The 72,089-nt window shown below is 36.4% G+C and overlaps 1 protein-coding gene, 3 long non-coding RNA genes and 1 pseudogene across 6 annotated transcripts; all 5 read right to left on the bottom strand.

Moving 5' to 3' along the window:
* Nucleotides 1-22,257: 22,257 nt before the first annotated feature.
* LOC148693131 (uncharacterized) lies at nucleotides 22,258-25,109 on the bottom strand. Its single transcript, XR_015953029.1, has 2 exons — nucleotides 24,489-25,109; nucleotides 22,258-23,754 (listed from the first exon to the last, which is right to left on the bottom strand). It is a non-coding gene; the product is annotated as an uncharacterized LOC148693131 (long non-coding RNA).
* Nucleotides 25,110-26,378: 1,269 nt separating this feature from the next.
* LOC148693130 (uncharacterized) lies at nucleotides 26,379-27,569 on the bottom strand. Its single transcript, XR_015953668.1, has 3 exons — nucleotides 27,204-27,569; nucleotides 26,972-27,091; nucleotides 26,379-26,800 (listed from the first exon to the last, which is right to left on the bottom strand). It is a non-coding gene; the product is annotated as an uncharacterized LOC148693130 (long non-coding RNA).
* Nucleotides 27,570-34,789: 7,220 nt separating this feature from the next.
* Nucleotides 34,790-36,179, bottom strand: LOC148693129 (long-chain-alcohol O-fatty-acyltransferase pseudogene; annotated as a pseudogene).
* A 1,805-nt stretch (nucleotides 36,180-37,984) lies between these two features.
* LOC148693128 (protein ENHANCED DOWNY MILDEW 2-like) lies at nucleotides 37,985-50,914 on the bottom strand. 2 transcript variants are annotated; one of them, XM_088680152.1, is made up of 19 exons: nucleotides 50,689-50,914; nucleotides 49,982-50,423; nucleotides 49,805-49,901; nucleotides 48,867-48,920; nucleotides 48,588-48,775; nucleotides 48,383-48,479; nucleotides 48,174-48,272; nucleotides 46,213-46,460; nucleotides 45,951-46,082; nucleotides 45,323-45,862; nucleotides 44,623-44,770; nucleotides 44,414-44,515; nucleotides 43,297-43,389; nucleotides 42,580-42,645; nucleotides 41,021-41,131; nucleotides 39,807-39,878; nucleotides 39,590-39,708; nucleotides 39,406-39,469; nucleotides 37,985-39,320 (listed from the first exon to the last, which is right to left on the bottom strand). In XM_088680152.1, the coding sequence occupies exons 2-19, from the start codon at nucleotides 50,389-50,391 to the stop codon at nucleotides 38,982-38,984; spliced, it is 2,979 nt and encodes a 992-aa protein (XP_088536278.1). In that variant the 5' UTR covers nucleotides 50,392-50,423; nucleotides 50,689-50,914; the 3' UTR covers nucleotides 37,985-38,981. The 2 variants fall into 2 exon arrangements, with proteins under 2 accessions (XP_088536278.1, XP_088536279.1); XM_088680153.1 differs by having other exon boundaries at nucleotides 42,604-42,645; nucleotides 50,689-50,912.
* Nucleotides 50,915-66,286: 15,372 nt separating this feature from the next.
* LOC148693127 (uncharacterized) lies at nucleotides 66,287-69,423 on the bottom strand. Of its 2 annotated transcripts, none has more exons than XR_015952906.1 (5): nucleotides 69,114-69,423; nucleotides 68,830-69,010; nucleotides 67,737-68,019; nucleotides 66,775-67,016; nucleotides 66,287-66,684 (listed from the first exon to the last, which is right to left on the bottom strand). It is a non-coding gene; the product is annotated as an uncharacterized LOC148693127 (long non-coding RNA). The 2 variants fall into 2 exon arrangements; XR_015952907.1 differs by having other exon boundaries at nucleotides 69,152-69,423.
* Between the last annotated feature and the right edge of the window lie 2,666 nt (nucleotides 69,424-72,089).

The following is a 72,089-nucleotide window of genomic DNA, read 5'->3' as shown; positions in this document are numbered from 1 at the left end:
ATTTATATGTTGCTTTTCAATAATTTTTTATTCAATGGATTATTTTAATATTCGATTCGTTAGTGTGATGTTGATTTTAGAAAGAAAAAAAAACAAAGAGAAACAATTGGCGTTGTTGAAGTTATTATACTCATCAATCAAGTTTTATTATTCTTCACTCTTAATCTTAGACTCTTGACTGCAAACATTTAGTACATTTGACTCTAAAAACATGAGACATGTAATATTTGTATATTTATCTCCTTATGAGTTTTGATATTAATTTTAATGATATTTGACATGGAAATATAATTTTTTATTTATTTAGTGAATTCCTTTTATACATATCAATGTATAAAAAACCATAGATCATAGAATACTAGGGCCCCAATTCGAAGGTTCGCCTAGGGCCCCCAACTTCTTAGAGCCGGCCCTGGGTACGGTTAGGTGTGCTGGATTGTTGGTTGGCAGGTCGGATCGCAGTGTGGTGGCAGGTTTGGTCAAGCAATAGCTATGGGCTGCGATGGTCAAGTGGGCACTTTTGCGGAAAAAAAGAAAACAAGTTTGGGATTAAAAGCCAATTTTCTAATCTTTTGCTGATTCGGTTTTTTAATTCTTATTACCCTCAGCTGTGGAAAGAAACAAAAAGGTTTTAGGATGTTTATCAAACACTAGAAAGACCTCATCTTTTTTTGGTGTCCGCTTTTAATCCTTAGTAGCCACTCGCTACTACGGCTTTGTAGTATTCCTCTTCACTTAGAAGTGAGAGGTCTTATGTTCAAATTTCGTAAATGACGAATTCGACATTAAATTAGGTTGCTCATTGTGTGTCCTTATCTTTAGTCTAAAAATATCGATGTAGTAAAGAAAAAAGAAAATTACCCTAGCTTTTTTGTTGTATTATTTATCAGGTGTGGAGCATATTAAACGGGAGGGATGGGTCGAAAGTATCCAGCGCTCGTTTCACACGGACTACCTCCAAAGATAGGTTATAGGGATGGTTCGGTATGGGATACTGAATCGAAAATGCTAGTGTATTATTTATCAGGTCTATTTTAGCTTTTAGAATGTTGCTCCAGACACATTCCTCTAATTTAGCTAAGGTGACGAGATCATATACCAGTTGCAAACATGCCTGCAAGAATAGATGTACCTAATGGACATCGAGTCAACATCCTCGAAGGATATGCCGCCCCTATTGGACGATTTGGCCGCCCCTATTAGACGGTCTGGTAGAAGTTAAATTAAGAATTGTGTTTCATGTTAGGGCCTATGAGTTTTGGAATGTGTATTCAAACTAAGATTTTAAAGGATTTTGAAGGATTTTAAAAGTGACAGATTTGATAGGATTTATGAGGATTTAAGATTCCTACAAAATTCATATGGATTTTTAAAAAATTGAATGGATTTAGTTTGTAGATTTTGGTGGATTGTGGTGGATTTTCATATAATTTATTTATTTAAAAAAAAAAGAAAAATCTTTCCCCTTGCCTTACTGTATTCGATAGCCACTTTATCCCCTCCTTTTTCAGGTGCCCTTTCACACAACCACAGCTCAATCTCTTTCTCAATTGATGGATCAACATAACTTTGGTGAGCTTTTGAGCACTGCACCACCAACAACCATCACCATCGACTACCTTTTTGCCATAGACATACGCTGTGGTACTTCAGTAGTGCTTGTAGTACCACAGACATTAAAAAATCGAAATGATGAGAGAGTAGTATTAACCAAAATCCTAGATCGATCATGTCATTCGATGATCATACATGCCTAATTAAGGTCTAAGGGTCATAATAAGAGATTCCACCAAAGTATATGGTGGTTACTTGTGTGTGGCTGGGGTTGGTAGAGATTTGAGGACTGCCTAGATGGAAAAGGATTTGAAATCCTAAGGGGTGAGGTTGAATTCTTTTTAGTCTTGGTTATTTATGCTTCTTGCTTTCAAATCCCACAAAATCCACAACTTATTGAAATCCTCCAAAATCTTAATTTTTTTAATACACTTAGATTTGGATGGATTTTAAAATCCTTTAAAATCTTTTAATTGATTACACCTAGATTTGAATGGATTCTAAAATCCTTTAAAATCTTTTAATTGACTACACTATGATTTTAAAGTATTTTAAAATACTCTCAAATCCGAGTTTGATTACACCCCCCTAAATTTCAAGTTTAGACGTGCTACAAAACTGGGATGGAACAATTTCTGGTTCAAGTGTCCAATTGCAGAAATTTGTGAAATTTTTTCCGTAATGTGGATGTGGTATGCATGGCTACATCTTAATATAAGAAGCGAGAATGTTCACTAGTTATGATGCACGTATGTTGTACGCCTGGAATTTAGTGAGTATAACCACAACCTAGTTGGCCTTGGTGAAAAAAAAAAATTAAGAAAAAGCTTAGAGGACGTTAAGGATCATGCGTGTATATGAAATAATGACAACGAGTATCATGTTTTTCACATGCACGGTTAAGCGGTGATTGATATATGTAACAAGACTTTTCAAACTGCCACTGTAACCTTATATACGTAACAATTATGTTTTAATTGTATCCACTATACCAATAGGTTGCCGTTAAAGTTTCTTATTAATGCAAAAAGCAACTTGTTGCTTGATCTCCAGTTTTGTGCATATCATGTGCATGTACTGTACATATGATGTACATATAGTGTGCATATAGTATATATGGTGATGACGTCATAGGTGATGATGTCATTTTTCTTATTTTGAAAAGAGAATTGTGAGCTCTTGGTTTTTGGGTTGGCTCAGATCTATGAGCATATCGTGTGCATGTCGTGTAAATACAATAAGCAAATCCTTAAAAAAAGTCATCCAACAAAATACCAGCATTTAATGACTGGCTTTGTTCCCACCTTGATGCGAGTCCAGTGGTGGTGGTCTCGAGCCTTAGTTGTTTGTCGTGTTGCCGAAAAATCGCCGGAAAACTTGTGGCCTGCTTGAGTTTCGATCCGAATGATGAGGGATGAGATTCGTGACAAGGTTAGGTGTTTTGAACTCGTGAGGACAAAATGAAATTGAGGGTGGCTTCGATTTGGATGGTGTTGGTCGGGATGACAGTACACTGTGTGTGCACAACGAGTAGGGGAGAAAGAGTGCGTGAGGGAGAAAGTGAGAGAATAGAGAGGGAGGGAGAGAGAGGGAAATTAAAAAAAAAAAAAGGAGGAAATAACCCATTTAATATACAAGGGTAATTAAGTCATTTTAAGGTGTAAGAAAAATTTTATTTCTGTCTGATTTTTGTGTATACTCTGTACATATTCAAAATATCATATTTCCATCTCAAGATTAAAAAATTGTCCTATTCCTGAGTATTTCCCATAAAAATTTTGGGTGCAATTATTTTTTGTAGTCGGTTAGGGCAACCGATATGCCAAACAAGAAGACTTTTTTTTGGTCAAAGGATACAAGTACGCACAGAAGGAAGATGAACCATAAGACACAAAGGGCACAAAGACAGCTTTGGAGCGTAGCACATAGGAAACGGCAAACAGTAAAGAAGCTATAGTCGTTGTGGCTAACACCTATTGTCGCTGCCGCACAGTTCTCGCTCCACGCCACGGGCAACCCGATCTGTGTGCCACCCCCCCGCGCCCGGATTGCCTGCAATTACACAGGCAGAAACCCCAATATTTATTATGAGACAGGTCGCAGCATCCTCCCAGGACAGCAACAACAACGATCACCGTCACAACATAAAGAAGGTAAAGTCCCTGTAGCTAAAGGAAGACCGCGGGAAGTCATATCCCACGGGCAACATAGCCAACGAGGTGTTTAGATTGGGAGGCAAACAGTGAAGATGAAAGTGGGCCCAGACCAAAGGAGAAGATGAGGAGCTTGAAGATACCAAGCTAGGTAATGAACATGGTAAAAACTCCGGCGGAGAGAGAGAGAGAGAGAGAGAGAGAGAGAGAGAGAGAGAGAGAGAGAGAGAGAGAGAGGGAGCGAGGGAGCATGGTGAAGAGGTAGAAATTTGGGAGGAGAGGGAAAAGCCTGAGTTTTCCTTTCGAGATTTTAGAGGCAATGAGATAGGTGTAGCAAATAGAGGCCAAGGTGGACAGGCATACCTTGATTAAGCTCTTTTCTCCATTGAACTCATGATCTCGATTTATTGATCGATAGTCTTTGAATTTGTGAGATCTTCTCGTATTGCTCTCACCTGCTCCTCAACTTATCGATCGGCTTACCTTTTCATGAGTACAAATTTGTAAAAAATTGCTTTGAAATCATTAATAAGCTCATATCTTGTGACGTTGGCCAAATTTGTAATTGCGAAGTATACAATTGTGAACGGTATTATTATAACTCTTACTTTTAAAATTTTGATTCCTTTTTCCTTAAAAACCAAAAATTCTACTATTATCACATTTTTCTTATTACTTTGCCTCTATTAAAAAGATGTTACAAAGATAATATGAAAAATATTAGTATAACATTACTCAAAAAAAGAAAAACAATGACATAATTCCATTCATTTGTGTTAGGAATATTATGGGAGACTTTGGATGCGGTCCTTAGTTATGAATATTCTTTGATTGAAACCTTGTTGGTTTTCAATTTTTGATCAAGGTCCCTGAAATTAATGTGATAATTTATTTTTATGTATGTTACTATATTTTTTAAATTAAAAATTAGAAATTTTAGTTGTTTATATAAATGAGATTTTAAATTAAAAAAAAACCATAATTTGTGGGATTAAAAATATTAAAATATAAATATTCATCAAAATTAACAAAAATTAATTGTATCAAAACATGGGTACATTCTTCAAAATCACAAAAAAAAAAAAAAAAAACAAAACAAAAAAGGATATTAGGCTTAATAACATTAGTAAATTTCTTCGATTAAACTTGACATGGATACATTTTAAAATCAAAGAAAAAAAAACGTACCCATATAAGTTTAAAAATGGATTAGAAAAAAATTAAATAGATTTTATATAAAAAAAAATTGTACATTTTACATATAACAAATTTGTATATTTAAGAATGAGTACATTTTAAGATTAAAAAGTTTTACATGAATGGGTACATTTAGCAAAAATAAAAAGTACAAATAAAAAAAATATATGGGTACGAATACCAATAAACTTTAAAATATATGGGTACAAATTAAACTGAAAAGAAACTTGGTACAAATTAAAAAAGAATTACAAATTAAAAATGGGTACAAACTAAAACTAAAAATATATGATAAAAAATTTAGTCATAAATGTAAATATACTAATTGTAACATTTTAAACATTAAATGAATATATTTAGAAATAAAAAAAATATTTTATTATTGAAATAATTAATGATGTTATTAATACTCAAAGACCTTGATCAAAAATTAAAAATGAATAGGATTTTAATCAATGGAGTAATAAAAGGAAGGATATGAACCTAATTTCTCCGAATATTATATTAGTAAGATTCCAAATGAGTCTTGTCGTAATTTTAGCTTGTTAAAATAACAAGGCATGCACGATTTGACAGTGAAATTCACATGCATAACAATTAGGGTTTTTATAATAAATGATCCTTAAAATTAACCTATCCAATTAAGATGGTTATTGAAATTAAAAATCCATTAATGTAATTTTTGAATATAGATACTGAAAACCAATGTCGTCCTTCATTTAAATTTCCGTCAAAACTTATGTTAATAGCTGTTGTGACACATTTGTAGATATCCCCGGCTTCCAGCTGGTTCTCGCCGAACCACATTGTTGGGTCTCGGCAGACCACATCCACCACTGCAAGGTCTGATTCCTCCCTTCGTCTGCAACTCAGCTGCTGCCATGACGAGCCCAATCGTGGGGTCGCTAGGGTCGCCCGAGATCGAGTCAGTACTGCCGCATCCCAATACATCCAAACCATCTTCCCAGTCCATCTCTACACACCCAGAACAGCTTCCCATGTTTCAGGACGAACCAACGCCGCCGCCACGTCTTGTTGTACTCGTCGCTTGAGTTTTGTGATTTCATACCATCTTTGTTTGATTTCGTACTTTTTCTTCACAGTGATGAAAACCCAATTGAGTTTTGTGATCAAGTTTTTGTTTTCTGGTGTTCCAGAAAGAATCATGGAGGGCAATTCTGACTCTGGTTTACCAGAGCCTCCACGTCGTCCATGGCGATTTGAGCACTTTGCCTTAAGTACGATAAAAAATATGTTTGATTTGAGCACGCTGAAGGCGGTGGTGAGAGAGTCGAGTAGATCCAAAATATGTTCGATTTGCTGGGTTGCAGACGGAGGGTCGTCTGCTGGGTTCCAGTTTTTCGCCTTTTTTCCAAAATTTGTTAGCAATTTAACTGTTACTATCCCTGAAAAAAAAAAAATTGACTGCCGCATATTTATGCGGGGAATGGTGGCCTGGAGTGGGGAAGTCGGGAAGATTGTGGCTTGGTGGTTGGGTTGGGTTGGGTTGGGTGGTCTCAGCCATGAAGTCGAGTTCTTATCGGTAATAGCCAAAATTTAACGCTTAATTTCATAAATGTTATTTTTTTTATCAAATTTTTAAAAAATAACAGAAAATCCACTTAAATACCCTTAGAATTAAAACCAAATAAACATAAAAGGCAAAAAGTCTGGGTTAGCCAAGAACTAAGGACCATAAGCAATAAGATCCCTCAGTCACATCATCGTTCCCAACTTCCTTGTTGTAACCACCAGCAGCAAACATTGCTGCCAACAATGAAGGTACCATTAAAAGCCTTTCTCATGGGTACAAGCAGTGACGAAGCTAGGAATAGTCGAGAGTAGGGACGGAATTTAAAACAGAAAAATGTAGCACGACCAAATCATTGTAGATAGTAGATAATATTAATGTAGTTATTTATTTATTTTTTTTTTTATTTAATTTTTTATTTTTTTGTTTGACATCAGACATTAAATTTAGGGGAGGGGGGAATTGCCCTTGGGGGGAATCGAACTTGGGTGAGGTAAGAGTTTCCTTGGCCCTAGTGCCATTGCCACTAGACCTTGTCCTCAATATTAATGTAGTTAATAATCAAGGTTCTAACAAACATTAGACACTAATCGGGAGACGAATTGAGGCCTAACGCTTAGACAGAGGTTTAAATGAATTTAAGTAAATTCATTATATACCATATAAACAAGTGACTTACACCTTAAAAGGACTATACTTGTATTGGTGATTCAAATTTATTTTCTCCTATTTATTATTTAACATATAAAATACAAGAATATTAGAAATTTCGCTTCACTATTTTAATGAATATGAAAGTATGAGATGAAGGGTATTGCTAGAATAGATTATACATTTCTAACAAGTGTGCGATACTTTCGAATTTTTATAAAACTCGAACCATAGATTAATTAATAAAAAATAATACTTTGAAATCTTTTGATGGTATTGACAAAAATAAAAAAATGAAAAAAAAAAATCAAAAGTGGCTTCCAGCTGTAGTTCCATTGGTAGCCACAACAAATCAAAACTGTGCGTTTCAAGTTAAATAGGAAGCTACCTTCTTCTTCCTCACGACTCATTTGAACCTCTGCTTCTGCAACAGTTGCGGCTCCGGTTCGCATTGGAAAGGCTCATATTTCGACTGAATCTTCGATATTCGCTGATAATACCTGGGGTTTTCAAAAGGCAATGCACGCAGCTGAGGCTGCACAGCAGTAGAGCAACCAGGGGCGTTTGCTTTTCGACCGACCAGAGGGGCGCCTACTCGCTCTCGGGCTTTTTTTCCGACAAGAGGCGCAGCAGCATAACCAGAACTGGAGAACAGCAGCAGCAGAACCAGTCAATTTTTCCAGTGAGGGGAGGGGCTGAACTAGCGCTCTAGTCGTGTTTTTCCGACAAAGGGAATGGTGGCCGCCACTCCTCGCCCTCATGTGGCTTCGCCACTGGGTACAAGACTCTGGGGGAATCACTCTTTTTCTCCTACTGTCTTTATCGTTGGCTCAACCATATGGTAGTACGAGATAGCATATTTGATCAATCAATTGGCCAGATAAAGGCCCAAAGCTTTCGAAGCGGCGTCCCGAGCAACCGAACTTTAACACCAGCAGCAACAATGGAGATCGATCTTGTGGCAAAAGGTAAAAGCAAGAAGACGAAGCGCACTACGCCCAAGTCCGATGATATCTATATCGAGCTTCTCGTCAAGCTGTACCGCTTTCTTGTCCAGAGGACTGGAAGCAAGTTGAATGCAGTCATTCTTAAATGTTTGTTCATGAGCAAAGTCAATAAGGCACCCCTTCTCTCTCGAGGTTGATTAAGTATATGCAGGGAAAAGACGACAAGATTGTTGTGGTTGTGGGGATTGTCACCGATGACATTAAGGTTTATGAAGTTCTGCAATTGAAGGTTATAACATTGAGGTGCACTAAAACTGCGGTGACGACAAGATTGTTGTGGTTGTGGGGATTGTCACCGATGACATTAAGGTTTATGAAGTTCTGCAATTGAAGGTTATAACATTGAGGTGCACTAAAACTGCGGTAGTAGGATAGTGCTTGACATTTGATCAGCTTGCTTTGAGAGCACCATTGGATTATAATGTGATTCTTCTCTGAGGTCCTAAGAATTCTTGTGAAGCACTTCTATGTAAATGGTTTTGAATTTTGAGGGTATTTAGGTTTATTCATGTGAGTTTTCTGATATATTTGAAAGTTTATAAAAAATGACATTTATGAATTTGGGTGTTAATTTTGGTTATTAATGATAAATACTCCATGAAACCTTTTCTTTTATGTTAATTCTCTTTTTATTTATTTGTTATTATTTTCATAATTGAAAATTAATTATTTTTTAATCTATGCGGGACCACATGTGTGCCACATGAGTGGAGCAAAGAAGTTTTGGCAAAAATTTAACGGGAGGACGACATTGATTTGCAACATCCATATCAAGGGATTACATTGATTGATTTTCAATTTCAGAAACCATCTTGATTTGGCGAGTCAATTTTAGGGACTATTTCTGATAAAAACCCTAACAATTATTCACAACCACCAAGCACCTTTGAACCAATAGGTAAACCAACTTGTTAGACTAAATTTGCAAATCAAGTGATGTATCACCAATACAAATAAGTACGTTAATCAACACTTAACTAATAATCTAATCATTAACAATTACATCATATAATTTACAAAATTTGGTCTAATAGTTAATCTCTCGAGCATTACCTTATTTATACCTCTTCCATTGAAAGATTCATTGAATAAGTTTATTTGAGGGACACTTTGTGGGGCTCAATCTACAATGAATTTTGGTGACTTGATTGTTGAATGTTTATTTTAATTCATGGATATTTGAATGAATTTCAATAAAATATTAATAATTTACGTCGCATACCAGTATAATGTTTAATGACTAAATTAATGACAATTATATTTCCTTGCTGAAACCACTTAGCGTCTAAGTTAGATCTTTTTCTGAGGAATCATTTCCTCGCTAAATAGCTTATATCTTATAGTGGTCTGTAGCGAGACCAACACACTTATGGACTTGCCATTTCAAATATTCTAAACTAAGATTTTTCATTTATAAGTAAAGAAGAGTATTAATAGACCGTAGTACTAAATTGGTTACAAACTTGTCATTTTTAACAAATGATTGGATTAAACATTTCTCATAATTTTCTATTTTCAACATGGCAACTTTGGATTTGTTCCATCCAATTTGGTTATAAGTCGACAAACTTAGCACACCTTGGTTCACCCCTCGTCCAAGTTAAATATAAAAGTAAAGAAGTTGGTTGGATCAAACTTGAGAGAACTATCAACTCTTATTAATTGAGTAACTCAGTCTGGAATATGGATAGTAATTAAAACGTACGACACGCATCCCTTTATTTAGAAGGAGCTCATAAAGACAAAGTCTTCCGAGAACTAAACTGGTAGAAAGGAAGAAGAAAATTAAACAGTGAAGCACTACCTCACTAGCCCATGCAAACTATTTGGACTTATTTAATTGCTTCTCTTCAACAGCCTAACCTCTTTATTCCACAAATTCAGTAGTACTATGAGCCTGAGGGAATGCTTATGAAAGTCCCGATGGATCCACGGTCCAGCATATTACAATTATCATGTCAGTAGTGAACAATTATTCTGGAGTTTGTGAGAGAGGAGACAAAGAAGGGAATATCATAGAGAAAGACAGAGAAAGATACATTACCTTGATATCAACCACTCGGCTGTATGATTTAACATTCTTCTACGAATTCACGGATGAGATTTGAATTGTCAAAGAAGGAGGTCCAGCACTGGGTTATTGCTTGCTCTAGTTCCTCCACTTCATGCTTGTACAGGAGACGGATACTGTTGATTGTTGGCTCAAACAAAGTAGAAAGTAGTCTAAAACCAACAAATGATGTTGGCTACTTTTGTGGTCAAAATTGATGGTTGGCATGCTACATGTGGGAAATAAAATGGATGCTCTTATGCCTAATTTGTGGTCAAAGAATGGATGCACTTATGCCTAATTCTTTTGACTTGATGAGAGGCCTTTGGCCTATAAAAGGAGGTGTAGGCATAACTCAAACACATCAAGGAGAAAGGAAGAGAGAAAAATAGCAAGAAGCCATTTGGCATAGAGAAGAATTTTCTCAAATTGTCTTGCTTTGTATTTTTGGTTTTCTATTCCTATTGTAAGTGTGAGAGTTTGGGTTATTCGGGTCTTTGGGAAATTGAGTGATAAACACTATTGTATGTTCTCATTGATTATAGTGGAATACTCCGTCGTCTCCAAACTGGATGTAGGCATTGCCGAACCAGTATAAATCTTGGTGTTCTTGTTGGTATTGTTCCATTTATCTTTTGTCAGTTATTGTGGTTTATTTTTCACTCACACTTGGTTGACGCTTCCGCACAACAAGTGGTATCAGAGCCTAGTTTTTCGACTAGGCGTTCTCGTGGGAGTGAAAAATTTGCTGGCGCTACAGTCCCGTGAATAGTGCTGAGTAGATGGCTGGAGATAAAGATAAATCTGTGAAGGGGAAGGAGTCGGCATCGTCTTCGTCGGCATCTACATCCAATAGAAATCAAATTGCTACTACAAGGTTAGAGGTTGATAAATTCAATGGCTCTAATAATTTTGGTATGTGGCAATGTGAAGTTATGGATGTGTTGTATCAACAAGAGTTGGATATGGTTCTGGAAGATAAACCAGAAGATATTGATGACAAGCAGTGGACACGAATTAATCTTCATGCTTGTGCTGCTATTCGATCGTTCCTTGATAAGGAGTTGAAATACCCGTATATGAAGGAAACTTCTGCTAAGGAGTTATGGACAAAATTGGAGGATAAGTATATGACCAAGAGCGCAGAAAATCGGCTCTTCTTGAAGAAGCGACTCTTCCGATTTCAGTATCGTCCAGGTATTACTATGCACGAACACCTCAATGATTATAATAAAATACTTGCTGATTTAGCAAACCTTGATGTGAAAATTCCTGACGAGGATAAGGCACTATGTTTGTTAAATTCATTGCCTGATGATTATGATCATTTGACAACTACTTTGTTGTATGGAAAATCCGAGGTGAAACTTGATGAGGTGTCTGCGGCATTGGTGAATCATGAGTGTCGTAAGAAGGAACTGAAGACTCACAATTCACAAACCGAGGCACTTGTTGCAAGGGGTCGAACAGTGGAAAGAAAATATGTGAAGCGGGGAAAATCTCGTTCAAAGTCACGAGGGAAGTTTCCTGCTAAAGATGAATGTGCATTTTGCCGCCAAAAGGGTCATTGGAAGAAAGACTGCCCCAAATTGAAGAACAAAGAGAAGGAGAAAGCGGGTTCTGAAGCAAATATTGCAAAATCTGGAGATGATGATTTCGAGTTTGCTTTGGCTAGTTCATCTGCTGATGGTCACTCCAAGGAGTGGATTTTGGATTCAGGTTGCACCTATCATATATGTCCCATTCGAGAATGGTTTTCTAGCTTCGAGGAGCTGGATGGTGGAGTTGTTTTGATGGGTAATGATAATGCCTGCAAAACACAAGGGATAGGCAAAATCTGTTTGAAGATGCATGATGGAACAGTCAGAGAATTAAGTGATATTCGGTATGTACCAGATATGAAGAAAAATCTTATCTCACTGGGTGCATTGGAATCCAAGGGTCTCAAGATCACCATGAAGGGTGGAGTTCTTAAAGCTGTTTATGGGGCACTGGTGGTGATGAAAGGTACAAGACGAAATAACTTGTATTTCTTGAAGGGGAGTACAGTTATTGGTGAAGCAGCTGTCACCGAAGCTGCTGATGCAGATAGCACAGACACCACGAGGTTATGGCATATGCGTCTAGGGCATGCTGGTGAAAAAGCGTTGCAAGGATTGGTGAAGCAAGGCTTGTTGAAAGGTGCAAAGGCATGCAAATTGGAATTCTGTGAACATTGTGTGTTGGGAAAACAAACTAGAGTAAAATTTGGCACTGCTATTCACCACACTAAAGGCATTCTTGATTATGTTCACACTGATGTTTGGGGACCTTCCAAGAATGCATCTTGGGGAGGTAGCCATTATTTTGTCTCTTTTGTTGATGACTTCTCTAGAAGAATATGGGTGTACACCATGAAGCGTAAAGATGAAGTCTTGAAGATATTCCTGAAGTGGAAAAAGATGATTGAAACGCAAAGCGGTCGAAAGATCAAGACTCTCAGATCAGACAATGGGGGTGAATATAAGTCTGATCCTTTCTTGAAAGTTTGTCAAGATGAAGGTATTGTGAGGCACTTCACGGTTAGGGAGACACCGCAACAGAATGGGGTGGCGGAGCGCATGAACCGTACTTTGCTTGAGAAAGTTCGATGTATGTTGTCTAATGCTGGATTAGGCAAGGCGTTTTGGGCTGAGGCAATTACTTATGCAAGCCATCTCATTAATCAGTTGCCAGCTGTTGCGAATGAGGGCAAAACGCCCATGGAGGTATGGTCTGGTAAACCTTGTACTGATTACAAGTTCTTACACATATTTGGTTGTCCTGCTTACTATCATGTCAGAGAAAGCAAGTTGGATCCAAGAGCAAAGAAAGCTCTATTTATGGGCTTTAGCACTGGCGTGAAGGGATACCGACTCTGGTGTCCAGATGAGAAGAAATTTGTTGTAAGCAGAGATGTGACCTTTGATGAGGCTGCTATGGTTAATCAGAACAAGCATGAAGGTGAAACTGAAACGACCAAGACCATGAGTAGCTCAAAGCAGGTGGAGTTACTGAAGACTCCAGTTGTTCCAGTAAGGTCTGATAGTCCTATAGTTACTCATGATGATGAGGACGAGGATGATGAAAATGAGGCACCTACCCAAGAGCCTCCACATCAACAAGACTATATTGCAACCAGAAGATCGAGAAGGGAAATTCGAAAGCCTGCTCGATTTACTGATATTGTGGCATATGCACTTCCCGTTATTGAAGATGATATTCCATCCACCTACAAAGAAGCTGTTATGAGTTCAGAGTACGAGTTGTGGAAGAAATCTATGGATGAGGAGATGAAATCTCTTCATAAAAATAAGACTTGGAAGCTGGTTCAGTTACCAAAGGGGAAGAAAGAAATTGGTTGTAAATGGGTGTATGCCAAAAAGATGGAATCTTTGGGAAAAGACAATGTAAGATTCAAAGCCAGATTGGTAGCTAAAGGCTATGCTCAGAAAGAAGGCATTGACTACAATGAGGTATTTTCTCCTGTAGTAAAACATTCTTCTATTCGTATTCTGTTGGCTTTGGTTGTGCAGTTTGATCTTGAGTTGGCCCAACTTGATGTCAAGACTGCGTTCTTACATGGTGATTTGGAGGAAGAGATTTATATGTCTCAGCCAGAAGGTTTTAAGGTTGCTGGAATGGAAAATTGGGTTTGCAAATTGGAAAAATCATTGTATGGCTTGAAGCAGTCTCCAAGACAATGGTACAAACGATTTGATCGATTTACGATCGGGTTTAAGTTGCTCAAGTTTAAGCACTGCTTAGACTTGATTGGCATTTGTAAAATTTGTTGATTGCCCCATGGGGGAGTGGGAGACGACTATTGGGAGTACTACTTAGAGGGTTTGCGCCAAGGTGGAGATTGTTGATTGTTGGCTCAAACAAAGTAGAAAGTAGTCTAAAACCAACAAATGATGTTGGCTACTTTTGTGGTCAAAATTGATGGTTGGCATGCTACATGTGGGAAATAAAATGGATGCTCTTATGCCTAATTTGTGGTCAAAGAATGGATGCACTTATGCCTAATTCTTTTGACTTGATGAGAGGCCTTTGGCCTATAAAAGGAGGTGTAGGCATAACTCAAACACATCAAGGAGAAAGGAAGAGAGAAAAATAGCAAGAAGCCATTTGGCATAGAGAAGAATTTTCTCAAATTGTCTTGCTTTGTATTTTTGGTTTTCTATTCCTATTGTAAGTGTGAGAGTTTGGGTTATTCGGGTCTTTGGGAAATTGAGTGATAAACACTATTGTATGTTCTCATTGATTATAGTGGAATACTCCGTCGTCTCCAAACTGGATGTAGGCATTGCCGAACCAGTATAAATCTTGGTGTTCTTGTTGGTATTGTTCCATTTATCTTTTGTCAGTTATTGTGGTTTATTTTTCACTCACACTTGGTTGACGCTTCCGCACAACAGATACTGCTATCCTCGACATGCAAAACTGGGCAACTATGATAGTCTCTGGCTTCTACATATGTCCTTGAACTCTGCCAGTAAAACGCGGGGTGTGTAAGTCATCCAAATAAATGCGCGGAGATGCAACCACTTGAATTTCTTTTAGTTGTATAACAAATGGGAATAGGGTGCAAGCAATACTCCTCAGTATTTAAGTGACACATAAGTTCGAAAGTCATTTCTGAACCTAATTTTTCAAGGGTAGCAGTTGGAAGCGTATGGACTGAAAAAGCAGCACAAATAACAAGTCCCCTCCAATTATCATCATCATACAGCTTCTGAGGTAGTATCATTCCTACCCTGGATGACTTACTACTCTGGTCTTAAAACCACTCTAGAATTTGCTTCTGAGGGAAACAAAAGTTGTATTCTAGGGAAGGATCGAAATGCTTCAAAACAGATATTGTATGTCCTTTAAGACTGATAATGGCCTCCTTCCAAAGTTGAAGCAACACCACAATACTTTTTTTCCACTCAGCTAAATTATAGCTTCCATCGAGTTGATTCTTAGCCATGATGTGTAACTGTCTATCCAACGATTCTGAATATCTTTCTGCATCATGCTCTTGGATGGAATCCCTATTTTCCAAAAGACAGCGTTTGGAATGGACAATTACATGGTCAAGTGGTTCCATAAGAACTTGCTTTTGTTCGATATAGCTCATGTAGTGGTCCAATCTTGAATTGAAATCTTGTCCGCGTACTCTGCTTTAGGACCTGTGTTCACAAGCAGATCTTGCCAGAACAATTTTGAAACTTCCCAGATTTCTCTGCATTAATGTTCCATATAAATTTGTTAGATTGAAAGAATTAACTATGTCATGCATGATAACAAATTGTCAGCATATGAAATTAAGTATGGGGCTTTTATATTTAAACATCACTCTTATCTGCGTTCACCCATCACTTTTCTTTATTAAAACTTTTTAACTGCATAAGACTTCTTGAGCTCACTTGCCCGAAGTCACACAGAGTTCTTGTGCAAACAATTAAAATTGCGGTATTTAATTCTACGATCCTCATTGACACTTCAAAAAGTAAATATAGGGGAAAAAAAAAAGAGAGGAGAAATGATAAACACACATCATTTTTAACCTCTTACACTCCTCCGTTTAATCCTTGTCATTAATTCCATTTGATTTATTATTTCCAATGTTTGTAAATAAAACAGGGTGTTTGAGAAGCCAAAAATAATGTGTGAAAATCACTTGCCAAAAAATATTTCCCTTTCTTCGCACTTCTCTCTCGTACCCAATCCCTTTTCTCTCTCATCCTCTCCCCAGTCCCCAAGTTCCATCTTCCCGATTTTCTCGAGAACACAATCTCAGATTGCAATTCACATATAACACTTCACTAAAACTCCCGAGGAATTCTAAAATCGAAAAAAATCGAGAAAAAAAAGAACTCACAACATTATGCATGACATGGAGCTAGAAGAACACCCAAACTCATACTCATGTCTGCTGAATGCAATCCAAACCCAAATCAGCCCCAACCGTTTCCTCTCATGCTTTTTAGGCCCCAAACTCCTACCCATGGAAATGGACAAATGCGCCGAATGATATGAGGAGGAAAAGGTCTTTTTCTTTGTTTCTCTCTTTCTCTCTCTCTGGTTAAAAGTGGTGTGGGTGTGGGTGTGGATGTGATAGTATTAAATAGGAGCAATTTTGGGAGAAAAGACGAAAATATGAAATTAAAGCGTGGGGTGAACTAAGATAAGAGTGGTGTTTAAATAAAAAAATTCTTAAGAATAAACCTGGATTGAGGTATTAGTGCATCACGTTGAACCGTTAAAGCTTCACGAAGTGGACTTTCCACCATGTTTTCAACATATGTTCGTGCCTGTACATAAAGTAGAGGGAGTGGTTGTAAGCCATTAAAGATACTGCATGCATAGAACCACATATATATATATATATATATATATATATATTACAACATGCATACGTAAAGGAAGTACGCTTACCTGAAGGAGAACTCGCCATTGCTGCAGAAAATGAAAAGGAGATCTTCTACACTCAACAACCAAAAGTTCCAGCTTAGAATAGGGTTACACTCAAAAAGGCATAGATGTTGTGAGTGCAGGGACCTCCTAATATATATAGCCAATCACCCTTAATATCAAGCTTATCAACTGATACCCAGGATATTCCATATAATTAGGGTTTCTATATAGTCCTACTTGGTATTGAACTCTTGTCAAAACATAATAAGGTTACTTAAATATAATTGCATGTTAGGACCCTTAATCTTATAGCCAAATAAGAACGTGATTTTCTCAACGTGATAACTCATAAACTGAGTTACAAGTTTGTCAAGAACAAGAAGTCATTCTCCATGACACTCACAAACTTACATTCTCCCACTGAGTGTCCAAGAAGAATGACATTACATTAGTTAAGATTAAGGTGATCACTGAGTCCCCAGAAGTTGCAATTAAACCTTTAACAACCTGTCACTTATAGCATCGATGCTGTATGTAATTCCTCTTACATGTGCATTTTATTGTCACAAGTATCTAAGTCATGAGCATTGAATTAAGTCTCATGCAAAAGCATGGCTCATAGTATTTCAATAAGATAATATGAGAACAAAACATTATGAAAACATCCAATTAAGCAAAATGAAACATAACAGAAAACAACAAATGGGTGTACTACTCCCACTCATTAACAGAATTAAATCCTCACATTCCCATATTGTAGACATGTTTCTTGAACACTCCCATTGGTAAGCCCTTGGTTATTGGATCAGTTGTCATAGAATTAGTCCCTATATGAACTAGGTTGATTAACCCTTTTCTGACTTCATCTCTCACACGCAAATACTTTATGTTCATTAGTCTACAAGTGATGGACCTCTTGTTGTTTTGGAGAAGAAAATTGCAGCCTTATTGTCACAATAAATAGTTATAGGTATTTCAATTGAATCTACAACCTTCAATCCCATGATAAAATTTCCCAACCAGATTGCTTGTTTGGTTGCAGTGTAACAACCAATAAATTCAACCGTCATAGTTGAGGAAGCAATCACTTTTTGCTTGGAACTCTTCCACGAGACTGCACCATCAACAAGAAGAAAAACATATCCACTTGTAGATTTTCTATCATCAACATAGCCAGCTAAGTCTGAATCAGAATAAGCCACCATTTCCAAATTCTCAAGTTGATATACCACTGCAACATTTCTTGTTCTTTTTAAGTACCTCAGTACTTTCTTTTCTGCAGCCCAGTGAGAATTCCCAGTATTAGACTGAAAATGCCCTAGAACACTAACTACAAACCCCAAATCAGGCCTTGTGCACACTTTAGCATACATGATACTACCAACAAGTGAAGCATAAGGCTTATCTTTCCATTCTTCTCAAGATCATTTTTAAGGCATTGATCAGTGCTTAGCTTGTCACCCTTTGCAATGGGAAGCTCGCCGCTTGTACATTTTTCCATGTTGAATCTCTTCATGATTCTGTCAATATAGGTCTTTTGGGACAATCTTAGCATTCTCTTGGATCTATCTCGCTCAATTTCAATGCTAAGAACAAAATGCGCCTCACCAAGGTCTTTCATATAAAAACTTTTAGTTATGTGCAAGAGAGTTAAGTCTAAGCTAGCTAACAAAATATCGTCCACATATAATACCAAAAATATGAATTTCGTGCCATTGACCTTGAGATATATACAGTCATCAATCTTGTTTTCTTCAAAACCAAAAACAAAAACAACTTGGTAAAATCTGATGTACCACTGCCTGGATGATTGTTTTAACCCATTTATTAAGTTTACAGACCATAGAGTCGTTCCCTTTCTCCACAAAACTTGGTGGCTAAACCATTACTATTTCTTTGAGCAAATCATCGTTAAGGAAAGCTGACTTAACATCCATTTGATGTAATTCCAAGTTGAAATGGGCTATTAAAGCCATAATCACCCTCAAGGAGTCTTTGGATGAAACTGGTGAGAAGGTTTCTTTATAATCAATGCCTTCTCTTTGTGTGAAACACTTAGCTATGAGTCTAGCTTTATGTCTTTCAACCTTCTCCATTGCATTTCTTTTGGTTTTGAACACCCACTTGCAGCCATTGGGTTTGGCATTACATGGAAGTGGCAGCAATGCCCAAACTTTGTTTTTTTTCCATAGCTGCAAGCTCTTCAATCATTGCAGCATGACATAAATTTGCTATCAGGCTGTTGACAGCTTGATTAAAAGTGAAAGGATCATCATCATCTCTAATATTGTATTCATTATCTTGCAAATACACAAAATCACGTAGGATCATAGGTTTTCTTTGCCTGTTTGACTGTTTAATAAGCAGCTGCACCTATCGAAAAGGCTGAGCAACAACAGGTTCAGGGACTTGTTGTTCAAGGTTGTAATCATGAACTAGTGATTGCACTGCTTCTGGAATAAATGTAGTATTCACTGGCTGAGCATCTTGGAGAACAATGGGGAGAGAAAATGAATTTTCTTAATTCACAAGCAACAATGCATCAATTGTTGCAGGATGCTGATCAAGATCGTTTCCAATTTATTCAAAATATGAGCTGCTGTGTTGCACTATTCCTTCTTCCAGATCTTCAATGAATTTTGCATTGTTGGTCTCTTGAATTCTAGTGTGAGAATCAGGACAATAGAATTTAAAACCCTTAGATTTGTCAGCATATCTAATAAACTTGCAACTCACAGTTCTCAGATCTAACTCTCTCTCTTGAGGGTTGTAAAAACATGCCTTAGCCCTACATCCCCAGACATGGAAATGATTGAAACCTTTCCTCCTACCAGTCCAAGTTTCAAAAGGTATAGCTTTGACAGACTTGCTTGGAACCCTATGAGTGTATAGTTGGCTGTTTTGAGTGCTTCTCCCCACAGAAAAATTGGAAGTTTAGACCTCGAAAACATGGATCGAATCATGTCCTTCAAGGTCCTATTTTTTCTTTCTGCCACTCCATTTTGATGTAGAGTCCCTGGAGTAGTATACTGAGCAACAATCCTGATGCTTCAAGGTAAGATGCAAAGGCTCCCTTATGTTGTCTAGTCTCCGTAAACTTACCAAAATACTCACCAGCCTTATCAGGTCTCACTATTTTAATGTTGTTTTCAAGTTGGTTATCAACTTCAATTTTGTATAATTTAAAACAATCAAGAACATAAGACTTTTCAGATATAAGAAACACATAACAATATCTCAAAAAATCGTCAATGAATGTGACAAAATACGAATTACCACAAATTGTTTTATTTGGGAAGGGGCCACACACATCTGTGTTTATTATTTCTAAAAGTTGGTTTCTTCTTGTGGATCCTAATTTTCGGTATTGGTCATTTTTCCTTTGAAACAATTGATACAAGTTTGGAGTCTTTCAAAATCAAGATTTGCTATGAGATTTTGTTTTGTTAAAATCACAATTCTTTCCTTGGATATGTGGCCGAGTCTTTTATGCCAAAGTGAAGGGGAATTTTCATTTTTAAATAATCTTTTGGAACCAATATGACATACTGTAAAGCATTCATGTAAATAATCACATTGTAATTGCCACAAATCAACATTAAGGAAGGCATAACCAAGCAAAGTATCCAATTTATTCGAATGAAAAAGTTTAACACTTTCATTGTCTCCAATAAAAGTATAACTTGATTTAACTAACTTAGAAGTTGAAATCAAATTCCTTCTCATAGAAGGTACATCGAGTACTGGACTTAAAAACAAAATGAAACCATAAAGAAACACATCCAATGGACTCGACTGCTACTTTGCTCCCATTTCCAACAAAAACATTGTCAACTTCATTATTTCTCTCCTTTAGTTTTGAGAAGCCCTGCATGGTATTTGTAATGTGAGTTGAGCAACCATTATCAAACCACCAACTAAAAGGAGGAACATAAATTAAATTTGACTTGAAACAAACATAAACATTGATTTCATTACCTTTTTTAACAAGCCAATTTTTTAAACCAGTGCAATCTTTCCTTGGATGACCAACTTGTTTATAGAAATAACAAGGCTTTGGTGCTTCAGGAGTGACTTTAAACTTTTGTGATCGTTCAAGGGGGTTAGCATTTTTTAAAAGAAGAAAATTTTGATTTTTTCTTCTGCTTTCCAGCAGCCACAAATGACTGATCAATTGCAACATGTTTGCCCTTTGCAATGTGAACAAGATTCACAACCTCCACTTTATTTGGTATGAGAGTTGGGTTACTTTTTTCGGTGCTTATCTAGTGGGTAATCATACAGTACATACACACAACCTGAGTATGTATACATCTATGGCCATAGGACATAGTTGAGAAGCAGTGAGATATTATTACATACTCCCAGCTTCACTGGCAAAACCACTATCGGACAGCTTCACTAGCCACGGCTAGTGTTGACGTGTTATGTTATATTTCTTCTCTGGTGTAACTAAGAGTCGTACAACTTCGCCTTCAAGTGATGAGGCTTACCATATTTCTTCATTGGCGTAACCCAGTGTCGTACAACTTCACCTTTGGGTGATGCTTATGCCTTCAGGTGACTATGATACCCCTAGTTGAGTAAATTATTGATTTTATTTACGAGATTCTCTTTGGATTTGCCTTCGGGCGTTTCGATATCACTTTTAGAGATGATTTTATTGTTTACGAACGTTTTTGGCATGTTAGAGTTTTTAGAAAAACCTATTATGTAGTACTTTATATGTTTTCAAAACAAGGGATTAGTATGTTCAGAAATAAAACGGTTTCTTACCATTACTACTAGTATAAACTATGGTCCACTCATCTTTTATTTTTGCGTCCCCTTCAGGATCTAGTGACAAGGAATATGACCCGAGCTTCGAGGCATTTCCTTACTAGTGAACTTGCGTTCTTCCGCTTGCATATGGCTTCTTTATGAATAAATTTAACTTAATGTCATTCATTTTACTAGTACTCTCGTTTAATGGTATGCTCTGGACATATACGTGCATCTTTTCCTTCAGATTGTGACTATTGGACATCCTGTTTCGCTTATGATTAACTCAGATTATTATTATTATTTCTTTAGCGTTTTTGTATTCATGATGATTGTTGTTTGTTGTGTGACTTTAGATTACATATTTCTTTAGGCTTTTTAGTCAAATGGTCCTTAAGATTTGCATAACACATAACTTTGGTCCCTGAGATTTAAAATCAATAGAAGTGGTCCATCAGATTGTCGACCATCCATTATTTAGGTCCTTCTGTTAAAAAACTCCGTTAAGTTAAGGGTATAACACATAACTTTGGTCCCTGAGATTTGTATAACACATAATTTTGGTCCCTGAGATTTGCATAACACATAACTTTGGTCCCTGAGATTGTCCACCATCCATCATTTTGGCCCTTCCGTTAAAAAGCTCAGGGACCACTTAACAGAGTTTTTTAATGGAAGAACTAAAATAATGGATCGTGGACAATCGTAGGGACCACTTTTATTGATTTTAAATCTCAGGGACCAAAGTTATGTGTTATGAAAATCTCAGGGACCATTTTGGCTAAAAAGCCTATTTCTTTATGTTCTTGCATATCCACATATTTATGGCTTTCGTCACTCTCGAGTGTCGGCCAGCACGTGCCATCCAGGTGTTATTTGAATATCTAGGTTAAGGTGTGTCACAAAGATTCATTCAGACAGAAGGGCAGATATGAAAGATTCAACCACTGAATTTAAATGCACAGTTCATATGTCTCTCCTTACCTACTATCTCCCTAGAAAAGTTCTTCCAAAAAGTAGGAAACAAAATAACTTAAGAGAAACTAGGAAACATAATCCTAATCAAATATGGGAAATCTGCCCAGCCACATATCAGCCACGTTTATGAACCTTCAATGCTCGAAATCTGCTCCAAAATGACTTAAATTAAAGCTTGAGATGTGCCGAACATAATTTCAGAAGGTCTCATACCCAAAAGACATCATATTGAATGCCAAAAAGCCCAAATAAGCCCAAAACGTCAGTTTGACAACACTACGCGTTGCTCCTTTATTTCATCGCCATAAATTATCAGCTTGGTAGAAAAATCTAAAAATTCGATACGAACAAGCTAAGAGACTCACAAACATCCTCCAATTGGAATTACTTCAAGATTCATCTATTTGGTCACATTTTGCTCAAGAGGAAGTTGCATGTCCTACATTAGAAATATAAATTAAAAAGTATCAAAACTTCGTCAAAATAACCAATAAATTAATACTAAGAGTAGGGTAAAATATATATTATAATATCAACTCATCACCTACCTTTCAACTTAATCTTATGTCTGTGAGTCGGCTTACAAAAGGATTACAATGTTCAATGACTTTTTTTTCCTCATTGATGTATTTTGCAAGACTTGGCTACGAGGGCGACGATTTTGTTGGGCAAAGAAAGTAGTGGACTTTATTATCTCATGGCGTTAGCATCTGACCAAGCACCTTCCATCCCCCTCCCAACCTGTCACCTAGCAGTTTCATTTACTGATTTTGTGGCACCGTGATTTAGGACACTTTTCTTCTACCTGTTTGCAATTTTTAGCCAAGTCATCATTAAAGATCATTGTTAAATTGTTCTATGCACTATAATGGTGTGTGATGCTTGTAATTTGGCTAAACAAACTTCCTTTACCCATTAGTTCATCCCAACTTCAAGATCATTTTCCCTTATTCATTGTGACATTTCAGGTCCTCACAAAATTCCTACCATTTCAAGGGCACGCTCTTTTTTTACTATAGTGGATGATTATTCCCATTTCACTTGGGTTTTCCTCTTAAATTCTTTTCTTCTGTGGTCCGTACCCATTTTAATACTACTATCCAAAACATCCGTGTGGACAATGGGTGAGAGTTCATTTTGTTGAAAGATTTTTCACTAGCACAAGGGACCATTTACTAACATACTTGTGTCCATAATCTAACAAAATGGGGTAGTCGAGTGCAAACACTACCATATCCTTGAAGTCACTGGGGCTTTACAATTTCAAGCTCATCTTCCTATTCATTTATGGGAGGATTGTTTCTACACAGCAGTTTACTTGATTAAATGTTTACCTACTTTTCTTCTTTAAAAAAAAACCCCTTTGAAAAATGGTATTGCAAATTGTAAATTCCCCTCTTATAGCCACTTGAAGGTCTTTGGGTGTCTTGTTGATAGCATTTTTACCACCTGCAAAAGTATAGATAACAAACACTTAAAAATACTTGGAAAATTACAAGATAATCGTACTATAGTTGACTCTAGCAAGGTCGTTATCGACAGGAATTAAATGAATAATTTATGTAAAAATTAAATCTTAATTAATTATTTGAAAACAAAGTTTGAAAAAATATTGATTTTGAATTTTGAAATAACTAAAATTAATTTTAATAAAAACACTTAAAGAAACCAATTTGAAAGAAAGCAATTTTAGAAAACAATGATGAAAGAACACTAGTGTTCCACTGTCACCTTAACGAGCATATGTAGTTTACTAATTACTTATAAATTACACATGCAACTTTGAATGTTAGGTTTTCCTAATGCGTATTTTACTTGTAGCATTCAAGTTAGAATGTATATCAAACATGCAATCCGGACATGCATACTCGTTTGGCAAGACCTGTGAATCGGCCAGTTTATGGGCAAATTTCCAAAGCTCGTCCCAAGCTCGATTCACAACCATATTTAGCATGCAATATATGGATTTAAACTGAAAATGAGGAGAAGTAACAAAATGGGGTCAAATAGTGGCCGAAGATGACCTAAAAATGGCCTGGAATCCATGGTGAAACATCGGAAAACTAGGAAGGGTTGTCCCTTAAGTCGATCTACACCAAAACCCCATCATTTCTCACATGTAAAACTATAATCTTACACAGAACAACCATATAAGATGATTGGCATCAATTTTCGAGGTTTACCTTAGTTAGAGTCATCGAGAACTCACCGAGATTTTGTTGGGGAAGACAGTGAGAGCAATTCCACCCCAGCCTAATAGGTTAGCACCCAGCCCAAGCCAGGCCATACGCCGGCCCAGAATCGACAAACCCATGGGATGGCCCATCTGACGTCATGGCTAACTCCACAAGAACTCGCCATCATCTTTCTCACCTGCACCACCCTCCGCACAATCTCTACCTCAATCACTCTCCGTTGTGCCTCCGACATCTCCCGATCCCTGGAACCCCATCTGATCCTATTCCATAACTTCGTTGATAGACACCCGTACGCCTTCTTCATCTACACCCCATCTCAAATCCCTCATTCCTCTTCTAGATTTCCACTCCGCCAATCTTGGGGCTCCGGTTGCTTGGCGCAGGGACCGAACTCGGCTGGTGAAATCGGTGTTGAAACGGTGCATTGGGTGGATGAGTCGGGGAAGGGCACAGCTGGGTGTGATTGCGAGACGTGTGGGGAAGAGGGTGGTCGTTGTCAGTGTTCAAAGTTTGGTGGGTTTGACGGCGTCGTTTCGGAGTGTAGGTTGGGTTGTGGGTGTGGATTGGATTGTGGAAATCAGGTGAGTCAGAAAGGGATTAAGGTGAGGTTGAAGATTGTGAGGGAGAGGGGGATTAATTTTTATTATTTATAATAAAAATTAATAATATTTTAATAAAATTTACTGGCTATTTAGTTTTAGCGGTGGAAGATACATTTGGTCTATTACTATTCATTAGGGTTTATCACTGTTTATTGAGTGGATTAAATAGACTGGGTGCTGACACATTTTTTTAGGTATGGACTTGCTCTGAACAGTGCAGAAGCCACTGTGTGGTGTAAGGCCTCGAGCTTGGTTTCAAACTCATGGTATTTATTTCTGGGTTTTGGGAAGGACAAATAAACGAGGAGAATTGGTGGTGGTTTTTGCAGGTTTCTATGTGTTTTCATAGAGAATAAACAATTAAAGAGTAGAGGGAAGGAGAGTTTGAGGGAAAGAGAGTGTGCAAAGTGAGGGAGAAATGAAAGAGAGAGTGTGATACCCCGTCCTTAATTTTACGATTTTATTAATTTTAAAAATAGAATAACAAAAATGCCTCTAAATGTGAGATTGTTGACTTTCCTTGATCGTCATTTCGTGACATGTATGAGCTATTATTTTACTGTATTATTGAAGTATTTGATAGTACGAATGCGTAAGCACAAACATAATCAAAATCGGAGTTACAATTGAGGTTTTACAAAACTACGAATCTGAAAAATACTTTTGTAAAAATTACTATCACTACTACAATATAGGCTATCACCGGCGAAGCAAAAAGCGACAAGAAATCCAATTTTTGTCGGAAATATGGCAAAAATCCAACATAAAACAATGTAATGTCGGATTATAATAGCGACACTAATGCTACCGTCATGAAAGGGCTTCAATGTCGGTTTGTTCGCTTAATTCGCCACTACACAACGTCAGTTAAAAGCGACACTAATGTTGACGTCGATTTAAAGCGACGTATACTTCAACATTGCGTCAGTTTAAAGCGACACACACTTCAACATTACGTCGATTTAAAGCGACGTGTACTAGTAATTCAACTATAAAATATTTAACCTACTGTCGGTTTTAACCAACATCGTGATAAAATTAAACAAATAAAATATCCCTTAACCGACGTTAGATAACAATTAAATAAATAAAATATGCAAACTAGTAACGGTTTTAACCGACACCACCTTTGTTAATAATAATAATAATAATATCTGGAAATCTGTCTCTGCATTCGTTTTCAATTAATGTACCTAAAAAAAATTATATAACCAAAATAATAAATTTTCAACTAATTTATTCAAGAATTCAACTTAGGTCTTTGGGTGTAGAATTTCTTGTTAAATGCATTCTATTTCATATAAACAAGTAAGTACAAAGCTATTAGAGAACCGGTTACAAGATGAAGATAAAAAAAACTAACAATTACATATAATACTAATCAGAGCTCCATGCTTGCGTATAATACTAGCAGTTGCCATGATGTGTTCCTGTGCTTGCCTTTGTCGAAGACCACAGATTCTGTAGCTCCATGCTGCCATATATAATACTAGTAGCTCCATGCAACCATGCTTACCATCAGATCAGTGCTCCAATACTTTACTACTTCAACATTAGGGCTCTAATCTCTATAGATTAAATTCAAGTTTTATACCTTTCAAAAATTATGGATCTGAAATTTCCAGTGTCCTTGCTCTTCAGATCCAAAATGAACATGCATGAATTTTTATATGGATTTTCGAACTGTTGATCTTACTGAACAAGAACATAAAAGAAGAGCTCAGTGGAAATTATAGAGCATTAGACTGCTTAGCATTCACATATTAATAGCTACATGGAAGGTTATAAATACATCAAGAGTTCCACTTATTCTTCCTACCTTTTCATCGTGAAATCATCCAATTAGAATAGATTTTGTTGTTATACCTTTAAATGACGGATCTAGAATGGAGACAATTCTCTGGTGGTTTTTCCTTGAGATGCGATTTGGGGCTGTACCAGTGGTTGCATCGTCTTTTTTTTTTTTTTTGTACAAATCTCGGGTCCCTGCAAAAGAAACAACACAAGCATGAGGAGTTGAAGATTTTTTTTCTTGTATGGTATATTTGAATCCGTGAACCTGAGTGCATGAATCGGCAAGGGAGGGTGAGAAGTTTACCTGAGTGTGTCGGCACCAAGATCAGTGTTGCTACCCTTCTGGTGATGCAATAAATCCATGGTTGCAAGGTCTTATAGGTTGATGATGGAAGATTAAGGTTTGGTTTTGCAGAAAATGAGGTTAGGGTTTGAGAAAATGTGGAGAGATGAGCTGTAGTTTTAGGGTGTCTTGGAAGAAGGGAGAGATAAATGAGGGAGGTGAGCCTCTTGAAATAGGGAGACTGATATCCCCTTTTTCGTTTAAAAAATGGGGGGGAAATATCCTGCCCAAAAGAGAAGAAGATGGAGGGATGGGAAATGGAGAAGTCGAGGAAAAAGAGAGAGAATAGGAATGAGAGAGAGAATGATGAAAAAAGCTTGAGTGGGTGGGTGCAGAGAGAGACATTATGGAGACGGAAAAGAGAAGGGTAAAGAAGAACCAGTTAAAAAAAAATGTGAAAGAAATGAGGCATGTGTGTCAGAGAGAGATAAAGAACCCATGTGAGGAACCGAGCAAAGAGAAAGAAAATAAAAAATGATGTGACACTGATGCGTGTGTAAGAGAGAGAGTCACGTGAAGTCTGACATTCTTTATTGGAAATCACAACGTCGGTTCAAATTAATGTTGGTGTCGGTCTAAACTAACACTAACTTCTGACACACTTTTTAAAATTCACATAGCGTCGGTTCAATGAAACTCGCGTCGAATTAAAAGATGATAGCGTCGCTTAAAACCGACACCAACATTTTAAGATTTTAATAAATAAAATACTTAATAAAAAAACAGAAATATAATTTTATTATAAAATATCATCACATTCTAATTGAAACAGTCTAATTAATACTTAAAATACATAAAATAATTAATATATTTTAACTCTGATTTTGATTATTTTTTATAGCTATACTTATTGATCCTATATGAATACAATAAATGATTTCAATCTTCAATTTAAAATATTTACACTAGTGGATACCACAAAATCTTATGTTATACTCAATGAAAGTATAAATAAACTCTAAGTGTTAGTGAATCTATCGTTTTGATGGGATACGCATATTACGAAACTAATTTCAACGATCCAACTGTCAAACTTGTTTGTATATGCTTCGAGATCACATACACCAAAAATCGCAAAAAACAAACATTTAGAGATCAAGTCATAGTACAAAACTTTTCAACAGTTATAAACGAAAAATCACGATTTAACAGTTATTTTAACTCCGATTTTGATGATTTTTTACAGCTACACTCTTTCATCCTATATGAATATAATGAACTAATTTGTTCGTCAATTTAAAATATTTACAGAAGTGCATACCACAAAATCTTATGTTATACTTAATGAAAGTATAAATAAACTCTAAGTGTTAGTGAATCTATCGTTTTGATGGGATACGCATCCTTCGAAACTAATTTCTACGATCCAACCGTCAAAATTGTTTATATATGCTTCAAGATCGTATACTCCAAAAATCGCAAAAAAAAAACATTCAAAGATCAAGTAACGGGACAAAACTTTTCGACGGTTATAAACAAAAAATCACGATTTAACGGTTATTTTAACTCCGATTTTGATTATTTTTTATAGCTACACTCCTTGATCCTATATGAATACAATGAATGAATTCGATCTTCAATTTAAAATATTTACACTAGTGGATACCGCAAACTCTTATGTTATACTTAACAAAAGTATAAATAAACTCTAAGTATTCGTGAATCTATCGTTTTGATGGGATACGCATATTACAAAACTAACTTCAACGATCCAACTGACAAACTTGTTTGTATATGCTTCAAGATCGCATACGCCAAAAATGGCAAAAAACAAACATTCAAAGATCAAGCAAGGGGACAAAACTTTTCGACGATTATAAACGAAAAATCACGATTTAACGGTTATTTTAACTCCAATTTTGATGATTTTTTACAGCTACACTCCTTAACCCTATATGAATACAATGAATGAATTCGATCTTCAATTTAAAATATTTACACTAGTGGATACCACAAAATCTTATGTTATATTTAATGAAAGTATAAATAAATTATAAGTGTTAGTGAATCTATCGTTTTGATAGGATACGCATTCTACGAAACTAATTTCAACGATCCAACCATCAAACTTGTTTATATATGCTTCCACATCACATACGCTAAAAATGGCAAAAAACAAACATTCAGAGATCAAGTAACGGGACAAAAATTTTCGACGGTTATAAACGAAAAATCACTATTTAACGGTTATTTTAACTCCAATTTAGATGATTTTTTACAGCTACACTCCTTGACCCTATATGAACACAATAAATGAATTCGATCTTCAATTTAAAATATTTACACTAGTGGATACCACAAAATCTTATGTTATACTTAATGAAAGTATAAATAAATTCTAAGTGTTAGTGAATCTATCGTTTTGATGGGATACACATTCTACAAAACTAATTTCAATGATCCAACCGTCAAACTTGTTTATATATGCTTCAAGATCGCATACGCCAAAAATCGCAAAAATACAAACATTCAAAGATCAAGTAACGAGACAAAACGTTTCGACAGTTATCAACGAAAAATCACAATTTAATAGTGATTTTAACTCCGATTTTGATGATTTTTTATAGCTGCACTTCTTGACCCTATATGAATACAATGAATGAACTTGATCTTCAATTTAAAGTATTTACATTAGTGGATACCACAAAATCTTATGTTATACTTAATGAAAGTATGAATAAACACTCAAGTGTTAGTTAATCTATTGTTTTGATGGGAATCGCATTCTACTAAACTAGTTTCAACAATCGAACTGTCAAATATGTTTGTATATACTTTGAGATCCCATACGTCAAAAATTGCAAAAAAAAAACATTCAGAGATCACGATTTAACGGTTATTTAAAAAAAAAAAACTAAAAAGAAAAATTGGAAGAACGAATAAGAAAAATGCAAGAGATGAAGAAGAAAACACGGGGGAGGGTACATAAAAACCATCAATTTGTCGCTTACAACCGACACCAGGTTTCAAAATATTAAAAAAAAAACTAAAAACTTAGTTGCTTAGAACCGACACAGGCTTTAAAATATTTAAAAACAATACTTTATGTCGCTTAAAAGCGACACCCATACTTTGTGTCACTTAAAAGCGACACTGTTTTGTTTAAAGTGACGCCAGTATTTAAAAATTATCAAAACATATGTCGGTTATAAGCGACATTAAATGTTTATGTCGGTTTAAAAGTGACATAGATATTTTATGACGCTTATAAGCGACAGTAAATCCGGCGTCATGTTTAGTTAGTGTCGCAACTGTCTTGTCCGCCACTATATTGTATTAAACCGACACCACCTACTGACACTATATGGCCCTTTTGTAGTAGTGTATTTTATATTTTATATATTTTTCATGATTATTATATTATTATTTTAATGTTTTATGATAGGAAATTTTTAATTTTTACTAATTTTCTAGCCCGTGGGGCCTACACCGACTTCAAACTCACCTCTCCCTCTCTTCCACGTGGCCTCTTCTCCTAACGCTCAAGACTCTCTTTCTCTAACTCTTCGTCATGTTTTCCAGCGAGTTCTCAAATTTCAAACAAGGATAAGCTTTGAAGACAACCTAAAATTCTTGGATCATGTTTTAGTATATGTTTCTAGCTTTCCTAAGGGTTTTGGTACATAAACGTTGTGGGGAAGACTTCGTAGATTTTCCGGCGAAAAACATTGAGCTTTGCAGGCTTTTTCTGGCCAATCTCGACCACTGCTTAACTTGATTTTTGGTATAAAATTCTTCTTCTCTCTGAGCTTCAAATCCATATATAAATTGTTGAGTTTGGTTGTGTTTCGAGCTCAATGTTCTAAAAATTGGCCTAGGCAGCCGCCTAGGCGTTGGGCGCTGAGCTTCCGTGGCGATTTTGGGCAAACCGTTCAATAAAACGGAAAGGGTTTAGGCAGCCGACTAGGCGGTGCTAGGCAGTGCTAGGTGGTGTTAGGCGGCGTTAGGCAGTGTTAGGCGGTGCTTGACGGCATGGTAGGCAATTCCTCGTCTCTTTGCTCTATGTCTGTGCAAACTGCAAACCCAGAATATCTAGATGTCCCTCGTCGTACTGCATCTCAGATTTGACCACTATTGCAAACCCCAGACTTTTGTGCATGAAAACGGAGAAGTGTGGTGGTGGATAGAAGAAGATGTGCGGTGGAGAAATGAAGGGATAGAGGGAGATATTTTCGATGTTTGATTTATGGGTTTTCAGGAAAGAAGAATGGAAGGATAGAAACGGATAAGATGAGGTAAAGAAGAAAGTCTAAAAAGATGAAGAAGAAGAAGATGGAGCGGAGAGATAGAACGGGCAGGGATAGTGGAAAAGTCTGACTCTGAAAAGATGCTTAGCCTCTGCCTTATCACAAAATAAAGGGGTAAACAATAATTACCCACTATCCCTAATAAATAAATTATATAAAATATTTAGATAATATTTTATTATTTGTTCTTTTTAAAACAGCACCATATTACACTCTTGCATTATATTATTTTTCTTTTTATGATCAGAATAAGATCAGCTTATATTATACTCTTATGTTTAGATATGTATTTTTTTTTTAAATAACGTATTCCTCAATATTTAATCATCTACTATAAAATAAATTTAACTAATTTATATGGTATATAATATATTTATTCCAAGATATACAAGAATTTTTTTTTTTTTGGTAAATGTCAATATGCATTTATTTACAAAATATAGAAGAAATTTACCTAAATCCGCCTAGGCCCCCTAGGCGCCCACCTAGACCCCGCCTAGCCACCTAGGTGCTAGGCGCTAGCCCACCGCCCGACCAGCGCCTAGCATTTTTTAGAACCTTGTTCAAGCTTGATCTGAGCTCTTGGATTTCTTGCCCAATTCTAGCTTTCTCCTTGCTGGGTCCGGTGAGTGCTGTGCGACCGCATTTCCAAACGGGTCAACCCACCTTGCTAAAAAGAACTGAAGCCTAAACCTAATCCGATTCGAACTCGGGATTCGACCTGGCCCATTTTTGAAATGGATCCGGAATATTCTTGGATTATTCTTGGACTATTCTCTAGAATAGTCATTGCGTTAACTTTTTTGAAATTTTCCTAGAAACCCTCCTAGCCTAATTTTGATGCCCTAAGTTTGTTTTCGGCATCCCTTTAGTGAAATTCCGAAGTTTTAACATAGTTGACCGGCTCGATGTCTTGGTTGACTTTTTGGTTGACCGTTGACTTTCCCATTGACTTTTTACAAAATTTGCGAGGGACCCTTTTTAGCATATTTCGACGCCCTGATTCCAATTCCGCACTCCGTTTTTCCAAATTTAATTGTTTTGGTTGAGTTTTACTAATGGTTCCCAATACTATGCTTAGGTTGGATTACTATCAAAGACTCCGGCTTTCCTAGTTCGAACGGCTACGACCTTGTGAGTGGGTCTTTTCTTTTATATACTATATATATTTGTTTAGTTTCTTTTTTTTTTTTTGGTCAATTTTGTTTAGTTTCCATACATACATCTAATAATGAATTTCCTATGTGATGCCGTAATTAAATTAACGCTTATAAGAAATGTCATAATGATGAGAATTAGGAAATCATTATAAATCTTACGGGATTCCTTAATTAGATTTACGGCTATGAATAGTATTAGGTTGACTAGAATTATCGAATCATTGTGTCATGACTTTATTTACGTTATCTGCTCATCATATACTACGCTGGTGTTTGTACTCGTCTGGGCCTAAGCTAGGCTTCATGTGTATTTTCACATCACACCATACACTCACTTTGGATCCATTGTAGGTGCTAGTCCTGTCCTAGTTTGCTATAGACAATTAAGACTTGTATGTGATGCGCATAGTGCCAATCTTCACATGATTGTAGTACTAGATCGTAAACCATTATTACACCTAGTCTTGTTCATGTCAGAATATCTCTGCATGAACTCGTGTGTCAGCATATGTCGATAAACACTCAATATGGTATGTTCATTTATGTGAGATATTGTGATTACTGAAAGTTATGTGTTTATTCATGAATTATTGTGAAGTATTGCTGGCTACGGTAAGTATTTTCATACAATACGTAGTATGTTATATTTGGAAACTATACTTGTTTTACGGCGAGGGGTTATTACATTTTGTCGAAAAGGTTTTACAAATTTTTATTTTTAGGCCCACTCATCCTTGTTTTTCACCCTTCCAGGTTTTAGTAGCAGAACTTTTGTGTCGATGAGTATTCTTGGCAAATGTGGGTGTAGGAGAATACCTTTGATGGTATAAATCTTATCCTACTTTTACTGTACTTTATTTATACTCGGACATCACGTGTGAAATGGGTTCATTCTCGCTCACATGTGCACTCTTCTATTTAGTCACTTTTAGGTTTAAATTTACTCATATTTTCTACATCACTACACTTTATGGCTTCGTCACCTTCCTGGTGTCAGCCAGCACAGCTCGATTCGAAATCCAAGTAGACATTCCGGGTCAGGATGTGTCAAAGAGTGAGATTAAAAGTTGGATTTGTGGCTGCTTGAGGGTTGGATCCATTTTCCTTTGCGTGATTCTACAGTGGTGATGCTCTCATTGGCCGATTATGTGGTTATACCGCCTTATGTGCCAAGATCTGGCAGCTCTGCCGCTTTGGGCGTTCAGATTTGGTGGCTTTGCCGCCTTCTACGCTCAGAGATGGTGGCTCGCCAGCTTGTGTGACAGTTTGACTTGATTTGGTGACTCATAGAAACTTTGGATCTAAGTAGTGCAGTGAAGCTATATATGGCGTTGGATAAAATGTCTTTATCCTTCACTTAGATGCCAATGATTCCCTTCTCAGAGGAGCATAGTTGTCGTATCGTGGTCGCGCTTCTACGATGGATGTATGTTGTCGTTATCATTGGGCGATGAGTTATGTGGTCTTGTCTTCTAACGATGATTTTATGTGGTCTCATTCGTTAAAAATAACCGTGTGGTTGCCGGTAAAGATACGTTGCATCTATCGTTATTTTGCGACATAATTACACTGGTGACATGTGTATGTGTTTGTGGTAGTCGTATAAAGGTTCTCGTAATTAAATGTGTAAATTCACTCTAGTTCAATTTGTTGGTCACTCAAGCTCATGTACTCAATTGACACAGCTATACTTGTTTGTAATTTGATGAATGAAATATCATCTATCGTTTTTTGTAAAATAATAAAGAGAGAAGACTTCATTGCATAAAATGAAATGTCCATAAAAGAGAACCAACTACAATTCGTCGTCGAATTTTGACTTGGAAGAAGACTTCCATTCTTATTTTTCATCAGCGTTTCAACTCCCTCTCTCTCTCTCTCTCTCTCTCTCTCTCTCTCTCTCTCTCTCTCTCTCTCTCTCTCTCTCTCTCTCTCTCTCTCTCCCTCCCTCCATTCCCTTGGTCCTTGTGCTCCTTTTATGGGCCTCGGTTGGAAGAGTTTATGTTGCAATGTGCAACGTATATGCATCTTGGGTGAATCGGATGACTATACTTTCAAACGGTCATTAGTTCAAACATCATATTCATTTAATCATAATTAATCACAAGGTTCACAACAGAATATAAATAAAACAACAAACTTGTCCGCCAATATGAGCTTGGCTAGAAACTATGAAGCGATTGTTGTATACAATAATAGATTTGTAGCGTCATTTCATACACTTTAACTTGCTTTCACAAAGAAACTTCTAAATTCATATCTCTTGGGACAAATTAAAAGAGAGAAGATTTATGATTGTACTTTCGTTAAAAAAAACAAATAAGTTGAAGCAATAGGTCTTTTCATCAAAGTAACCTACAAATTATTCGTGTATCAACTAACTTTTCCACCAATAAAAGTTTAAGGGCAGGTGGGACTTGACAAAAGCCACCATAGCTGAATACTCATTTAAAGCTTTCACATCCACGCCATTTCTGAGAAGCTGGGGGAAGAACAGCCAATTGGCCGTCACAGCCAAGAACAACAACGTCAACGGCCCCGAAATCACCGGTTTTAACCGACACCTGTTGGCCGCTGCCTTCTTGACCTCCACCTCGATTGCCACACACGCCCCATGCAGCACAAAGAACCATGTCACTTCCCATGTCGGAGGCACACGTGCCAGATAGTAATAAATCACCTCGTGCATTAGACCTGAGACTGCAAAAGTGGACATCATAGCGAAAAATCGGGCCAATTGAGGCCCGACTACACGCGTGAAAACATTGCGTATGGGGTAGTACGTAGTGGGTCGTAAAATCTTTGTGACCATGAGGTTCCATCTACGGCCCCAAAAGTCTTGAAGCGAAGTGGAAAGGTAAGGCTCGTTGGAATGCGGCTCGAGCTCAAATCCAAAAACGGCTTGAGCCGGGGTCGCAAGCAGGGGTAGCAAAATTTCTAGCCCCAGGTACAGGTGGCAGCAGCACAAGGCCAATGTAACATACGGGTGTAAATGTTGCCTATAGTGATATGATCCGACGACTAAAGCCAAAAGCAAGGCTTTTACAGCAAACAGAATTGACATTTTACCAATCGGGTAACTTGGGTTCTCAGATTTTGTGGGGTTTGGGGGGATTTTGTGATCTGGGTTTTGATTCGGCGGTGATTTTTGAGTTGGGTTTTGCTTGATTTTGATTGGGAGGATAGCTAGGGAGATAAATTGGAAGAGGGTTAGTGGGGGTGGAGAAGATAGAGGGCCATGATCAAAGGAGAAGAGGAGGAGCTTGAAGGTGGCAAGCCAGACGAGTAAGAAGATGGTGGGCGCACCAAGGTGGAAGGAATGGAGGTTTAAGGGGAGGAGGATGAAGAGGTAGAGGATGGGGAGGAGAGAGATGAGCCTGAGGATGCCCCTTGGGAGTCTGGATGATATGTAGAAACAATAACACAGAGATATGTTGGCTAGGAAACATACCTTGATGAAGTTGTAGATTTCATCCTCCATTTCTGGTTTGGTCTGGTCTCTTTCTCTCTCGAGATTTGTATCCTCTCTCTACAAAGATATAGGGAAAGGAGGAGTATTCAAGCTGTGTTTGAGTTTGGGGATTATCTTAAGCCTTGTTAGTTGGGCCTTATTTGCACCACACATTGGCCCTGTGCTTGTATTTACTGCCCTTGCTAGTTTGTTGGTTGTTGGAACTGAATTGTATGTATTTCGTGGGTACATGTCTCTAAGTTGGTCAAGGGAGTACTCTTCTTCCTAGCACTCGAGGTCCCAAGTTCTAATTCATCCTGTATGGACTGTGTAACCAAAAAGAAGATGAAAACCGAAACCTATAACAAAAATCGTAGTTCCAACCGAGAATATATCTACGAGAAAAATGGTAATTAGATTTAGAACTAGATTTTCACTCATTCAGTTGGTGTTTTATAGATGCATGGGAAGGAGCTTGAAGTTCCTCACTTACCAAAAACATGAACACAACACGGCGGGCATGAAGAAAAGGTCAGGGGAATGCAGAAAACACACCGAAAGGGTCGTTTATATACATCAGCCGTCCTAGATCCTATGAAGGTACTCAAACCTACAAGGATCGGTGCACAAAGTTTTAACTTATTTAGCCATCCTGGAGTGGAGCATATAGTTCAGACACGATTTATAGGGATATGATAACCGAACCGCTACTGGTTGAGAAAACAGAGTCGGTACTAGTTGAGATAACACTGGCACAATCTGCCAATCATCATCCATCAGCATTGGGGCGTCACGGCAATGATCGTGAATTTGAGAGTCAGAACAATGTGCTTGCTTCATTCACAGTCGCTTGTGACGCAGAAATGTGACCATTCTCTTGAGCTATTGCCCTGTGCTTGGCAGACCAATCAGGAAGGATGACTCCATAGATAGAGTGGAGGTGGCCTCATCCATTCACCCATTTGTTTCCCATTCGCATCAGTAGATCCAGAGAGATGGGAGAACTAAAACGAGACGGTAAACCATTAAATTTGAATTCTAAATTTTGATTCAGATTGAATCTTCCTGGGTAACAAATGCAACTTGTTAAGATCCTCATGAACAATATATTATTAATATTTTAAAACTTCTAAACAAGTATAAGGGGGCGGTTTCGGTCAGCGAGTATTTTGGTTATTCCTGTGAAGAGGAATGAATCTTTACATACGAGAAGCCAAGTATTATCAGTTGATTAATAACATTGTTTTATTATTTATGGGTACAAGGACGTTTGATCACACACGTTCATATTAACTATTAGTATTATTGTATTGAAGATACGGGGCGGTGTTGCGATGGAGCTTTATCCCCGAGTATTTTGACTATTACGTATGAGGAGCCAAGTATTATCTATTTATTAATAACAATGTTTTTTTGTATTGGGGGTCTATCACTATGAATGTTGTTAGCTTTATATCGTATGTTTCGAGAAATTGTTGAGATCCTTAGGTTTAGCTTTCAAGTATACAATTGTCGTCTTTAGGTTTACCATGAATGTTGGAAAATGAAATACTTAAAAAAAGTAATAACAAAGACATTCGACCCCAAAAAATAAAAAATAAAAAAAGAAAAGGAATTGTTATATAGAAACAAATTTTTATCGTAAATAATCTCTGAAATTGACCTAACTAAAAAATTTCTCACTTGGTGAGATAGAAATGGAATATCCAAGATTAACCAACAACGAAAGATTTAACCCAACGACGAGTCTATTTTATATTATAGCGCTATTTGCCGTTTCAAATTTATTTTTCAATTCTTCTTCCCATCAGTGAATCAGTAACAAACAACCGTGACCAATGAGTGTACCGACCAAAAGGATTTAAGTAATTTGGGAAGGAAAAAAAAAAAAAATCATGCATATTGATCTGGGCAACAAGACGAAAACTAGATACAAACTCTCCTGCCTACGTGGCTATCTCGATTGTAACCAGAGATATATAACCCATATGAGCGTCTCATGGGAATATATCTTGGGTAACAAGGCAAACTCACTCATTTAGCCAAAGTAAGAAATAAAATATCATAAGTTTCCGTTAGAGATGCAACTAAAATAATAAAGTGGCATGAGTACAATGTTGCCAAAACACTTGTATTTAATACACCAGCATTTACTACTCTTATGTACAAAAAAGAACCTACTTATCACGTTGTACCTGTTTTACTCATGCAGCCAACCTGCTGAATTTTGGTTCGAATAGCTTTGGTGAGGACCGGGAGCAAAACCCATGGAGCCACCATGTTGACCAGGCCGGGGTGCCCTGGGATCCTAAGTGCCGTCGCTACTGGACATGTGCGGTTGATATCCTAAAGCAGGTTCAGATCCTAAGCGGCCCATCCTCGTGTGGTTCAGTTCATCCAACCGAGGTGCATACCGCTGCATGACTGATGTGTTCATTCTGTGCGATAACTCAGCTGCTGGACCAGGATGACTATGGCTGTCAGTAGATGAATACGATCCAATCTGTCCACTCACAGAATCCTGACCCACCAAATAATTACTTCTTGAAGAATCAAAATCTTGCTGACCATAGAGGTGAATCTGAGAACATACGTCAGACTCCCTCCTAAATGCATCTTCTGCCTCATTCAAATATGGCCTACAACCAAGGCTATCCAATCTCTCTCTCATGTGCCCCACAAACGGTTCCTTTGAGTTTGTAGCCCTATAACCAGAATTGGGACCGGTAGACCATCCATGAGTCAGACTCGAGTAAGGCTCATCACTGCTCATGGAGAATCTCCTTCTACCTGTGTCATCAGCAATGTTGAACTTTGTCCCACCATAAGTAGTTCCGAACTGCATGCTTGAACCAGAGTTGCCAGGCTCAGAATGCTGATCTCATTTTTCAGCAGGCTGAATGCGTGGCAGAATTTCCTTGCATATCTCATCAATGATGTTGTTCCCATCCCCAGGACTCTCGGGTTTTATGCCATCATCAATCAGCATAGGCGCTTCACCATATTGATCATTATTACCTATTGACCGACCATTATTTAAAGAGTCGGAATGATCTTTTGTATACCCTTGTGATGCAGTGATGTGACCATGCTCTTGGGCTATAGCCTTGATGTCAGCAGACCAATCAGGACGACTCCAGATATAGAGTGGTGGCGGCATTACATTCCATTGATCCAATTGTTTGTCATTTGCATCAACAGATCCGGGGAGATAAAAAGACTGAATGGAGACAAATCACCAGTAAATTCACATTCCAAAATTTCAAAACAGATACTAAGATTCAGCCATTTGGATAAACACATACCTTTCCTGACAGAAACTGGGTATCCTCCCAGATCAAATCATAAGCCGATTTCTTTTCATTTAACCTGATGAAAGACACAAATGTAAGAAACTATATGCAAACTGAAGTTCAACTCAAAGGCATGGCCACATTTATGTATGCCTTTGTGTTTAAGAAAGAGAGATGAACAACGGCAAGCAGCTACCTTTGAGTTTCTGGTGGAACAATAAGAATAAGGAGCTTTGGATTGAACTCAAGAGCCTTGTCGATGAACTTGTTTGCCAAAGCTGCTTTAACTCCGAAAGGAGGGTTTAACCCCATGATCTGCTCAAGTAGAAAAGTTGTGGAGACTGAAACAATTAACACAAAGGTTCTAAAATTCAAATGTCATGATGAAATAAAAACAACCACCAGTTTCCTACCAATTGTGACCCTTTCGGTAATTCCTTTGGTTTTACTTTCATCCAATCTCTCTTCTCAAAACAGAAATCATTCTGCCAAATGAAAATACACACAAAATAATCAGTTTCCCAGTTTTGATGTTTTAAGCCAGTAAAATGCACACTTAACAGCCTTATACCCGACATAGGGAATGAGAAAGAAATGAAAACAATCTTAAGAGACAACATTGGTCGCAATACGTTTTTTACTTAAAAATGAGGATGAAAAGAATCAAGAGCGAGCAATATAACTCCCAGTGCTGGTTGTCTAAATTGCATTCCATTGTAAGTATAAACCTCAAAAAAGCCAAATCTGAAATACAATAGGTCTTCACAGTGGAAGCACAATGTTACTTGCATACTGTTGAGAGTATTAATCCCATGTCGGGGAAAGAAGGGACATTGCATGTGCTTATGAGTAATTCCTCCCCACATTGCCAATTGGTTTTATGGTGGAACCACAACTTTCTTCATGGTATCAGAGCCGGTTGTCCCATGTGTGAAGCCCAATGGCCACACATGCTCCACGTCACTGATTTGTGTTGTCCACGTGTTAGGCTTGAAAATTCGCCAAACGTGAGGGGATGGTTGAGAATATTAATCCCAAGTCCTGGAAAGAAGGAACCTTGCATGTGCTTATAACTAATTAGGTGACTCCCCATATTGCCAAATGGTATCATGGAGGAACCCCAACGTATATATCCTATAGGCTATTATCATCCAACTACATGTTTGACCACATCCTCATCCCTTATTACGTTTTCCATCAGAAGTGAAGTGCAAAAATATAATGAATAGCTACTCCGAACTCTTCAAACTTTATCATTTAATGGCTGAAAATGCATCTGATAAAGAAAAAGTAGTTCATCCATCATTCTTTTTCCGGGTACATTTGTTAGTTGTTCATTATATGGAGCGTGTCCCATAATCTCACTTACTCCTAAATCCCATCAACTGAAATTTCAGGGATAGACTATAAAGCTACATTGGGTGTGTATATTTCTACTAAGTGGTTCAGACCCATCATAAACAGCTAGTGAATAACTTCTAATGATGCAAAAACCGTTCTAGTTTCTACCTTACATCATATCCCACGTTCATCTGTGATGAACAATGCAACCATGTTTGCATGTGTCACAGATAATATGAATGATGCAGATTGACCAACATTAAAGACTTATATGAATGACTATTACCTTCGGTTGAATAAAGTCATAGTTTTTATAAAAGCAATTCTTCCCCGTCTCTTCAAGTTTCTTCTTCATTACAATGCTGAAATCATTGGCACCACAACAGAAGTCCACTATCTGTACATTGGAACAAAAAGTAATCAGGTACTACCCAATCAACATTATTTTGATGTCGAGGTAATCAACATTGAAAAAAAAATAAAATATATAAATATATATATACATATGTAATAAGTCTTTTTAGCCAAAAGGATGAGATTGGCATACATAACTCCTCACTTTGGTCCCTGACAATGAAAATCGATAGAAGTGGTCCTTGGTTTGTCCACCATAAATCATTTTGGTCATTCCATGAAAAATCTGTCAATATCCTTGTTAAATTGTCATGTGAAAGACCACATGACCACCTTTGTAAGGGTATTTTTGTCAAACCAACCCCTTAACAAGGACATGGACAGATTTTTCATGGAATGACCAAAATGATTCACAGTGGACAAACTCAGGGACCACTTTTATCGATTTTCATTGTCGGGGACTAAAGTGAGGAGTTATGCCAATCTCGGGGACCATTTTAGCAAAAAAGCCTACGTAATAATAAAGAAACCCAGGCTAATCCTACATAACAACCTAAGCTCATGATCCAACATTAATTTCACGTTCAGTAAGGAATCACAATCACATCAGTTCTCTTTCTTATCATATAATATGCACTTTGAGAACAAGTAGACAGTCATCCAACAATTAACTGGCTTATGACTTCTGCAGTGAATATACTTATTGCAAGTTCAATTGTGTAAAGTCAAACAAAAGTTCATAAAGATCATCATGATAACTTTTTGGGTACTAGATGCTTCTGTTGCAGTTTTGCAGAAAAAGAACAGCTATGATTCAACATTTGTTTTATGAGAAAACAATTTTATTGATCAGATACAAATACTTTAGACCAGGTAGTCCACTAAATAAAATGCATCTAAAAGCAGCCTAAGTAGAAACTTTCAACTAACAGAAACGCCAAAAAGCTGAACAGAAACATCTCCGAGCACAGCCAAGGAATAGTCCTCAGAAGTACACTAGATCATCCCATTTCGAAAAACTTTTCTCTAATAAGTGCAGCACTGTTCTTTAGTTTCATTGTTATACAGTTCCTTATTGACATTACAGCTGTACTCTAATTGAACCCTGTTAGGGTTTGTCATCAGGTAAACCATTCATCTGCTGAAGTTTTTCTCCTTTGACAATAAATTTTGATGCTTCTGCTATTGTAAAGATGTCAGGTCCTAGAAGTAGTTTCTGAAAGAACTCTATGTTGATACGAATAATGCTGCAAGCTTGCCACAGTTTGTGCCATTGTCATAATCCATGTCGTCACAAACTCAGATGCCGAACATAGTATAAGATTTATACTTCAGTTGGCCCTTAGGTGAACAGTAAAATAAAGCGTTCAGGTAAAAGTCCAATTGTGCAAACAAAAAATTACTCATATAGTAAGACAAACAAGAGTCATCAACTGCATAACTAAAAGAAACATCCAAAAGACATACACCTATGTACTAAAATTATCTCACAGATAAAAGCATATAGATCCATACCGTATCTCCATCTTTTGCATACCAATGGAGCCTGTCAGCAATCTGCATATTAAACTCAAGCTTTTAAAATTCTTCAAGGTTTCATTAAGTTCATAATACATGCTCAACGGCTCAAGTTGCAGACCAGATAAATAAGAGGTAAACCTATGTGAGAGTAAATCAAAATTGAATAACCATATAGTATATACCAAGTTACCAACAGAGTTTAATTCACAAAATGATATGTGAAAGCACGAGTAAACTAAAAGTCCGCAGCACTGTGAATTTTTGGGTGATTTAGTGGCAAGTCACACTAGAATTTCGAAGCTTAGATATTTTTGCTCTTTTGTCTAACTGGTGATCCTATTGTCCGATACTGGAGATTATTTTGCAACTTCTTGACTTTGTCTACTGATAAAGCTTTCCTTCTCAACAGAAAACAAATTAAAGAAATCCAAAAGTCATGTGGGATCTCATTATCTTTAAAACTGGAGGAAGCATAACACAACCATGAATTTTTCATTGTCAAGATGAGCTTAAGCATAAGCAACCACACCAAACATGTGTGGGTTGGACATCTTCATAAACGCAAGTTTCCTCTAAATAAATAATTCATTACAACCCAAGCTGAGAAGAAAGTATAAGCAGTAATAAGTTAGCAAAAGAGTGCATCATAACTTTGAAATGTAAAAAACTTGAACACAACCAAATTACCTCTTTTAATTTGTCCACCTTTGTAAAATGACGACCAAAGGACGTGTAGCGCATTCCATGCATGAAAGGTGCAAGATATACTCTCAGCTTGTTCTGCATGAAAATGAATCAATAAATTAATGGGAAACTAGAAAACACAACAGTTATCTGGTGAACCTTTAATACACATTACGTACAAATAAAATCACACAACAAACTCAACCACAAAAAGAAAGAGAAAATAGGAAACAAAGAAAAATTAAGATCAGAAAGAAAGAGAGAGAGAGAGAGAGAGAGATGCTACAAATATAGCTCTTAATATAGAGTTCAGGCACAGGGATGCACAAAACGCTCGCCATTACACATTTGAAAATGTAACATGTCACAAACTTAGCTACAATAATTTATAGAATTCATATGTGAATGAGCCTATAAGCATGTACCAAATGACTTCCTTATCAAAGTGTGGACTAACTTTGCCAACCCTAGAACAATGTGGATGAAGAATAACAGCATATGCCAACCTAGTAAGGTTGTCAGTACAGCTCATGTTTTTAAATGTTATTGGCTCATTTGAGCTTGGCTTGTAAAGAAACAAGCCACTCAAAAAAATTACTACAGCTTGATATTAAATTAAAAATGCAAGTCAAACTAGTCAAGATAGTGTCCAACTTGGATTTCATCACAAGACACCTCTCTTTGAATTGAGGTTGCCTCATTTATTTGTGCTTCAGGTGCGAGGTCCATATCCTTCGCTCATTATGTCAAGTCATGCTTTAAGCTCATTTCGCTCTAAATTCAGCTTAGACAAATGCAAGCCAACCTCATGCCTGAAACCAACATTCAAAGCCCAACTTAGAGCCTAGTTAGTCAAGCTTGCTAAAACTCAGCAAATTACATTTTAGCACTATGATACTAGGTTTAACTTGGCTATTTTACAACCCCACACCCGAACCACAAACCAAGCATAACCTGAACTAAAAGAATAGACAATTAGCTGAGATGTGCAAATCTAGTACACCTGGCACACAGACAGCAAACATCAATGCAGGAAACCTAAAGCTTAAAACAATATCAAGATGAATAATCTTTGCCTAATCATAAGTTGTAGGATAGTGAGACTGGACTAGAAAACCACCTTCCACTTGTAAATCTGGTGAACAACCTCAGGAGCACAAACAGCCTCTGAATCTTCAGCACTGCATCCTTCCTCTAGTTTCCGTAATGCCATTCGAACAGCCTAAAATACACATGGATATCATTATCAAACACATGATAAGAGAAATCATCAAAAGTCCACACTTTTTTGCAGTGCAAAATAGCTGTTGAAATTTCCCAGTGATGTACCTCAATTGAGCCTTCTACCTTTCCCATTGTAATGTTCCTTTCCACAACATTTTTGGACGAGGATTGATGAGTCGATGGAACTGTGTGCTTTCTTATAACATCTTCCAGAGTTATTGAAGACGCAGCATCTTTCATTAAAGACAATAACCTGCATTGCAAGAAATAAATCAAAGAACTACTCAAACCTTAAATCAATTGTCTTGTCCGCAACTGTGGTAAGTCCTTGTAAAGTATCCAATCATATATGTGTGTGTGCGCACACACGTGTTGAGAGAGAGAGAGAGAGAGTAATACACACACACTCTCTCGAATATACTAGTCCCTAGGAACACGCTCACGCATAATCCAATTTTAGTTTTTTGTTATTTTTTAAAAACTCGACGCAAAACTAATGAAAAGGAGATGATGGGTATGTGGGTTGGGGGGGTAACCACTAGCCCAACCTACGTGGCGTTTGATCATAGTATTTTAATTTACTTTGATTTTTCAAATTCTTGTTAGTTATTTACACTTTACCCCCAGTATATTTAATTGTCTTAGAAATTAAGTTAAATGGTGTACTTTTAGTATTTTGAATTTTCACCTTCAAGGCATTCTCCCTTATATATTAAATGAAAGAGGTAATGCTATTAACAAATGCTTTAAAGAGTTATAAAGCATAAACAGAACAGAATTGGTAAATAATTTCAACTTAAGTTACCTCCTCTCTGTAGCTGCATCTAAAGATGGTGGTGCGCTGGTCAACTCTTTTGAGGCAGGATTAAATATTGCCAAATCACGCTCCCCATCAGGTTTTCCCTGCTTCCCCGACTTCACTTGCAAGGACTCCTTCCTACAGGCATATAGCTGATCACCCAATAAGGTATTTTGTTCCGCAGCCACAGAAATCTTAGCTTTCTTTTTCGAAGCACAATTCACTTTCAGCTTTCCTGATGTATCTAACCCAGCAGGTAGTTTTTTACTAATTCTGCTACCACCCACTTTTGCGGTAGAAGATGACTTCAGCTTCTCTTTAGACATCATAGGAGCAGTTTGGCCCCTATAGAATTCTTTGGCAGAAGGCTTTCTCTTATTCGTCACAGATATCTCTCTATCTTGAAGGGATTCTGATGTCCGTTTTTTCTTTTTCTCTACAAAATCGGTCTTCTTTTGAATAAAAGTAGTCCTCTTTTCTTTAACTCCAGGGAATTTTATGTGGTCCCTTATTGGCGTTTCAATGTCTTTAATCATCTCATGCTTTCTAATCCAAAGAAAAAGAAAAAAAGCATTCAGAAAAATTAAATCAAACAAAATAATGAATAAAATCAGCTCACAAAAATAATACTTACGTGCAATATATTAGTACACGGTTAGGTAATAGACCTTCCCAAGCTCTTGTTGTTGCACCTTCATCCTCTGTGTCTTCCTCCCCTTCGTCTTCCTCCTCTTCGTCTTCCTCTGTTTTTTGAAATACAATCTCCCTGATACAAGCAATTTAAGCATAAGCCATTTATACACGAAAAAATAAAATAAAATAAAAAATAAGACCAAAGCATGGTCTCCTAAGAGCATATAAAAATAAAAACAAAAAAGAACAATTAAGAAGATTACTCTGGCAAGCATTTCCTGTGGTAGGATTTAGGACAACGCCGACACACAGCAAACTGCAACTGAGGATCCTTCTTGTTCTCTCCTTGTTCACAAATGCAGCATTTATGAATCGGACACGTAAAAGATTCCCCCAGATCAATTTTTTTCTCAAGTTCTTCAGCAGAGACTCCATCGTCTTTATAAATGAGTTTTGCAATGCAATGTGGATGGTAAAATTGACCACAGGTTGCAGAAACACAGGGGAAGACCTAACAAAATTGATAAAAATGTTTTTTAAGTGTAAACCAAACACAAGAATAATACTTTGATGACGACAATACAAAAAGGCAGAAAAGAGCATAAGACTGATGAAAACAATAGGAAAAGGTAGAAAAGGCAGTATAATACTTTGATTATGATATATATATATATATATATATCTATATATATAGATAGATATATGTATATATGTATGTATGTGTGTATATGAGTCCCTTCTATTGAGGGATCACTAGAATAATTTTATCAGAGGGACACCTTGTATAGCCTGCTCTGGATTGTAGTATAATGATTTGAACAGTCTTTCATTCATAGATCACACTTGAAAAAAAAAAAAAAAAAAAAAAAAAAAAGACAGTCACTGTTCCAAGAAAACACTAAAATGACAACATTTAATTGAATGGTTAAACTATTTCCAATTTGGGTGTTTCATTGCAATGATGTTCTTTGAGGGAAGGACCTAAGAGTTAGACCATTTGGATCATTGAAATATAATGTGGAGCGGGCACTATCTTGTATCCCTCAATTAAGCTTATTTAAGAGATCCCTCATTAAGCTTATCTAACACTATCTTGTATCCCTCAATTAAGCTTATCTAACATATGACTAATCCTCCCCCAGTAAAATTAACAACAAAACGTTAAAAATTCCAGACCCTTTACTAAAGAAATTAAATTGCTTTACAATCCCCAATTTAACCAGTGGCTTCTTGGATGTGCAGGTGGTATTTGAAATGATTGGTTTGTGTTGGTTTTGCACCCGGTTGCCTTTGCATTGTTGGAAATTGACTCACTGGGCTTGGTCAAAGTAATAGAGCTCAAACGATAAAAAGGTGCGTTGTGAATCTGTGATGAGTGATGACCATTCTTAGGGGTACCATGGATGCAGAGAAACGCCAAGTTTCTCCAAGAAACTGTATTTGGGATAAAACTACATGTTTTAACTTCTCTTTAGGTTTCTACTTCAAAGAGTTTTAAGGGGTACCACTCTGTTTATGATAATAGTGTCTCTATATGTTCACAAAAAGGTTATTCATATTTTCATTATTATCCTGCATTGCCAAAGGTTATTCATATTTTCATTCTTCCAGATGATTTAAGGATAATTATCATTCTATGTGTACCTTTCCTATTACCAAAATACATTTCTCATTGAAAGAACAAAAAAATTAACCAGGAAAATAAATGGGTAAAGAACTCTGACTAAAATGACCATGTTCAAATTCATATCAGCACCAGGGAGATTCCATTAATTAACGATGGGCCAGATGGAAAATGTTGAGTAGAATGAAAATCAAGAAGGAAGAAAGCATATTATAAAAATAAAAATAAAAACAAAAAAGGAATTCCAACAAGAAATGACGCTCAAAAGATGAAGAACTACAAACACACTGAAGAAAAGATAACCTAAGATTGCATCATAAAAAAGCACAACAAAGGAGACAAAAAGAAGTATAGTCAAAGAAAGAGATCAACAGAGCGTAGCAGAAGACTTTGAGCGAGTATACCTAACACTACTGATCCCAAGAAGCTAAATTCAGAACAATACATCATGTTGCCACACAAACAAAATTAGAACACTACATCAGTATTGCTTCATTACGAACAATGTAGAAAAACTGAAAAATTCATGGTTCTGAAATTACATTCTTAAACTAATCAAGCTAGCATGTAAACACCAGCTATGTAGAAAATAATTCATACCTCAGCCCCTGAAGATTTATCAGAGGAGCCTAACTTCCCACAAGCATAGCATTGATGCTGTTTATAATGACAGTTCTTGCAGAAGAATTTTTGAATCGCCTGCCAAGTTCAGAGCATAAAATAAAATAATCATAATATCAATAACAAAAAGAAACCACCAAACGGAAAGAGAAAAAGATTCACATCAAAAGTAAATACAAAGAGCATACTTCTACTTCATCCTGGGTAAAGCCAAGGGTCTCACACATAGAATGCTCACCATCCTCGACAGTTGCGTGAAATGACCTTAGGCATCTCCCTTCACAACTGCAGAGCAAAAAATATATACGTTGATGCACTAACTTCTAGGAAATCAAGTTATTTAAAAAATGTTGATATCATAAAGCTTTCATAAGTATGAGCAACAGAGCATACTGCAATAGAGTGCCACCATCATCACAAAAAGCACAAACAGAATCAAACAGGTTATCATCGTCGTTGTACTCGTCTTCAGCGTCAATCATATCTTCTTCCGCATCATCAACTATAAATCCTGGTTTTGTTGTAGCTTGAATGTCCTGAATATCCAATGAGTTCACTGGCTCAAACACAATAACATGAAACTAAAAGAAAAATTAATGAGCTAAAAATTAGAGAGCTAAAGGATAAAATTGAGCTAATGAAAGAGAAAACAAGTAAGTTGTAGAAGATGACCTGATCATATAGTTTCCTCTTGTTGGTCTTCTCTTCAAGTAAATTGAGTAAAAACTGTTCAAAACACAGTATGCAATTTTATTTAACCGTGCATAAACATAAGGACAGTTTGTAGTTTGTGCAGAATGATAAGAACAGAAAATAATACGGAGTGAAAACAAAATGAAGCTAAAATCAAGTGAAAGAAGAGCAAGCAAAGAGAAAGCTTGAATCATAATATAATTCACAAAACAGAAGGTTTGATTCACCATCTAAGGTTCATATAGTCAATTAATGAATAAGCAGGTAGTACTTAGAGCTCAACATGTTCACATAAAGGTTCCCAAATCTGTAAGTTTTAATTTTACATTTAAAACAAGAACGAGGAAGGATGAAACAGTACTGGTTTGCCTGCTCCAAAATCCAGATTGAAAACCTATATTGAAGAATACCAACCATAACCACCATAACCACCCCAACTGAATAAAAGATTATGCAGTGTGCCACTTCTACCTATTACTGCAATACAATTTATATGTTCAAACAACTTGATGTGATTTGACATTGATGAGAAATATCTCACAGATTATCTCAGGCAAAAATCCTTGTTCGTTCATTCAGAACAGAAAAACTTGCAGCAGAGCATTTAAAGTACAAAAATCAGGTAAAGGACAATTTTGGTGAATTTTCTCAAGATGGCTCCAAGAACTTTGAAGAGCATGACCCACATACTATGCATCTAACCGATGGCGTCTACTTAAACTACGTATGTTGAATTTTCCCAGATATGCTTCCAGTATTAGGACTTCGACTAAACGTTCATTTGCACTGCACAGAAGGCAAAAGAGTAGAAAAGAGAACTCTGAAATATCTGGAAACTATTTACTGATATGAATTGTTGGAAAAATGACTAATCACGTGGTACGGTTACAATGATAAGAAAAGAAGATAGACAAAACCTTGCACTTTGCTAACGCATCATCCCTTTTAACAGCTTCACTAATCAGAGGAATGTGATTCACCAGGTCATTCTGAGAAGGCCTGACCTTGTACAAGCTGCAAAATGGGGGAATCCGTCAAACTTCAGTGTAAAAAAAAGTCGAAAGTGAAGAGATGTTTAAAAGATCCAAAGATACCTGAAAACTTTAGATAAGTGATCCCACAAAGATTTTGCAGATGTCTCAGGATTTCTGCTCACATAGTGAAGGAACTGCAGTGTTATCAAGATTGACCTTATTACTTCCTCGAAGCTCTTCCTCGGCTTCTGAAGCTTGAGCCAGTTATTTTCCTTAGAGAGCACCGATATCTCAGGATCGACATTGGAAAGATCAAACCGCCACGCGATAACATGCTTATACAGTTTCTGAAGCCCATTATCGTTAGTGCCACGCACAAATATCTGCATGTTCTTGCCGACTTGCCTCTCACACTCACTCCACTGAATTGGCAAAACGTGAAATGAGATGGGTTCATCGCTGTCATCTACAAAATGGTAATTTGAAACGGATTGTGGCACCGCCTCTGCCTCATCATCCGACGATTCCATGCCCTAATTCAACTCACACTATAAATTCACACCTACACATATAATCAAACAATGAACTTTTTAACAATGCAGAGCAGTACAGCGCCTAATCACAGTGCAAAAATCAACGGAAAATAGAGGGAGATAAAAGCTACAGAATCGAATTGAGAATTGGGCTCTAGCCAGGGCTAATAGAATTATCGGGAATTCTTGGAACCAAAGTCGAAATTGGACTAACGAATTTGATAATTTTTGCTTTTAATTTGAACCCTAAAAGGAAAATTAAAAAAATAAATTGGGAATTGAACAATTGTGTACCTAATTGGATTGAAGAAAAAACCAAGCTTCGTCCTCAAACGCTCTCAATCACGTTCCCCAATTTGCTACGAAATTTAAATTTCCCATTATATATGTGGCGGTAAGGAAAATTAGGAAAGGAAAATCACGAACGAATCAGTTTACTCCCTTACTCCGTACTGGCCCAGCGCATCGACGTGTCGTTTATTGTAAATAATGGTTTGATACCGTGAGAGTCTGAACGCACGTAGTATTTTACGCGCACGATTATGACACGTAGTCGAAAGATCCTGCATTTCCTTTTTAATTTAGTAGAGATTTTTCAGTGTCGTGAATACGACTCAGTATATTTTGGTTCACAACCGATTGTGATACACAATTGGACGGGAACAACACTTGGCTCACAACCGAATTCATGCAAGTCTTCCCAAAATGAAGGTTAGAACCAAAAAATTCATATTCAAAATCCTCTAAACAAGTTTAACATGACAGTTAGCACCCTCTTTATTACAGGTACCAAAAGTAAGAAGAAAAACAAACAGCAACAAAGGGCTAGCAAATGCAGGTTATATATGAACTTTTTGGCAGCTACAATTGCTTCTTCGTACATGATACAACAACATTGGCTCATGTCCAGTGTCGATCGATGTTGAACTTGAGATGATCATGTCCAGTAACAAATCAAAATTAACAAGTAGTTTTACAAGTACATTAAATTTTTAGAATGTTGAACCACAGTGGCTCAAAAAGCTATACCCCCCATTTCACTCAAATTTGAATCATCTTCCTCGCACTTTATGTCAGTTTAGTGTACAAAGTTGATTTTATAAAAAGAAAATGAGGAAAAACTCGTTGCTCTATTATCGGCTGTAACCAGAACTGGCTAGATTCTCTTCCACACATTGTTAGTACTGTTTGTATGCAATTTTGTATTTCATTTAGTGAAGAGCTTGAAGAAAAAATGGATTGATTTTCACTTTGGATTTTCTAGGAAGGAAGAAGACGGTGATTCGTTGATATCTCACACACTGCATGAGAGAAATATTCCCTTTGCAAGGAGGGGAGCCATCTCTCTCTTACGTCATAATCAAATCTAGCCATTCAAATAAAATACCATATAAGATGCTTACAATGGTCATGAGCTATGACTCACAACTAAATCTAAGCAATGCACATAGACTATGATCCAATGGTTCACATTAGATCAGCAATTACACTTAACTAACCAAAAACATATTCAATTCTAATTGATCTGCAAAGAGGAGCCACTCAATAGTCAATACTACGGTCTAGTGGTATTCCCCTTCACTTGGAATTGAGAGGTCATAGGTTTGAATCTCTTGGATGGGCCGAACTCCCCCTCTTCCTTAGTGTAAAAATATCAATATGCTCAAAAAAATTGATCTGCAAAGAGGTTTAAACATCAACACACATGTACTTCCATACTCAAATAAACGCATACAAGGATGTGTGCATTATAAATTTGTAATACTCAAATAAACGCGGACAAGGATGTGTGCATTATAAAATTGTGTGTGTGTTTGGTGGTGGTGGTGGTGATGGTGTACCGTATATAGCTAATACAATAGGATTGTATATCACAATTCCCCTAATCCTAGCCACCACTGTTAAAATTAAAATATATATAAAAAATAAAAAAAAATAAAAAAAAGGCCAACAATCCAACCACCACAAATTGCCCTCATAACCACCGGAAAAGGATCCTCGCCAGATCCTTGTTCTAGGGATCTTAGAGATCTCATGATCGTGACCGTTTATCGTACATTATGCTGTCAGTTTTCATTAGGTACTATTTATATTTAAATTTTGAAATGATTTATGACCATACAATATACAGTGAACAGTTACGATCATAGGATCTTTAGGAAAATGATCTGGCTGGGATTCTTTTCCATAACCACCCATCCTATCTCTCTCCAAAAAAACAATTTCACCCTCCCCGTCTCCCACCTGCCATTTAATTCTGCGCCATTTGTCTAGCCCTATGTTGACGTTGCATTGCTCTCCACTTTCCGCTCCCCTATCCCAGCACTGACGCTATACTACCCCAATCTGAGTCATCTCCGCATCCACCACTCTTGGAGCATTGATTTGCACCCCTTCTCCTCCTTTGTGGATCTCATTTCCCCACTTCACGTTTGTGGTTTGAGATGTTACCTTGAGTTTTAATTTAGATAGCTTAAATTTCGAGATATATGTAACGAGATATATAAATCTAAAAATTTAAACTTATCAAACGATAATAAATATGATGGTACACATTAGCACTACTTGAGAGTAGTGAGCAAACATGCACCCCAAAATAAAGGGGTAATGTTATTCCCAGACCCTTGTTAACTTTTATCCATTAATCTTCTTTAATTAATTCAATCTGATGATAGAAAATACAGAACCATTTAGTTTCCCCAAAACAGATACTTCAATAAATTAATATTTAACAATTTTGAAGACCGAGATGAAAACGAAGCTTACATGGACAACAATCTGAAGTACAATCGAGTTTTGCCGCTGAATCCGGTAAATACAGTACAAATTGTATAACACGTAACTGATATACAAGTAACAAAATTTCTGGGATTTAAGTAAAATAGGTTAACATTAATCTCGTTAATAGATAGATTTGACGCCTAAACTAACCTAAGGGTATAAACGGCACTCAAAAATGTTACAAATTACAAGCTTAAAAATATTTAAATCAATGGACCTCAATCGATAAGCAAAATTTTCAAAACTAAACCTAATAAATGAGTGTAAATGGATTTATATCTTATTAGGGTCGTTACTGAGGATGGGTGGGAGAGTCGACTGTTAAAATGATTCGAAACTAAATCTTCGTTGCCATACCTCATTGTTTTAGAATTAAATTTTGAATCATTTTAGCCAATTGCTCAAATTAATATTTATTTAGCCCAATACTTTCTATAAGTACACAACTCTTATTTAGCATGTTTTAAGCCAAGAAAATTTGCATACGGAGAAACAAGATTTGCAATTTTATTTTTCATTTGAAAACAATGTATCAAGAAGGATCCATTGTCGCTTTTCGCTGGATCAACAAAAACTCATTGGTAAACCTTAAAATAATTGGCGCTAATGTTAATAAGATAACATTCCAGATGTTGTATTATTGGTGTGGTGCCCCGTCAGCCATTAGTGAATGGATAATGCCAAGAGACCAAATTTGCAAATCAAATTATGTGTCACTTATAAGATATAAGCAAGTTAACCGACATTTAATTGATAATCCAATCATCTACAATCACATCATTTGGTTTAAAAAATTTGATATTCCTAACGTTACCCAAACTGTAGAATACATAATATAATACAGCAAAAGAACAAAAGCTCTAAGAGATAAAAAAAAAAAAACACGAAATAAACATATGAAACTAAGCCTTTAATTTGCACTAGGCACTCTAAAATGTTAACAAGACTTTCCGTTCGAATTCACAGGAACCTTCAGTTTGCATGCCACATTATATTCATTAACTAACAATCTTTCTTTCATCGAACACGGTACCGCCGCCAATTTAGTACGGCCACTGCACTTCCTTGAACATTCTGGCACTTGGTAGGGTTGAATTTGAAACCACCTGCACATGTTTCATTATAACTACTCAATGGAACCTTCACTTGCTTGCAATAGATCTTTGTCAAGTCCGTCATTTTCTTCAATATCCTGACGCGTTTGTATCTGATCCGAAGATAAAACTCTACACGAATGTTGTAAACACCAGCCGCGTGCAGTCTCCGAGTTAAACCTAGAAACGTCACGTTTTCGAAACTTAACCCACTGCTGCCCTTGAAGAACTACAGGCACAATGGTGGTGTTCTTGTGGTCTTGGTAAAACGGTGTCGAACTAAAACTCGCAACAAAAAACTTCTTGTTTCGGTATTTGCCAATGACTTGGATGCCATGGTAGTCTAAGCCGGCCCTTTTGTTGGAATTTCTAATGGTAAAGTTGAGTGCAAGGTTGTAGTTGAGAATGTTGTTTCTGCCGGCGGCGAAATCAAATTGTGTGAGAGATGCATCAGTGATGGTGATTTTGGGCTCACTGGGATGGACGAATACCCATATTGAGGAGTAAGAGGAAAAGGCTATTGCACCGAGGGTGGCGAGGATGACACGAACGCAGCTGCAGTAGTCACGCCATGGTAAATTTGAGTAAATTTGAGATGTTTTGGTTACGTTTTAACGTAGAAATACCCCAGGAGTAGCAAACCCAATTTTCCAACGAAGATCCGAAGGTTTTCGAGCCATTTTCTGACCAACTCCGGCCATGGTCGATGGAAACAAAGGTATATTTCGACTCCATGTTCTTTGAGCTTGGATTTGCTATATTGGAAGGCTAAGTTTAGTGAAGTTTTGGTTGGTAGTAGCCGAAGACCGTTCTTTTTCCAGATTACAGCGATTGTAGTGGCAACCAGCTGGAGAAAAAGGGAAGAAAAAAAAGGAAGCCTAGATCGGCGACCCAAATTCAGATCCGAACCCGAATCCGGCCTGGCCCAGTTTTAAATGGATGGACTATTCCAAAATATTCCTTGTGTTAACTTTTTCGAAATTTTCTCAAAAACCCTCATAAGCTAATTTCAACATTCCAGGTCCATTTTTGACATCCATTTAGTGAAATTTCAAAGTTTAAACATAGTTGACCACTGGGACGTCTCGATTGACTTTTTGGGGTTGACCGTTAACTTTTTTGTTGACTTTTTACGAAAAATTACCCGAGACCCTCCTTAGCGTAATTCAACGCTCTGATTCCAAATCTGCGCTCTGTTTTCCCAAATTTGATCATCTTAGTTGAGTTTTCCTAACGGGGCTCAATGTTATGCTTAGTTGCGATTATAATCGAAGACTCTGACTTTCTTAGCTCGAACAACTACAACTTCACATGTATCTGTGAGTGGGTCGTTTCTTTTATATAGTATATTTATATAATTGTTAGTTTCCATTTATACATTTCATAAAGAATTTTCTAGGATACGCCTAGATTAGCTTAACATTCATAAGATTTGGTAGATTGATAGAAATTATGAAATTATGCTACATCCTACAGGATGCTCAGGTATGCGTATTATTATCAATGCCTTAATTATATTTATGGTCGTGAATATTATATTGGTGACGTGAATTATCGATTTACCGTGGTATGACTATATTTACATTATCTGCTCATTGTTGTTGCACCGGTGTTAGTACTCGCCCGAGCCAAGGCTAGTCTTTCACGTATATGTTCACATCACACCGTACGCTCACTTTGGATCCATTGTAGGTGCCAGTCTTGTCCTAGATTGCTATAGGCCATTACGACACGTAAGTGATGCGTATAGCGCCAATCTTCACGTGATTGTAATACTCGAGAGTAAATCATTCTTACACCCAGTCCTGTTCATGTTAGATTACCTCTGCACGAACTCATGTGTCAGCATATGTTGATAACACCTGATATGATATGTTTATTGTTGCAAGATATTGTGATTACTAGAAGCTAGATGCTTACTTACGAGTTTTATTACATACTGAATTCTTGAATTATTGCAGGTTACGGTAAGTATTTTTATACTATACATAGTAGGTATATTTTTAGGAACTATACAGGTTTTACAGCGAGGGGTTATTATGTTTTCGAAAAGGTTTTACAAAACTTTATTTTTAGGCCCACTTACCCTTGTTTTTCGCCCCTCCAGGTTTTAGTACCTAAGCTTTTGTGTCGATGAGGACTCGTGACAAACTTTGGCATAAGTAATCACCTTCGACGGTATAAATCCTATCCTACCTTTATTGTACTTTACTTATACTCTGACATCACGTGTGAATTAGGTTCATTCCCGCTCACAAGTGCACTTATACATTTAGACACTTTTAGGTTTAAATTTATTCACATTCAGTATCTCACTACACTTTATGGCTTCATCACCCTCCGGGTGTCGACGAGGACAGCTCGATTCAGGGTCCAAGTGAACATTCCGGGTCGGAGTGTGTCAACAATTATATATGAATTAAAAGATATCTTTATAATAATACAAGGATAATTTTAAAATATAAAACAATAAATAACAGGTACAAATATTAAATCGAGGTATCCATTCTATGATAACTCTCAACAGTTTCCCCTCCATTTTTGTGCCCTTAGTGGGCTTAGTATTTCCGACAATTGCAATGGCTTCTTTATCTCTTTATGTTCCAAAAAAGAAGATTTTTTAAGATACAACAAGGACAAATCTTATATACATAATACATACATACATATATGTATGTATACTCAAGACTTACTTGGACCATAACACGGATATCTATTTAGTAAAATATGGTATAATATGCGGCTTCCTTTGGGCATAAGCTCTTATGTATGTGTAAACATGATAAATGAATTATAACAATTTTCAAATAGATCGAGACCAGAGAGAATTTTTGAAATCAATGAATATATCTATATGTATTAGGAAATCATATTAAAGGGATGTTATTATTTAGTTTGGATCTAAGAAATTCAATGAATTATCTAGTTCACATTATAATAGTGTTGTGCTGGTTGATGATTGTTACTTGGGAAACAAAACAAAAAAAAGGAAAAAAAAAATATTTTTGTTATTCTCCCAATTCCAATAAAATGTAACTAGGTCTAGTAAAAGTATGAGTTGGCGATCATATCATATATGGGTAGAACTTATAGCAGGGTCTCAAAAAACAAGTAATTTATGTTGGGCCTCTATTATTTTTCTAGGTTCATTAGGTTTTTTATTTTATTTTATTATTTTTTTTTTTTATGAACATCTAGTTATTTTGGTAGGAATTTTATATCTTTATTTTCTTCTCAGCAAATAATTTTTTCCCACAAGGTATCGTGATGTCTTTCTATGGGATCACATGTCTTTTTATTATCACATATTTGTGGTGCACAATTTCGTGGAATATGGGTAGTGGTTATAATATATATATATATATATATATATATATATATATATAATCGTCTTATATATATTAATATGATTATATTATATATGAATTATATTATTTATTATTTGGGTACGGATACGGATTGGGAACCCTATAATCATATTCAAAATCATAACCAAATAATTTTCACGATTTTTCCCCATTTCCTAAATAACTTCCATACCTAAATCTATTTCATTCAAACGATTATCCACAGTTATCAAGTTTAACGGTTTAGAACTGCCATTCCTAGTTTAAAATTTGGTTATTTTCTAAATTTCCCCATTTTTTTCATCGAAGATGGAAGGCTGAAGAGGAAAGGAACGAAGAAGAACAAAAAAGCCTCGCTTTGTGTGAAAGAACAAAGAAATTAAAAATTGTAAATTAAGACAAAGGTTAATCATAGTTAAGTTTGGGACATGTGACGGACAATTAGAATGAGGTGAGCATCCACCGCAGTTAGTTGATGTGAGTAAAAATACTTTCGTCTGCTATAGGCATAATTTTCTGAACAATTATGGCGGTCAAAGAGAGTGGGAAGGTGCAATATAGAGAGAGAAGAAGAGAGATGTGTAATTGTGAGGTGTGTTCTATTCCACCCCATTGTGCCTTTATTTATAGTAGTAAGATAGGTAAAAACCTTTCCCTTTAGGATTATAATATTTAATAGGTAATCAACTCCTAATATGAATATAAGATGCATTCCCACATCTGCTAGGATTTATACAATCACATTCTTATTCTAATAGGATTGCAACACTCCCCCTTGAGTGTGTAAATACTCAAGTAAATAGCGCATCAAGTCTTCAACGATGAAGTAAGTACAATTGATGTAGTTGTCAGCACAATGAGCGAATGCGAGTCTCAAATCAACGGAAGAATGCATAAAAAGTAAAACTCACAAAAACCTCACTATGGTAAAACCCAAGGTGGGAGAAAAACTCATAGGCTAAGGAGAAAAGTGAGAAGTTGCATTAAGTCAAAACTATAAGTCTTTTGGACGCAACTAGAAGAGCTCTCAAGGGTATGATCAGCCTAAGATGGGTGCCTCGTTAAAACCTAGTTAGGTAGCAAAAACCCAGTGGGAAAAATGCTCCTAATCGTAGGGAAAAAGAGTACATATAGATCAAGTGAGTATACTTCTGGATACTCCCCCTGAGTTTGACATAACTTCCAAATGAGAACTACAAGCATTGCATATGATAGTTAGGCATACCAATTCCTCGGACACACTTCTGGAAGGTTGACTTCGGCAGTGACACCGTGTAAAGGTCGGTAAGGTTGTCTGGGATTGGCTTGCATGACTTCAATCTCCTAATACTTTCATTTATGTTTGTAGCTACCATATAAGTGAAAACATCATCGATGATAATCTCATTTTAATTCCATTTAGCTCATCCAAACTAGGATACTGAACCAAGAACTTTAAGTCTCGGGAAAAATCCGGATTAATCTCATGAGATGGAAATGATTTGAGATAGCGATCGATTTAGATTCATTGTTGTGCCGTGTCTTCCTCTTATAGGGAAGTGAATCCTACGAACCGAGTGATCTGTCGTGCTCCAGGCCAAGACAGAGTTATTAGCTATCTGCTGGTGTACCAAACTGTCCAACAGGGGCGTCCAAACCGTCCAACATGGGTGGCATACCCTCCAAGGATGTTGACTCGACGTCTGTTAAATACGTCTATCCATGCAAGCATGTTTGCAACTGGTATATGATCTTGTCACTTTAGCTAGATCAGAGGAATGCGTCTGGAGCAACATTATGAAATCTAAAATGCATCGCACTTGCTTATCATACTTATGTGGTATGGGGATCGAGATGAGACATAGTGGGCAACTGGGTTGGATTGGATAAGGGGCTGCAAGCTGGGGCACCACAAGGCCCAGCAAGCATAGGAGCTTGTTGGTAGGCGAGCCAAGGTAGCATGATTGGGCTCGGGGCTTTAGGCCCTGTCGAGATGAACCCTAGGCCGAGGCCTGGTTGCTGCGAGGGTCAGCTGGGCTTCAGGCCAGCAACCTTGTCAAGTGTGGTGGTGCAGTGGTGTGCTGCACCATGTCTAATTCCCCTCCTTTTTTCTTTTTTTTTCAAAATCCTCTAGGGTTTAGGAAAGCCTAAATATGCTTCTAATTTAATTTGATACTTTGACTCACAAATTCCACACAGCAATTTATTTGCATAATGCATGAAACAAATATATATATTGGCAAATATATGAACATATACAATATATATCGGAAGGAAAATATAAACATAAGGGGTTTATGCATAATGGGGAATGTTTTCATGCTTCATGGTCGTTTCAAATATCTTACTTTATTTTAAGCGTACCTGATTGGCAGAAAACAACAAAAGCCTTTGAATTTGTAGAAGATCCATCTCGGAAAGCCAGAATTGCATCTCCAATGTGTTATATCACGTTCAACACAGAAAAATTAAATTGAATCAATAGGATGTAGATCAATTCAATAAAATAATAAATTAATCATAAGAAGAATGATTAAAATGTAATACTCCCCTGATTAAAGATCATCCTCTCTTTAGTGCAGCATCAAGAGCGTGTTGATAACGTTTTGTAGGTATAATTTACTGAACAATTACGGAGGCCAGAGAAAGAGGGAAGGTGCGGCATAGAGAGAGAAGAATAGAGATGTATAATTGTGGATAGGTAAAAACCTTTCCCTTTAGGATTACAACATTTAATAGGTAATCAACTCCTAATAGAAATATAAGATACATTCTCATATCTACTAGGATTTACACAATCACATTCCTATTCTAATAGGACTGCAACACCATCGATATATTATCAAATATATCATGATATGATATATCAATTAATTAGTCATCGATTGTGGATAATATAATTCAATTTGTTGGTAATTAACATCAACATTAATAAAATTTGTTTTGACAACCAAAAGAGGGTAAAAAGATAATTATGTCTTCTACAACAAAACAAAATCATGGGCAACAAAGTAAATTTGCACCAACTAAATTTTACATTTTTTTTTTTGAAAGCCTCAACCAAGGGTGATCCTAACATCCTCTAATTTTGAAAAATAAAATAGAAAATAGAAAACTTGTCTCTCTAATCAACATTCCATTTTTCTCCCTTTCTCCTGCCTATTTTAAAATAAAAATAAAAATTATTTTCACACACAAAGTGTGGGATATATGCTACTTAATTAATATAACCACAAACTGTCATATTCTTAAGGCTTATTAGCCGAAATGCCCCTTATGTAACAACATGTCCCTAGTTTTACGATTTTATTAATTTTAAAAGAATGAATTGACAAAAATACCTCTAGAGTATTTTAGATATTTTAGTTTTTACACATTTATTTACCTCTAGCCAACATACTAAACCAGTCTTAGTTTTATTTTTGACAACTCTAATTCAAAAGCATAAATTTTGGGCATTTTTAAAAATAAATTATTCAATCAATAGAAAAATTTTGAGCAACAAAATCATTGTATCAACCAAAATAATGGTTATATTTGTGCGTAGAGTCATTTCACTTGCAAGACATCCATGTATTGGCTCGAAACTTTGCCATTGTAAAATATTCATTACAACAAAATCATTATACCATTCAGCTATCCTACCCAAAATACTTCCGAAACCAAAAAAATATTTAAAACAAATGTGGATAGTTTGAACAAACTCATGCCTAATGAAATCAGTGCCCAACAATGTGAACATTTTTGTTTCAAACTGTGCACATTTGATGTAAATGATTTTTTTGGTTTTGGGAAGTATTTTGGATAGGATAGCTTAATGGTATAATGATTTTATTGTAACGAATATTTTTCAATTGCAAAGTTTTGAGCCAATACATGGATGTCTTGCAAGTAAAATGACTCTTCGAACAAATGTAACCATTATTTTGGTTTGATGCAATGATTTTGTTGCTCGGAATTTTTCTATTGATTGAATAATTTATTTTTAAAAATGCCCAAAATTTATGTGTTTGAATTAGAGTTGTTAAAAAATAAAATTGAGACTTGTTTAGAGAGTAGGCTAAAGGTAACTAAATGTGTAAAAAATGAAATGTTTAAAATACCCTTAAATTTAACAGTCCATTAATGGAAATGGGTAAAGTGAGACAAAAAAGTTGAAAATATCAGTTTCAGGGGGCAAGGTGAAACAAAATCAGTTTCAGGAGGTAAACTGAGACTCAATGGCAGTTTCAGGGGGTATTTCGACTAATAAGCCTATTCCCAAATTATGGTAGAAATGTCAAATTATGGTGTTTAAATATATATTACACATATGATTTCAATTACCAACAATGACGATTGATTAATCTATACCAATAGTCACATCACAGTCTGGTGGATAAATACATCAACTCAGTTGAACATATCTTGTAGACAATCATAAGATTCAACATACATAAAAGTTTTTTTTTTTTTTTTCTCGGAAAACCTCGACGGTGTGAGGGGAATTTTAATGATAATGGAAAAAGAAGTTACAATTAGTCAAGGGGAACATAAACCCGCCCCTCATAGTATGAGAAAAAAAAAAAGATTAAAAAATATACATGAAAATGAAGGGGGGGACATAAACTTTATTCTTCTAGAAACGAAAACAATAATGATATAGGGAAAAGAGGGGGGGGGGGACATGAAACCTAACCCCTCTAAAGCCAAACCTAAAAGGTCTAAACCTGCAAAACAGATCAAGCAACATCACAGGTTAAGAAAAGTAAATAAGAAAGTCAGACAAACCTGTATGTGAAGATACACATTAATTTAACACAGATAATAGTTGATATATCAGTTATATCAATTAATGCTGCATCAATAACAAATTCTTTCAAGACGAAATAATTGCATTGGGCCAAATAAGGCTCGTGTTGTTTTGCGCAACAATATTTCATCCGGCAATGTTTGTTGCGTAAAACCTGTTGGGCAAATAACGTTTGTTTGACGAAACTACTAATGAAAATTTCTTCAAGCAAAGCGCATTGACCAACTTGGCCCTACAAAGACAACATGAATGATGATAGTTTTTCGTCGGACAAGTAATAAACATATAAAATAAAGAAATAAAAAACATAAAAAAAACACAAAATACATGCTTGACGAATATATTTGTCGAGCAAATTGTTTTAAGTTCTTTTAACTATATAATATAAAAAAAATTATTTTACATTAATTAATTTTAATTATATAACCTCAAACGGTATCACAATATAAAAAAAAATTTCTTTAATAATATTAAAATTGAAATACTTGTACAATGATTTAAAACTGAAAAAAAAAAAAAAAAAAAATCATTCTCGGTAGTTCATTGTCTCTAAGTCCATGTCTAACTACTTCACTCCGGAAATTGTCTATCTTTAGAAATTACAAGCTCTAAAAATGACCGCAAAGCCAGTGCCATTCGTCCGTCCTTTAAACATAATATGGAGGTGGTTGGATGGATCAATGCTTCATCATGAGATGCAAAAGTTTCGTAAAAGTTTTGTAGGTCGTGCATATGCTCTTTGTCACATCCCGGCCCGGGACGGATCACTTCCCAGGCCCGCTCCACCACCGTAGCACGATATTGTCCTCTTTAGGCTTACCATTCCCTCACGGTTTTGTTTTTGGGAACTCACGAGCAACTTCCCAGTGGGTCGCCCATCATGGGATTGCTCTAGCCCCCTTCTCGCTTAACTTCGGAGTTTCTACGGAACTCGAAGCCAGTGAGCTCCCAAAAGGCCTCGTGCTAGGCCGGGATGAGAATATACATATAAGGATCACTCCCCTAAGCGATGTGGGATGTCACAATCCACCCCCCTTATGGGTCCGACGTCCTCGTCGGCACTTCACGGCCAGGGTTAGGCTCTGATACCAAATTGTCACATCCCGGCCCGGGGCGGATCACTTCCCGGGCCCGCTCCACCACCGTAGCACAATATTGTCCGCTTTAGGCTTACCATTCCCTCACGGTTTTGTTTTTGGGAACTCACGAGCAACTTCCCAGTGGGTCACCCATCATGGGATTGCTCTAGCCCCCTTCTCGCTTAACTTCGGAATTCCTACGGAACTCGAAGCCAGTGAGCTCCCAAAAGGCCTCGTGCTAGGTAGGGATGAGAATATACATATAAGGATCACTCCTCTAGGCGATGTGGGATGTCACACTCTTTGAACTGATAAGTCCACAATCGAGTTATGTAGTCTCCAACTGTTGAACTCCCCATCCTTGGTGAAGATGTGAGATCACTTGGAGCTAGGTGCTTCTCTTGTAGCTGTCTAGCACAATGAAGTTAAGCATACAATCAAAAGCACACTCAGCACATACCCCGCTAGGACAGGTGGATCTCAAAGTTTTCTTGAAATAGACAAAAAAACAAGTGTTAGTTAAAAAAATTACACTAAATAGTAAAGTTAATAAAAATATTAATTTGAACTTCAATCCTTGAAGAAGATTAAAATTTTATAAAAATTTAGTGTTATATTGAATATTGATTTTAGTCCTTTAATGTGTACTTAATTCAAATTCATATTATATTCTGTTATAATATTTAATAGATATCTTATTTAATGTCATTACATTAAATTTTAAATTTATTATTATACTCATTTGATTCATTAGTTTCATTAAACGTTTTCTCATTAGTGTACCTAAACGTCCGTATCATAATATATTTTACTAAATTAGTGTACCAAAATATCCATACCTAAATATATTGTAGTGAATTAGTGGCATATAAGAAAATATGCAAAAACATAAATGTAACGAAAATTCCGTACTTAAATATATGATACTAAACTAGTGTACTAAAATGTCAGTACCTAAATATATTATACTTAACTAATGTACCAAAATATTCGTACCTAAACATATTATACTTACATAGTGTACCGAAATGTTCATTGTAATGAATTAGTGACACATAAGAAAATATGCAAAAACATAAGTGTACCTACAAATTTGTACGAAAATATTTTCTTGTATAAGATACTTACCATAATGAGAATTAAAATTTATAATATTTTGATAAAATTTAATTTATGAACACATAAAATTATAAATAAAAAACTGTAACATTAAATACATATACTGGTATTAAATAGAGTTTAGGAACTAAAATCAATTTTTAATCTTGTATAAGTATTTTCTAAACTTCATACCATGTAAAGATTAAAATCTAGTTTTCTAAATAAAAAAGAACACACTTACCGAGAGAGGGTAAGCATCATCGCCTCATTCACCTAGGGGGTGAAATTCCTGCATTTAGAGACTGTCATAGGGCATTTGGTGTGGATGTTGGCCTCTATATCACAACTTAACATCATGGTGACTTCGACGTCTGCACACATATGTCGCCATATCTTACCCTTTTTTTTTTTTTTTTTTTTTTTTTAATTCTAATATTCCTAAAAAATAAATAATTCCTACAAATTTCTAATACTTCCTAAAAGTTTTAATATCCTACAAATTTATACTTTTTACTATATCAAATACTTTCAGGAAATTTATAGTATTTATGATATTTCATACAAAAAATAAATAAATAAAAAAACAACCGTGAACACCCGTCCCCCCTCCCCCCTTCCCCACTGCCTGCCCTCCCCCACAACACGTACACCCCACCACCCACCCAGCCCCACACTCCACACTCCTCTTATTCATAATCTAATATCAAATTCACAAATCTATTATCAAGATCAAACATCTAATATCTAAAATTTATCACATCTAATATGACAGAAAGCAAATTTACACATTTCTAATATTTCACAAATTTAAAAATAAATAAGATTCGTAAAAAAGCGAGGGATAACATACCTTCCTTCGAGCTCGACAGAGCGGAAAAAGAGAGATACGGCATAGAGTGAGCAGAGAGAGCACATAGAGGAGAGAAAGAGTCGCGAGGAAGACGAAGGCTCTCGGCCTACTACAAAGTATCAGATCTTTGCCCAATGGACTCTTTCGTCTGTTCAATGGTTAAAAAATCTGACACGTGTATTCTAACCCAAAATATTCATCGGGTAAAACTTTGATTGTTTGTCGTGCACAGATAGAAATGCCGCGCTGTTGAATTTTTTGACCAAAAAAATGGTGGGAAATTACCTCTGCCGACTAAAGTTAAATTATTTTGTCGGGCAAGCTCTGAAGGAAAATTCGATTTCTCGAGAAAAAAAAGGGGTAAATTTGAAATTTTCTCCGCGAATCTAGCACTGTTGCCTGACAAAATTTAGGCAAACTGTCATTCAAACGCCAAAAATTCAAAATTTTCCAATTTTTTCATTTCTTTTCAAATGGTTAGAAGATCATCAAATATGATGATCAGGTCAATTTAGTGTGTGGTTTTACTCTCAAAATAATTGATTCAACAAACACTTGGAGTTTATTCTATAATTTTATTAAGTGGAAAGTAAGGTTTTGGGGTAACAAATAATGTAAACATTTAAAATTAATGATCAGGTTAGTTCATTGTATTTTTCTAGGATTGATGAGTGTAGTTGTAAAAAATCATAAAAAACAGAGCCTCAATGACCATTAAATTGCGGTTATACCTTTCTAACTATTAAAGGATTTCTCCCTAATACCAATCCATGAAAGTTTGTTTTCGTGATTTTTGACATATGGGATCTTGTACTATATTTTGGGGTGGAATTTTTTTATCAAATTACCATACCAACCAAATTACAAACTGTACCATACCAAAGTTGTGCCAAAAAATTTGTACCATTGGTAATGGTATGGTATTTGTACCGTACCACACATTTTTGGTATGGTAATGGTATTCAAAACCAGTACCAATAGTATACCGTACCGTACCACTATTATTAATATTATATTATTTATTTATATATGTATAATTAGGTATTATTATCATTATATAAGCACTTTTTATTTTTTTCCTAGTCATTTATCCCAAACCATCATCTCACTCTCTAACCTATACTCTTCTCAATAAAAAAAATAAAAAAATAAAAAAATAAAAAAAAAAGAAAAAAAAACCTAAGCCTTCTTGCCTTTGCGACTTCATCTTTTCACTCATCTTGCCATCGACTTTATCTCCGTGGCTCCCGTTCCAGCGATTGTAATGCTGCAAAACTCAACAAATAAATAGTAGTTAAAATTTATAATCTTTGTATACTTTAATAAAAATTTAGTATTTGAAGTTGAAAATACTTACTGATAATTCATGATGAACAACTTCCTTTACTTCTTCTGGGACAGCTCTCCATGACTCCCACCTGAGAGGGCAACGGTTCTTGATAACCGAGCCAACGTCGATGGCCAACACATTGTGCTGCTCCTTTGTTGCAGTTGCACGATGTCGAGGATCCCACGTAATGGTAGTCTTCTCGGTCGTGCTACGAGTGGTATGTGTCGTCTTAAGTAGTTTGCAAGGGCCCCTGGTTTTTTTTTTTTGACCTACCAAATAAACAAAGTAAACACTAGACGAATTCTAGTTTATACCGAAAATTCAGTAGAACCTCCCATAAAACTATAACATTTCCTAAAACCTGGAGACAATATAACAACAAAAACAACACATCCACCTAACAATTCAAACAGTCTATACGAACTGGGGACGTTAAAACAAAATTTACAACTTGTTGTTATGACTTCAATTTACTCAGTGCTACTTAACAATAATTAATATAGGTCAAAATCACAATTCAAATTAACTAGCTAGCAGGCATGTTATTCTCTGCAGAAAAAAATCATCTCATCGTTGACAAAGAAAGACGTAAAGCAGGTTGATTGCTATTTAGCTTAGCATATTCAAAAGAATATCACAATCTTTTGCAGCTACAGATCAAATTGTTCAAACCAATAAAATCCACACCAATTTTTCTCAGTAAAATTAGTTGGAAAAATGGTTATATGTGTGTGTGCGCGCGCGCATGGGACAAACAGTTCAAAATAATACCAATACTCTGGTTGCAAGATAGCTTAAGACTGGAAAACATTTGCATCCATTAATGGAGACTATTCTAAATTATTGTTTATAGTCAATTTGCAAGCCAAAACTTGAGAAAATATTAGAAACCACATATTGCACTCGTATATTTGTAAGGAACATATCATCATGGTTATGAATAAAGATGAAGCCAGAAACAAGCTTATCAATGGACAGAGCAAGCTTACATCTCTGGGACCTCTCTCCATGGACAGAGCAAGCCTCACCAGACGGCTGAGCCCCCTCAGAACTCTAGGGACGTCGATGAGTTCGTCGGGCGCTTATGACAGGATGTGTCACCAAAGAAGTTAATGACGTAGGAGTCGTAGACACCGTTGACCCCAAAGGCAAGACCGGAGGGACACCGGTCGTGGTCATATCAGGTGTGGAGATGGCAGCAACATTACCTCCTGGAGAAGGAGTTTGACTGCCCCTACTAGCTGCCCGCCGGTTTGATATTAAGTTCGACATCTACAAAAATAATCATGAATCTGTTTAGATATCATCTTATTATATGCATTTCATTTCACACATATAAGGTGAATGAAAACATGAGATAGGAATAAAAAAGAGTATTGCAAGGAACGAGTTTATTCATAAAAACAAACAAACAAATTGCCCCACCTACAATGACGTATATGATGCAACAAATATATTGAAGGGAAATTGAACAATAACTTCAAGGTAGAATCCATTGGCAAGCCCTATAATCCACTAAGAATAATTGAGAGAAAACTCACGTTTATAATAGAAAACCCCAGAAGGTCTTAATGATGAAATAGGAAAGAAATAAGTAAAATCGTAAACAAAGTTCCAAATACATTCCTAAGTTACAAAACTTGTACAAATTATGAATGGAAAATAGTTACAAAACTTCTAGCAAAGGCATTCTTAAAATGACATGATGAAATTATTTCCAACTAATTATCAAATGCATGCCATGACAAAGTTAAAACCAACATACTATCAAATCAATAATCTTCAAACACTTTTGGGCATACAACATTTTTATGCATTGACTGGTAAAAAATAGAATGATATGGTATAAAATTATCGTATAAAAGTACCAAGAAAAAGCTAAGGGCTATTTCAGATCACTTAGTGAAAAAGAGCAAGTTCAACAAGAAAAAACTACCAATTTTCATCAACTTCGTAGTTTTACTCCTTGATCTAGGGGTGGGCACGGGTCGGGCAGGGCCAGATTTTACTATTTAAAAACTGAGAACTGGACCTAACCTGGCCCGTATAAAACGTGCTGGTTCATATTGGTCCAATGGGTACCTTGTTTTTTTTTTTTCTTGAAACAGCAACCTTCCTCTGTCTCTTGCTTAAATCCCAGTCAGTGCTCTTGCAGATGCAGGATATAGCTAAAGATATTGCTAATACCATCTCCTTATTTCAGCTGGTCAATCTTGATATAGAGCTGCACTTGAATTCGATGACTAACCAGATCATCAACAATCTGGAATCAATAGAGTTCAGGTCAGCAGCTGCAACAAAATCAATTGCTTCGGACATAAAGAATTCAATTTCACAAAATGCTACGAATAGGGAGAATGCTTAACAGAGTCAGTGACTATGTTGTAGACCAAGCCCCCTTTACCTCCCATGGCGTCCATGCTGAACCCGATGTCGCAATCGGCGAGCTTTTAACAGTTGTTGCTCCAGTCCTTGCCGCGCCAGCCATCGTCGATTGGGTTGCCAATGCATGATTTGTGGAAAACCTTGCTGGGATTAAGAACTTGAAGAAGAAGAAGAAAGTTTGGGGGGGAGGGGGAGGAAGGGAGAGAAAGAGAGAGATCGAGAAGGATGAGAATCGACAGATCTGAAAGTAAAATAAAAAACCCACAAGGAGGAGAGATCGAGGGAGGAGACTCAGAGTGGTGTCGGAGACTCGATAAGGGGAGAGTTGTGAATTGGGTCTGAGAATAAGAGAGAGGGTGATACCGTGATAGAGGGTAAGGCAATGAACGGTTTGGGCTGGGGGCCTGTTTTCTCCAACTTTTAAAACCGGCCCGCCTCGTTATTTACCAGGAACCGGCCTGGCTCGTTTAGTATTTATAATTTTTGGATCCCTCCCATACCCGCCCTAAACCGCATGAACCGGCCCCGACCCGCGGGTCTAGGACCCGTTTGCCCACCCCTAACTTGATCAATCCTATTTGTTTATGAATTGTGAAAACATATACTATTATTTGTTTGATTAACATCCAAATGAACTCCACATGTTTGTTAACCTTCTTAGGAAAAGGAAATAAGTAAGCCACTTAATTATTTTGTCAAACAAACAAGAACTAGGGGGAAGTCCACTTTTAGTATAGACAAAACAATGTGACATCCTAATAGTTTTTTTAATTGTGCATACCACACTATAACATACTTTGTGAAAATATAGACAGAACTATGAATTCTAGCAACACAGTAAAACAAGCAAGATATGATTGAGTCCATCACAAAATTCAAAAGCACCAATCCAGTTTCAGTCAAGCATGAGAACAGAAAGTAATGACAGCTACAATCAACCCAAATTTAGTTCATTATTTGATGCCCGAGTACAATATTTAGCCAAGAAATTCTTTTGCTTTTAAATCAAAACTATGAATTACCTGAACCTTCACTTCCTGCTTCCCTTGCGCGGTAGAAAAGTTCCTAGATGGCTACAAATACAAATGTAAAACAAGTATCAAAGAGTAGAACAGTGTATAACAATTCAACAGAAAAATTGAGAAGAACAATCTGCAAGAATCACACTAAGGGTAATATCATTCAATGTTTTAGACCTAGAAGCCCACAAGGAATAAAAAAATGATTGTCCTATGGTGAAGCCACAATGTCTTCTTTATTCTTAAAGTTTCCCTATTTATACTCCACCAAACCACCAAAAAGAAAAGCCAAAAAAACACAATTTCACAAGGTGATCAATATCTTGTTAAAACCATTAACCAAAAAGAAATTGCAGAGCAAAGAGTAAAAGTTTCTTGGAATCACCCTGTCCACCCCAAAGGAGTGAAGCACAATGCACCAACTTTGAGTCGCAATGAAAAAAATGTAAGATGTGATCCGAATATTCACCATTAGAGCTGTATTGTATACACCAATGAAGAAACAATGAAGTGTAGGGCTTTCTTTTTTGAAACAAATCCAAGGTTTTAAGTTTTTCATGAAACCAACAAACCAAGAATGTGAACTTTAGTGAAATAATCTTATAAGGACGAAAGGCGAGAAGGAAAGGAATATCACAGCATTGCTAATGCACAACACACTGATGAGAAAACTCATTAACCTCCCTCTTACTTATTTTGTTTACTTTCCGATGAGTCTTTTAGGATTTTAATGAGCCATTTAAAATTTGTAGCAGCCATTGAGAATTCTATTTCCCTATAACTAAGCCTATTCCTTATAAAGCAAAATCAATATGGCTTAATGAAAAAGTATGTCATGTTAAAGGTTAGCTACACCTCCTACTTTACTTTCTTCTCTCTTTGTCCTCCCTATTATTTTCTATTATTCCAATTTCTTTAAAATCACATTGACACTAAACTTTCTTGCTTTAAATCACACGTGACACACATATAGATTCTATTAGCAGAAGGAAACAAGAAACTAATATTACTGGCTATTTATCACTCATAACCCCAACGACAAAGGGTAATATGAAAATCACATGCCACATAATTGGAGTCAATGCAATATTTAAACTAAAAGCAAATAAATCTCAAACCAAGTATTGGTAAAAGAAACTGCTAGATGTATAGCCTAGTTGGTACATACACCACTTTTCTAAAGAGAAGGTGTCAAGTTCAAAACCCTAACCCAGGATTCCAACCCAATTCCAACCCCAAATCCCTAACCCAGGATTCCCAATTCCAACCCTAAATCCCTAACATAGGATTCCAAATTCTAACCCTAAATCCCTAAATGTTGTAATTTGAACAATTGAACAGAAAAAAAATTAAGAAAAATTGCACTTATAAATAATTGAATTAAGAGAGACTGGTGCTTACCTAGCAATGTTGCGGCGGTGGGGAGAGGGTGTGGCGTCAGAGTGCGACGGATGCGATAGGGAAAGTGACAGAGAGACTGCAAGATAGGGAGAGAGGGGCTTGAGATAGTGAGTCTGAGATAGAGAGAGTGTGAGAGAGGAGCTTGAATTAGACAGAATCGAGAGAGAGATTGAGTGAGTCTGATATAGAAAGAGAGAAAGTTAAGGCGCCAAAATAAAAATGCACCCAATTTTGGCAAAAAAAATCAAAATTTTACATGTTCACACGACGAGGGTGTTTAAACCTTCATCGCGCCACCAATTAAAAAAAATGAATTTTTTAATATTTGCATGACAAACATTTATAAAACGTCATATCGCATATCTGTAAATTTAATTTATTTTTTGATTTAAATAAATAAATATTTTTTTAATTAGTTTTGTTACAAATTTTAAAGGAAACTTTTGTTTGTATACAAAATAATTACCATTCAATACATATCATTACATTTACATCACAAATTTTCATTAATCCTAGTCTGAACTAGAATAAATATAA

This window comes from Pyrus communis, chromosome 11, assembly GCF_041283825.1.
Source record: "Pyrus communis isolate YQ-2024b chromosome 11, ASM4128382v1, whole genome shotgun sequence".
Lineage (NCBI taxonomy): Eukaryota > Viridiplantae > Streptophyta > Magnoliopsida > Rosales > Rosaceae > Pyrus > Pyrus communis.
The sequence above is the reverse complement of the archived record's forward strand: the minus strand, read 5'-3'. Positions and strand labels throughout refer to the sequence as shown.

Coding starts and splice junctions, on each gene's coding strand:
- LOC148693128 (XM_088680152.1), bottom strand. CDS start 50,391: ATGGAATCGTCGGATGATGAGGCAGAGGCGGTGCCACAATCCGTTTCA. Junction 44,516..44,622: donor AGGTAGAAGGCTCAATTGAG/GTACATCACTGG, acceptor TGTGTATTTTAG/GCTGTTCGAATGGCATTACG. Junction 43,390..44,413: donor ACCAGATTTACAAGTGGAAG/GTGGTTTTCTAG, acceptor ATTTTCATGCAG/AACAAGCTGAGAGTATATCT.